A 72,089-nucleotide genomic window follows, 5' to 3' on the forward strand; every position below is an offset into this window, starting at 1 on the left:
GACGGATGATGGGGAGGGAGAGCTGGACATTGTCAGTGTACATGTGAAACCTAACAGTGCTTTTGGGCGAAGTTACCTCCTGGCAGTATGCAGGTGAGAAACAGGACGGACCAAGGATAGACCCTGGAGGGACACCAAATACAATGAATTCAGAAAGGAAAGGGAGAGTGGAGATGGAGCAGGATTTGCCAATGATGGTGAGATCAAATATTAGGTTTTAGCAGAATGGGAGAGAAGGACATATCCAGAAAAGACAGACAGATCATGGAACAATATCCGTGAATTGCAAGGGGGTGGGGAGGGGGGGTGAGGTGTGGAGGCATGTAACAAGCAGGAGAATGAGACAGAGATTTGGAATGTCCATCATTTAGCTACTCTAGGGTAAATGGTCAAGAAAATCTCTAATAAGGCTTGACAAGAGACTCTAGGAAATGTAAGTTTAGGACTAAAATTCGGAGCACCCTTGTGAGGCAGTTTGGCTCGGTGGGCTAGTGGAGAGGGAGGAAAGAAGCTTAGGCAGCTGATTGGACTGTCTCAATGTTATGGACAGAGAAACTCCATGTGCTCCTCACTCTTGTTGTTCGAAGGGAGGATGGAGGAGACAGGATAACACACATTGTATTCGACATAAAAAAAAACCTGTGATAGTGATTCTAAAAATAAGTGAACAAACCTGTTGTATTCATCATGAATATTAAAATATACAACTGAAGTTCAGGTTTGAATCCCAAATTGGTAGAGGGTTGCTCTGAAGTCAAGAAAAGTAAAAAAAACTGGAATGAAGAATCTACTGTTTGCCACGGAACCATTGGGGATGTTTTTTCTGCCATTGACAATGTCCTTGAGGGAAATAAACCCGACAGTGGCCCATCAAATCACTCATTGTATTAATCACTGCACAGTCTCAACAAAGGACGGCACAGTAGTTAGCACTGCTGCCTCATAGTGCTCGAGACCCGGATTCAATTCCTGCCTCAGGCGACTGACTGTGTAGAGTTTGCACAATCTCCCCGTGTCCGGGTGGGTTTCCTCAGAGTGCTCCAGTTTCCTCCCACAGTCCAAAAATGTGCAGGTTCGGTGAACTGGCCATACTAAATTGCCCGTACTGTTAGATGAAGGGGTAAATGTAGGGGAAAGGGTCTGGGTGGGTTGTGCTTCAGCGGGGCGGTGTGGACTTCTTGAGCCGAAATGCCTGTTTCCACACTAAGTAATCTAATCTAAAAGGAATGACACTGGATGGACCACATTACATCTACTAATGCACTAGCAAATACAACCACACAATCAGCCCTCTTGACCCTGCAACTTCTGCCTCACTATGGACCAACGACAGCAGCAGAGCTGTACTCCAGCCCAATCTGAAATCACATGGCCTGATATCCCCCAACCATTAATATCAAGCCGGGGAATCAATCCTGGTTCAATAGTGACTGCAGGAGGGCATGCCAGCAGTACCAGGCATACTTCAAAATGAGGTGCCAAACTGGTGCAGCTACAAGCAGCACAAACAACACCAAATAGAACTAAGTGATCCCATAAACAATGGATTAGATCGGAGTTCTGCCACACCTAGTCAGGCATGGTGATGGACAATTACAGCATCACAGATATCCCCACCTTTACTGATGGAGGGGTCTCACACATCCATTCCACAGATAAGAGGACAGCATTTGCAGCAATTTTCAGCCAGCAGTGCCAAGTAGATGAGTCTTCTCCATTGGTCCCTGACATCACAGATAGGAATCGAAATGGTTTAAAACTCATGTCAAATCAGATCAAGAAATGGATAAATAGTGTAAAGGTAATATTCTGGCAATAATACTGTTGGCTGTGCTCCAGAACCTGCTGCCCACCGAGGCAAGTACTGCTCCAGCACTGGCACCTACCGACTTTGTGGAATATTGCTCAGGGATGTTCCAACACAAAAACACAGGGCAGATCCAACTCAGCCAATTCCCCTCCATCAGTCCACACTCGCTTAGCAGTGAAGCGATGGAAGGTGTCATCAACAATGCTGTCAAGCAACTGCTCAGCAATGCCCAGATTGGGTTCTGCCACGGCCACTCAGTTCCTGAGCTTGTTATAGACTTGATTCACAAACTGACAAGCAGCTGAATCCCAGAGGGGAGGTGTGGCTGAGGCCAGACCCCCTCCAAGTCCACTATTTCGACTTCAGTGATATCACCTGACCTCACCACTGTCTCAGCTCATTTGCTGAAACTCTCATTCATTCCTTTTGTTCACACTAGATTTCATTATCTAAACCCACTCCTGGCCAGCATCCCACATTCACCCTCCCAATAATCTCAAGAATATTGAAAACTCTACTGCTGAAGTGCTCACTTGTACCAGAACTTGCTGATCAATCAAAAGACTCCCATTTATCAGCAATAACAATTTACTTTCGCACCTTTGAATTAATGCCTGGCTGTAATCATTCCTAACTCCCTGCACCACACACCCTTTCATATCTCAATAACGCATTTTAGTTCAGACTCTCAATCATGTGTTTATTTTTGAGTTCACCTGTGTGACTGTTTCTATAGACTCCAAGGGAACATGGTCTATAATCCGCACTCTAACCCACTAAGATCTACTTTCTTCCTTTAAGGCATTCTTGAAAAACTGCTTATTTGGCAATGGTTTTGGTCACTGGACACAATATTCTCCATCTGTCGCGTTATGTCAAAAGTTCTCAATAATATATTTGTGAAATTAAAACCATGATGATTTGTACAGAGATCTTCTACTCTTCAATATCGCTGAGTGAATACTCTGTAATGTCTCTTATCCAACCACATTGTGGGAGCACCTTCACCACACAAACTGCAGCAGTACAAGGAAGTCAAACATCACTCTCTCCACAGGCAACAAGGCTTTGGCATTGATCACTGGTTTCTGTGGAAGGAGAAATTCACAGTTGATGTTTCAGGGAGTGCAATATGAATCAAAGGGAATAAAAATGGTGCAGAATTTGACTGTCAGGAATTGAAGGAAAATGCTCTGTGTAAATCCTGCCCGATGACTGTTTTTACCAGGGAAGGCTGCACATACATCCCTCTGAACTTTGCCCCCTACAAAGCTGGCGGCCGCGCACATGCCCAGTGAATCATTGCCCCGAATAAAGATGGCGGCGCTCAATCGGGCCGATTACTCAACGAGGCTTATTCCCGTTTGCTGCAAAACCGGGAGTGCAAGTTTCAAATTCGTATTTTCCGATGTGCAGCAAATGATTGTAAAACCTCTCAGACCATACCAACACCATTTCCCTCCCGCTTCCTGCTGTTTATTTCTTTACTTAACGACAGCACTCCGCGCCCACCGCGAGGATGATCACGTGGTATAGTCTAGTTCCGCCCTCAATCACTGATTGGCCGGAGGACCAACTGCCCCGCCAGGTCCTCCAGCTCCTCCCCTGCCTTTCCATTGGTCCGCCGCTGACATCAATCACTTCTTCGGTCCAACCTGTCGATGACAACCAGATATACTAACCTGATCTATCTAAATTAAATCCTATCTGCCTGTCCTCAGCCCATTGGCCCATCTGATCAATATCCCATTGTATTCTGAGATAACCTTCTTCACTGTCCACAATACCAACTGTTGGCTGGAGATTGCGCACTGCTTCGTGGCTTTTGTTGCTGTTTCTCAGTTACAAGAGTGAGGGACAAAGTTAAAAATCACACACCCACCTGATGAAGGACCAGCAAAGTCGTGCTTCCAAATAAACCTGTTGGACTATAACCTGGTGTTCTGTGAATTTTAATTTTGTCCATCCTAATCCAACACCAGCACCTCCAAGTCACGAGTGAGTGACGGAGGAATGCATAACATAAGAACAAAAGATTTTGGAAAAAGAGAAGGCCGTCCTGTCCTTCGAGACTGCTCTACCGTTCAATAAGATCATGGCTGATCATTTTGTGGATGCAGAACGATTTACCCATATTCTCACCGTATTCTTCAATTAATTATTTCTTTAAAAAAACTAACTTGGCTTTAAAAACGTTCATTGAACTAGCATCAAATACTTCCCTGGGCAATGCTCTCCATCAAGGTCAAGACATTCCTTCTCAATTCACTCCTAAATTTGCTGCTTCCAACCTTGTGGTGATGCCCTCTTGTCCTAGCTTCACCTGCCAGTGGATACATCCTCTTTACTTCTATTTTATTTATTCCATTCATTATTTTATATCTATCCATGCTTCTGAATTCCAATGAATATAATCACAATCTACTCAGTCTCTGTTTAGCCAAACCCCTCAACTCCGGAATCAACATAGTTAACCTCTTCTGCAGCATCTCTAGGGCCAATACATCCCTGAGCACGTAAGGAGATAAAAACTGCATGCAGTACTCCAGGTGTGGCCTCACCAGCACCCACTATAGCGAGAACATAACCTCTGCTTTTAAGGACAATCCCTTCAGAAATGAAGGACAAATTCCATTTGCCTTCTGAATTGATTGTTATACCTGGTGACTAACCCTCCTGCAGAAGGATGTTCAGGTGCCTCTGCATAACAAATAATGTAACTTTTTTAAAATTCAAGTAATAGCCTTTTTATTAATGTTACTCCAACCAAAGAGTATGACTTTACATTTATGAACATAATATTCCACTCGCCAAACCATTGCCCACTCGCTCAATGTATCTATGTTCCCCTGCAAAGTTTCCCAGTCCTCCGCACACTTTGTTCTCCTATTCATCTTAGTCTAATATGCAATCTTTGACACCCTACATGTGGTCCCCAACTCTAAATCATCTGTATCAATTCTAAATAATTGCAGTCCCAACACTGATCCGAGAGGCACACTACTAGTTACTGATTGCCAGCCAGAATAAGGCTTATTTATCCCCACTCTTTGCTTCCTGTTCGTCAACCAATCTTCTATCCATGCTAATACTCTATCCCATGCACCCTTATATAATGCAACAGCCACTTGCGTGGCACCTTGTTGAAGGCCTTTTGGAAATCCAGGTACACTGCATCCACTGGGTCCCCATTGGCCACCTTGCTCGAAATGTCTTCATAGAATTCCAAACGATTTGTCAAGCATGACCTGTCCTTCATGAATCCATGCTCTGTCTGCCCAATGGTATATTTGTATCCAGATTCCCTGCTATTTCTTCCTTGATAATAGACCCAAACATCATTCCAACTACAGAGAATAAACTAACTGGTGTAGAATTCCCTATCTTTTGTCCACTGCCTTTTCTTACAGTCCTTCCTTTTCACTGGAATATGCCTTTGCTGAGCACTTCCTAAAATGTATTTGAAAATCTTTCACTGCTCATCAACTGTTCCACCATAAAATCTTTGTTTCCAGTCTACATTATCCAGATTCTCCCTCATTCTATTTTAGTTCCCCATGTTCAAGCACAGGACCAAGGTATTAGATTTTATCTTTGCACTGGAGGAGAAAGTGAGGACTGCAGATGCTGGAGATTAGAGCTGAAAATGTGTTGCTGGAAAAGCGCAGCAGGTCAGGCAGCATCCAAGGAACAGGAGAATCAACGTTTCAGGCATAAGCCCTTCTTCAGGAATGAGGAAAGTGTGTCCAGCAGGCTAAGATAAAAGGTAGGGAGGAGGGACTTGGGGGAGGGGTGTTGGAAATGCAATAGGTGGAAGGAGGTCAAAGTGAGGGTGATAGGCCGGAGTGGGGGTGGGGGCAGAGAGGTCAGGAAAAAGATTGCAGGTTAGGAAGGCGGAGCTGAGTTCGAGAGATTTGACTGAGACAAGGGAGGGGGAGGGGAGAGGTGGGGTTGGGGGGAGGGGGAGGGGAGAGGTGGGGTTGGGGGGAGGGGAAATGAGGAAACTGGAGAAATCTGAATTCATCCCTTGTGGTTGGAGGGTTCCTCGGCGGAAGATGAGGCGATCTTCCTCCAACTGTCGTGTTGCTATGGTCTGGCGATGGAGGAGTCCAAGGACCTGCATGTCCTTGGTGGAGTGGGAGGGGGAGTTGAAGTGTTGAGCCACGGGGTGGTTGGGTTGGTTGGTCCAGGTGTTCCAGAGGTGTTTTCTGAAACCTTCCGCAAGTAGGCGGCCTGTCTCCCCAATATAGAGGAGGGCACATCGGGTGCAGTGGATGCAATAAATGATGTGTGTGGAGGTGCAGGTGAATTTGTGGTGGATATGGAAGTATCCCTTGGGGCCTTGGAGGGAAGTAAGGGGGGAGGTGTGGGCGCAAGTTTTGCATTTTTGCGGTTGCAGGGGAAGGTGCCGGGAGTGGAGGTTGGGTTGGTGGGGGGTGTGGACCTGACAAGGGAGTCACGGAGGGAGTGGTCTTTTCGGAATGCTGATAGGGGAGGGGAGGGGAAATATATCCCTGGTGGTGGGGTCTATTTGGAGGTGGCTGAAATGAGGACGGATGATACGCTGTATATGGAGTTTGGTGGGGTGGTAGGTGAGGACCAGTGGGGTTCTGTCCTGGTGGTGATTGGAGGGGCGGGGCTCAAGGGTGGAGGAGCGGGAAGTGGAGGAGATGCGGTGGAGGGCATCGTCGACCACGTCTGGGGGGATATTGCGGTCTTTGAAGAAGGAGGCCATCTGGGTTGTACGGTATTGGAACTGGTCCTCCTGGGAGCAGATGCAGTGGAGACAAAGGAATTTGGAATATGGGATGGCGTTTTTTTACAGGGCCAGGGTGGGAGGAGATGTCGTCGAGGTAGCTGTGGGAGCCGGTCAATTTATAGTAAATGTCCGTGTTGATTCGGTCGCCCGAGATAGAAATGGAAAGGTCTAGGAGGGGGAGAGAGGAGTCTGAAATTGTCCAGGTGAATTAAAGGTCAGGGTGGAAGGTGTTGGTAAAGTGGATGAACTGTTCAACCTCCTCATGGGAGCATGAGGCAGTGCCGATACAGTCATTGATGTAGCGGAGTAAAAGGTGGGGGGGTGGTGCAAGTGTATCTGCGGAAGATGGACTGTTCCACATATCCTACAAAGAGGCAGGCATAGCTGGGGCCCATGGCTACTCCTTTGGTTTGGAGGAAGTGGGAGGATTGGAAAGAGAAGAAGTTGTTCAGGGTGAGGACCGGTTCAGTCAGTCGAAGGAGGGTGTCAGTGGAAGGATACTGGTTTGTACAGTGGGAAAGGAAGAAGCGGAGGGCTTTGAGTCTTACGTGATGGGGGATGGAGGTGAATAGGGACTGGTGAAGATAAGGCGTTGGGGGCCGGGGAAACGAAAATCATGGAGGAGGTGGAGGGCGTGGGTGGTGCCCCGAACGTAGGTGGGGAGTTCTTGGACTAAGGGGGACAGGACCGTGTCGAGGTATGCAGAGATGAGTTCGGTGGGGCAGGATCAGGCTGAGACAATGAGTTAGCCGGGGCAGTCACGTTTGTGGATTTTGGGCAGTAGGTAGAAACTGGCGGTGGGGTTGAGGGACTATGAGGTTGGAGGCGGTGGATGGGGTGATGAGGTTATGGATGGTCTGGGAGATGATGGTTTGGTGGTGGGAGGTGGGGTCATGGTCAAGGGGGCAGCAGGAGGAGATGTCCGCGAGCTGGCGTTTAGCCTCAGCGGTGTAACGGTCAGTGTGCCAAACTACTTCCGCGCCTCCCTTGTCTGCCAGTTTGATAGTGAGGTTGGGGTTGGAACGGATGGAGTGGAGGGATGCACGTCCCGAGGTTGAGAGGTTGGAGTGGGTGAGAGGGGTGGAGAAGTTGAGGCGGTTAATGTCGCAGCGGCAGTTGGCTATGAAGAGATCGAGGGCAGGTAATTTTTCTACACACCTCTCCATACGTATTCTAACTTCAACCAGACAGTGATCACTTCTTCCAAGAGGATCCCTAATTCTGAGGTGATTAATTATTCCTGTCTCATTGCACCGGGGCCAGATCTTGGATAGCTTGCTCCTTGTCGGTTACATTTCATACTGTTCAAAAAAACTATCATGGATACACTTAATGAACTCCTCAAGGCTACCCTGACTGAGCTGGTGCGACCAATCTACATGTTGATTAAAATCACCCATGGTAATAGACATGCCATTTTTATAGGCATCAGCTATTTCTTTGTTTATTGTGCATCCCAATGTGATGTTATTATTTGGCCTACACACTGCGCCTATCAGTGACTTTCTTGTTAGAATTTTGAAAGCATCATTTCTGTTTCCCCAAATGTACAGCAATAACAACTACTTGCTTTATATGTAATCTTTCAAAATGGCAAATCTCCCAAGGTGTTTCATGGATGATCAAAACATTGATTAAGGAGAATGATTTTAAAATACATCTTAAGAGGATAGAGAAGGTTAGGGAGGGTTTTGCACAGACTTCTGCCCTTGACAGCTCCAATTGTGGAGTGATGCAGGTGGGGTGGGGTGGGGTGGGTTGAGGTGGGTTGAAAAGGGAACGTACAAAGGGGAAATGGAGGAGCGTAGGCAGTGCATAAGGTCTTAAGGACAGAGGAGGTTCCAGACTGAGTCTGTCTGTCATAGACAGTATGGCTGCCTCATGGAATTTGAAGCACCACAATGGGCCCATGGATGTCATGTTAGTCAAGGATAGTATAACGGTGGCTGAGAGAACATTTGATGAGGACTTGTCTACTGAGGTAGTGTGGGCTGAGGTTAGAAACAGGAGAGGGGAGGTCACACTGCTTGGATTTTTTATAGGCCACCACAGAGTTCCAGGGAGGGGGAAGAGAGGATGAGAAAAATTACTCTGGGTAGGAGTGAAAGTAACATGGTGGTCACTATGGGGGACTTTAACTTCCCCAACATTGACTGGAAATTCTATAATTCTAGTACGTCGGATGGATGAGTTTTTGTCCAATGTGTACAGGAGGGTTTCCTGACACAGTATGTCGAAGGGCCGACAAGAGGGGAGGCCACATTGGATCTGATGCTTGGTCATGAACCGGACTAGGTGTTTGATTTAGGTGTAGGTGTGAACTTTGGAGAGAGTGATCATAATTCAGTTATGTTTAGTTTAGCGATGAAAAGGGATAGGTACATGCCACAGGTGAAGACATATCAATGGGGTAGTGGCAATTATAATGCGATTCTGCAAGAATTAGGATGCATAGGATGGAGTAGTGAAATGCAGTGGATACAGACAATGGAAATGTGGAGCTGGTTTAAGGAACAGATATTGTGTGTCCTTGATAGGTACGTCCCTGTCAGGCAGGGAGGAAGTGATAAGGTAAGGGAACCGTGACTTAGCACAGAAATTGCATCTCTCGTTAAGAACAAGTAGGAGGCTTATGTTTTGACGAGACAAATTGTACAGATGAGGCGATGGAGACTTACAGATCAGATAGGAAGGATTTCAAGAGAGTTAAGAAGAGCAAAGAGAGGACACGAGCAGTCTTTAGCGAATAGAATAAAGGAGAACCCTAAAGCTTTCTATAGGTATGTGAGGAATAAAGGATAGGGTAAGAATAAGGCCAATCAAAGACAGAAGTGGGAAGTTGAGTGTGGACACTGTGGAAATTGGTGCTAAATGAATATTTCTCATTGGTTTTCACTCAGGAAAATGAGAATATTGCAGACAATAATGAGTTGGAAGATGTTAGACTAGAAAGGATCGAGGTTAGTTATGAACAGGTGTTATCAATTCTAGAAGGACTGAAAGTAGACAATTCCCCTGGGCTGGATGGGATTTATCCATGGATTTTCTGGGAAGCTAGGGAGAAGATAGCAAAGACTTCGGCTTTGATATTGAGTCGTCATTGATTACAGGTTCAGTACCAGAGGACTGGGTGATTGCAAATGTTATGACCTTGATCAAGAAGGGCAGTAGAGATGACCCAAGTAATTATATACCAGTGAGCCTTACTTCTGTTGTAGGAATGGTTTTGGAAAGGATTTTTAGAGACACTATTTGTAATCATCTGGCAAACAACAATATGATTTCAGATCGTCAATATGCTTTCGTCAAGGGCAGGTCGTGTCTCACAAACCTCATTGAGTTTTTCGAGAAGCACATAGAGTCATAGACATGTAAACAGCTCCAGATTTTGTTGACTCACATTCCTGGGATGTCAGGACTGATGGCTGAACAGCGACTCAATCTTCATTTAATCCTCCTTTCCTTTGGCTTTCTGAGCCGCTAACTACATCACTAATATTCTACCTCCCATTCCCTGTCCTGAATCTGACCCATATAAGCCTACACTTTCGTTCCCATCCCCCTGCCAGACTAGTTACAAACTCACCAACAGAACTGGCAAAAGCCCCCACCAGATTTGTCTCAGCTCTGCCCGGGGTAACCGGTCAGGCTGGTATAGGTCCCACCTAAATCAGAAACAGTCCCAGTGCCTGAAGAATCAAAACCCTTCTCTGGTACACCATTTCCCCAGCCACACATCCAGCTGATCTACCTTCTCATTCCTGCTCTCATTAGCACATGGCACTGGGAGTAAGTCTGACATTATTACATTTCAGGAGCTACATTTTAATGCATCTCTGCTCTCCCTATGTCCAGCTTTCAGGCCCTCATCCCTCTGTTTAGCGATGTCCTTGGTATCTGTGTGTTGCACGACCACGGGCGGTTTACCCTCCAGCTCCAGAATGTCCTGCAGCCACTCCATGATATCATGGATCTTGGCACCAGGGAGATTACATACCATCCTCGATTCATGTCTGTGGGCACAGAAGTGCCTGGCTGTACCCCTGATTATTGAATCCCCTGCCACTATAGCCCTGCCACTCTCATTCCTCTTGTTCTGATCAGCAGAGCTCTCTGTGGTGTCATGAACCTGGCTGATGCTGATTTCCCGAGAAGCCACCCCACCCATTCCCGCCCTTACAGAATCCCAAGTGGTATACAGTATCTGTATGAGAAGGGGATAACAACGGGGGCCTCCTGTACTCACTTCCTGAGCCTTTTACTAGATCTGATGTTCACCCATTCCCGTTCTGCCTGTGTAACCCTTACCTGCAGTGTGACTAACTCACTAAACGTGCTGTCCATAACATTCTCAGTATTGCAGATGCTCCACAGTGAGTCCACTCTCAGCTCCAGCTCTGAAAAGCAGTTTCCCAGTAGCTGCAGATGGGAACCCTTGCTGCACAAATAGCCGTCAGGGACACTGGAAGCGGCCCTTATTTCCTACATTGTGCAAGAGGAGCACACCACGGGTCTGAGGGCCCCTGTCACAACGTCTCTCTACATTCATCGAGTTACTCCCATTAAGAGAATTTAAATGAGTGAGTAACCTTCCGTCACTTCAAACATGTCCATTATAATAACAAAAAAAAATCTTTACTTAAGCTGATATGTAATACTTTAAAAACTTAAATACTCCACAGGTATCACTGACAATTGGCTATTCCCATTGGGACTGTGAATTTCTGAAAGGCCTGAACTAAAACGGAGTTTCAGCTTCACCTTCTCCCTGTCTCACCTCACGATTTACACCCAACTCCAAAACACTCTCATTGAGCCAAGCAGCACTCACAGTGCAGCCCTGTCATTTTCATTGTCTGCTCACACCTACACTGTACTGTTCCAATGCACCTCAATGGGAGCTCAGGACCAGCATTGCATCTTTCAATTCAGCCCTTTGTAACCCCAGAGTCAAAATGGACTTCAGCAGTTTCTGAATGAACAGACAGTTGTCAGAATCTGGAACGTTCCACCTGAAATTTTGCTGGAATTTGAATCCACGAGAAATTTGCAGAGAATTGGAAGTAGGGAGTTTACAGATTAACATTATAAAGTGGATGATTGAGACTAAATCTGACAGTTCCTGCAAAAAGACGAGGTGTAATTTGGATAAATCTGTGCTCCCTCTCAAGCCAATACCTCCTTCCACAGCTACAGGGCCAAGAATTGAACACATACCCCAAGGGTGATCCAACCATGGACTTGAACATCTTTCTGCTTTTGGCTTGACAAAAATATTGAAGATATTTTCCCACAGACAGAACAGACAAACCTTTCTCGTTCCACAGTTAAATGCCAATGATATTCAGATCTCGATGACTCCACTGACTGTAGAAACTTGTTTATTGAGATCCCTGTCTCAATTATTCTCAATTAATACCCTATAAAATGAATTCACAGAACAAAGCTCACAGTCAGTGCAAGATGAATAGTGAAGACAAACACTTCTCTCGGTATGTGTTTGATGTGTAAATGCTCCTCTTCAAATCACCCCGCCCCCACCCAGGAAGAGGACACGTGCATGCTCCTTGCTGTACCTTGCCCCAAATAAAGATGGTGGCTATAACCCAGGACCTCTCACTGCCTGAGGCCCAAGTCATCTTCCCCTTTGCTGCAAACGTGGGACCAAGAGTTTCTAATTCAGACTAACGACCTGCCCAGAGTGTAACTAAACCCTCCCAGTCTACACTGATACATTCCATCTGGTTTCTGCTGCCACTCTCCCCTTTCGGCCTCCTGCACACACCATGGGTTATCGCGGGTCCAGTGACCCTTCCTCAGAACCGATGACAGCTGGGAAAATTAGAATCCCTTCAGGAAACAGGCCCTTTGGCCCAACAATTCCACACCCACACTCCGAAGTTTATCCATCCCAGATCTGTTCTCCTATTCTATTTCTCTCTATTTCCCCGAACTAATGCACATCCCTGATCACTACGGGAAACTTAGCTGGGCCAATTCACCTAACCTATAGATCTTTGGACTACAGGAGATAAGGGTTAAAGAGTAAATAATAGGTGGGGACAGAGCCCAAAGAGAGACAGGAACATTTGGAAAGATAAAGGAGTGGGAAGGTGGAAAGTTGTTAATGGAGGAGACAGAAACCTTCTAGAATCTCAGTGGCGGTGGTGGAAATGGCGGCTGATGATCTACATTGTGCCTGAAAAAAAGACCTTGAGCTTCCAGTTGCCTGCTCTTTAACACACAAGACTGTTCCCTGTCCAACATCTCTGTCTCATGCTGACTGCAGTGTTCCAGTGAAGCTTGATGCAAGCTGGAAGAACACTTCAGAACATACCCAAATGACTTCCTATTTCAAAGACTGCAATTTCCCCTCACATGTGGTCAACAATGCCCTCCAGTGTATCTCCTCCACTTCCCACACCACTGCCCTTGAACCCCACCCCTCCAAATGCAACAAAGATGGAATCCCACCATCCTCACCTTCCACCCAGATACAACGCATCATCCTCTGCTCTTTCAACCATCAGATCCAACCACCTGAGATATATTTCCCTCCCCACCCCTTTCAGCATTCCACAGAGAACATACCTTCTGTGACTTCCATGTTAGATCCACGGTCCCCACCAACCCACCCTCCACTCCAAGCTCCTTCGCTTGCCACTGCAAGAGGTGGAAAACCTGTGCCCACACCTTCCCCTCACCTCCATCCAAGGCACCACTGGATCCTCCCACATCCAGCAGAGATTTCCCTGCCCACCCAAACAACTCAACTATTGTGTCCCTTGCTCTCAGGACGCCAAATTGTGGAATATTTCAGGGAACATTTCTGGGACACATGCACCAACCAACCCCACCGCCCTGTGGCCGAACACTTTGGCTTAGAGGTTTATAAAACCATGAGGGGCCTGGGTAGGATAAATAGACAAGGTCATTTCCCTGGGGTCGGGGAGTCCAGAATGAGAGGGCATACGTTTAAGATGAGAGGGGAAGAATTTAAAATGGATCTGAGGGGCAATTTCTTTTTCCCACTGGGGTTGGTGCGTGTATGGAATCTTCTGTCAGGAATTGGAGGATGTTGGTACAATTAAACCATTTGGCACCTGGATGGGTATATGAATTGGAAGGGTGTAGAGTGATATGGGCCAAGTGTTGGCAAATGGGTCTAGATTAGGTTGGGATATCTGGTCAGCATGGACCAGTTTAACCAAAGGGTTTATTTTCATGCTGTACATCTCTACGCCTCTGCCCTGTGATGAGCTTCATCATTCACATTGAATGGGTCAGTATCACAGAACATAGGGGCTGAGGGCTATTCAGCCCAATGGGGCTGTACTCTCTCCCTCTGGAGATGGTGCCAGTCAGTCCCAAACCACCTCCCTTTGGACATAGCCCTCCAAAACCTTCCTTAAAAAAGTTAAATTTCAAATTTGTTTTGACAATAACTGCTGTATCTGCATCCATCTGTCTTTTAAATTGTTCCAGATGCTAAGAACTTACTGAGTAAAATAATCTTCACATTTTTCCTCTGCATTATTTGCCAGTTACCTGAAAATAGTTACTAAAAATTGTGACGTAAAAAATTTCTCACTCTGTCTCTCTGTAAATTAAATATCCTGGAAACAAATCAACTCCTGGTCGAAATCACTGCTTAACCATCTCAGCTCCAAGGAGAATTGTGTGAACTTCTGCTAACTCTCCATAAAAGAGTAAACTATCTTTATTTTAATTTATTAGTGTCATAGAGATGTACAGCACAGAAACAGACCCTTCGAGCCAACTTGTTCATGCCGACCAGATATCCTAAATTAATCTCGTCCCATATGCCAGCCCTTGGCCCATAGCCTTCTAAACCTTTCCCAATCACATATCCAGTGAGATGCCTTTTAAATGTTGTAACTGTACCGGCCTCCACACTTTCTCTGGCAGCTCATTCCATACACGTGCCACGTTCAGCTTGAAACTTTGCCCTTAATATCCCATTTCAATCTTTTCCCTCATGACTGTGCTTTCTAGTTTTGGACTCACCTAAACAGGAATAAGACCCTGGCTGTTAACCCGATCCATGCCCCTCACGATTTTATCAACCTCTATGGTCACCTCTCAGCATCCGATTCTCCAGTGAAAACAGCCTCAGTCTATTCAGCCTCTCCCTATAGCTCAATCCCTCAACCCTGGCAATATCTTTGCATTTTTCCGAATCCTTTCAAGTTTCACAATTTCATTCCAATAGCGGGGAGACCAGGACTGAAAGCAGAATTCCAGAAGTGGCTGAATGAATGTCCTGTACAGCTGCAAAATGCCGTCACAACTCCTGTACTCAATGCACTGACCAGTAAAGGCAAGTACACCAAACATTTACTTCACTACCGTGCCTATCTCTGATTCCACTTTCAAGGAACTATGAACCTGCACTCCAAGATCTCTTTGTTCTGCAACACTCCCCAGGACCTTCCCATTAAGTGTAGAAGTCCTGCCCTGATTTGCTTTTCCAAAATGCAGAACCTCACATATATCTAAATTAAACTTCATCTGCCACTCCTCAGCCCATTTGATCGGAGTCTCATTGTACTTTCAGGTAACTTTGCTATCCATTGCACCTCCAATTTTGGTGTCTATTGTAAACCTAATAACCATAGCTCCTGTATTCACACAGAAATCATTTATATAAATGGCAAAAAGCAGTGGACCCAGCACCCATCCTGACAGCATATTGCTCATTACAGGCTTCCAGTCCAAAAAGTACCCTCCACTATGACACTGACTGCTCAGCAAGGTTAGAGCTCATGGAATACAGGGCGATCTAACCATTTGGATACAGAACTGGCTCAAAGGCAGAAGACAGAGGGTGGTGATGGAGGGTTGCTTTTCAGACTGGAGGCCTGTGACTAGTGGAGTGTTATAAGGATCACTGCTGGATCCACTACCTTTCGTCATTTATATCAATGACTTAGATGTGAACATAGGAGGTACAGTTAGTGAGATGACACCAAAACTGGAGGTGTAGTGGACAGTGAAAAAGGTTACCTCAGAGTACAATGGGATCTTGATCAGATGGGTGAATGGGCTGAGGAGTGGCATTTTGGGAAAGCAAATCTTAGCAGGATGTATACACTTAATGGTAAGGACCTGAGGAGTGTTACTGAACAAAGAGACCTTGGAGTGCAGGTAGATAGGATAGTGGAGGCGGCATTTGGTATGCTTTCCTTTATTGAGTACAGGAGTTGTGAGGTCATGTTGTGACTGTACAGGACATTGGTTAGGCCACTTTTGGAACGTTGCCTACAAATATGGTCTCCCTCCTATTGGAAGGATGTTGTGAAACTTGAAAGGGTTCAGAAAAGATTTACAAGAACGTTGCCAGGGATGGAGGATTTGAGCGAGGCTGGGGGTTGTATAGAGGTTGAATAGATTGGGGCAGTTTTCCCTGCAGCGTCGGAGGCTGAGAGGTGATCTTATCGATGCATATCAAAACATGAGGTGCATGGATAGGATAAATAGACAAAGTCTTTTCCCTGGCGTGGGGGATCCCAGCACTGGAGGGCATAGGTTTATGGTATGAGGGGAAAGACTTTGAAGAGACTTGAGAGGCAACGTTTTCACACAGAGGGTGGGACGTGTATGGAATGAGCTGCCAGAGGAAGTGGTGGAGGCCATTACGATTGCAACATTTAAAAGGCATCTTCATGTGTATATGAATAGGAAGGATACGGGCCGGGTGCTGACAGGGGGGACTAGATTGCATTGGGATATCTGATCAGCATGTACTGGTTGGACCGACGGGTCTGTGTTTCTGTGCTGTCCATCTATGACTCTTTGACTTTCCAGCCAATTCCGTATTCAAACAGCTAGTTCCACCAGAATTCTATGGTATTGAACCTGCTAACCAGTGTGTTATGTGAAACCTTGTGTCTTTCTCAAGTCAAGTTAATGATTTCAATGCACAAAGCCATGCTGACTCTCCCTAATAATTTCTTGCCTTTCCAATGACATGTAAATCCTGTCCCGGAGAATCCCTTCCAACAACTTCTCTGCCACTGACTTCAGGCTCACCGGTCTATAGTTCCCTGGCTTTTCCTTACCACCTTTCTCAAATAATGGCACCCATCTTCCAGCACCTCACCTGTGGCGATCGATGATACAAATATCGCAGCGAGGGGCCCAGCAAAAGCTTCCCTAATTACCCACAAAGTTCTGGGATACACCTGATCAGATTCCAGGGATTTATCCACCTTTATGCATTTTAAGACATCCAGTACCTCCTCCTCTGTAATATGTACACTTGCCAAGTTATCACTATTTATTTCTCCAACTTCTCTAACTTCCATATCCCCTTTCAGTAAAAACTGACATGAAATACTTACAGAATCTCTCCCACCTCCTGCTGTTCCATAGACAGTCTTGTTGATCTTTGAGGGTCGCTATTCTCTGCCCAGTTATTCTTTTCTCTTTAGTGTATTTGTAGAATCTCTTTGGATTCTCCTTAAACCTATTTCCCAAAATTATCTCATGTCCCCTTTTCTGCCTCCTGGTTTCCCACGAGTATTCTCCTACTACCCTTATAGTCCTCTAGGGACTCAGTCAAACAGAGTGGTCTGTACCTGCCATATCCTTTCTTCATTTTCTTGACCAGAGCCTCAATTTCTCAGGTCATGCAGCATTCTCGACGCCTCCCAGCCTTGGCCTTAATGGGAACGTACTATCTGCGTACTCTCATTGTCACAGGCCTATGGAGGCAATGGCAGATGAGGACAGAGAAACAATAATTATCAGTAAAGAGGTAGTGTTGGGAAAACTAACAACTCATCCTTATCTCTATAATTCCTCTCTAGCCTCAGAACTATCACAATCTCTGGTATCAAAAACATCTCAATCAATGCAACATCCTCCAATCTCTAATCTCCTCCAGTCTCAACACCCTCCCTGTCTCTAATCTTGTCCACCCTCACAAATCTTTGTGATGTGCCTTTCTTTAATTCCAACCTTCAGGATAACCCACTTTTATTTCAGATTCCTGAATCCTGAGCTCCACAATGTCCCACTTAACATCTGTCACATTTTCCTGCAATAAACATTAATCAATTCCGTATCATCTATTCTAATATCACCTTCTCTGACCTGGTTTCTATTGTGGCTTGTCATATTTCTATATTATGCATCTGTGGTCTACATGACAGAAAAAGGTGTTGTGGTCCATCAGGTTTTTGCTGTAAAGAAATCTCCCAGCTAACTATTTTCATTCCATTTTCCAGCACTGTGCCCAGAGACCTGTCAGCCTTGGCAAGTGTGTTCCTAAATACATCTGAAATGCCATCGGGACTTCTGTCTCTCACTCACTTCCAGACTTCCAGTTTTAGTGCAAGTGTTGCTCTATGATGACATCACCCACAGGAACACAGAGCAACTGGGTCTGTGCAAACCAGAGATCGCCCACACATTGGGAAGGATGGCAGGGTCCCTGAGAGGGGGCACAGGAGATTTACCAGGATGGTTCAAGGAATGGGGGATTTTAGTTGCAGAATTTGTGGGGCTTTTTTAACATTAATTACTCATGTGACATGTGTGTTACTAATACACATCAAGAATAACCATTCACAATTAATAAGACTGTCCTTTTCAACCTCTCCCCTTGCCTGTGCTGTGGTAATATTCAGGTTAACCACTACCAGACATCTCTCTCTAATGAGAGAGCAGTCCTATGGTCTGTGAGGACAATGCTGACTTGATCTTTCACACAGTGATGCCACTGTCCCTCGGGGGTGGGGAGAGGGAATACTGAAGGTGGTGGATGGGAAACCACTCAGGTACAGTGCTTTACCCTGGAGGATGTTCACTTTCTTTAAAATTGTTGGGTGGGGGGGGGGGGGCGGGTGCAATGATGCAGGCAAGTGGAGAATGTTCCAACACAACCCTGATGTGTACCTTATAGAGAGCAAACAGACATTGGGGAATTAGGGGTTTGGACAAACTGAGAGTATTCTCCTTGTAGCAAAGGAAATTGTGGGGAGCTGTGACAAAGCGGTTTACAAAAGTTACACATTATAATAATAACCCTTACACCCGTCAGCTCATTATACAAGGATTCCAGGACAAATGTTCAAGATTTGGGAAGATCTATTGAGAGGATGGTTTGATTCAAAGAAGACCTTTTATGCAGCAAATGGTATTGATCTGGAACACAATACTCTCACACAATATGAATATCCATGTCCTGATGAATGGAGTAATTCTGTCAGAGTTTGGCGTTACAATGACTGAGATTACCATCTGAATATCTGCCTTTAATACAAGTTGATAAAATCCGTCACTGTCAGTTCAAGTTTGAAACTCATACAATCCCCTCCTCCCGGCCCAGGAGGACTGTACACATTACCCCTGGTGGAGGTCAGCAGGCACTTCAAGGGCAAATCTGTGTTGGTTTCTATGAGTTTCCACCTTGGGACTTCATGTGACTGAACATGGGACAGAATGATCCAAGATTCAGTGAGATATGGAGAACAGGATTTCCTTCCTTTTTGTTCTTTTGTGCTGCCGCTGAGCCTCATCAATAAGACCATGGGGTGTGAAAGGCTCATGCAGCTCGATGGACAAGTTGTCTCCATTCTCACAAGGGGCAGCAAGCTCCTCCCAGTTATTAAACAGAGTATCCCTGAAAAGATAGCAACTGAGCATGCTTCCCACTGCCCAGTGCTCACAGTAAATGTTTTGAATAATGAGGGGGGAAAATCAAGACAAGGCATAACAGGAATGTTCCAAGAGAATTGTAAACAGTTTACAGAGAGATATTCACAGGAAATGTGGGCAACAAGTTGGCAAATGGTGTATAACTTGGGATAAACTGTAGAAAGCTGCACCACAAAGGGACCGGGGGAAAAATGAGCAGGAAACACAAAGCTAGCGCACAGTTACAACATGGAATCAGGAAGCAGAATGGAATGTTGTCCCTTATTTCAAGGAGTTTGCAATATAAGAGTTTGGAATGTATACCTTAGGGCAATTAAACAAATGGCGAGTGAGACCACAACTGGAGGAACTTGAACAGATTTGGCCGCTTTAGTTAGCTAAATAGAGCAGTTGATTGGAGGCATTTCAGAGAAGATCCTTTGGGATGAAGGGACTATCCTGTAAGCAAAGGCTGAACAAGTTGGGAATCTACTCACTGGACTTTGGAAGAATGAGAGGAGATCTCTTTGAAACATACAGGATTCTGTCGAGGTTTGACAGGGTAAATATGGAGAGGATGTGTCCCATTACGGGTGAGTCGTGAACCAGATTCTGTGTCTGTCACGGAATCAAGGGTTCTGTTTCAGATTTGTCAAGTTAAAGGCAACACCGACATAGGTTAGGGTTTCAGTAGCAATGGAGCTGGGGTGAGAAGGAGATAAGCAACGTTTTAGAGATTGGAATTCCTGGTGTTTGTGATTGTGTAGATGTCTGATCAGAAGGTCACCTTGTGGTCAGATATGAGAGCAATATTGTGAAGAATGTAGTTCTGCCTCAGACACTTCCCAGTGAGAGCGAAGGACACAGCAGTAAGGGAAATGAATTTGGAATAACAACTGGGGGGGCAATGGGTTTAACAATTAGAGTGTTTCATTGGAATGAATTGCAGCTAATCGAAGCGTGGTAAGCAGTTTGATAACTGAGTAACAGTGGAGTAATGGAGACGGATGACGGGGAGGGAGAGCTGGGCATTGTCAGTGTACATGTGAAACCTAACACAGTGCTTTTGGGCGATGTTACCTCCTGGCAGTATGCAGGTGAGAAACAAGACGGACCAAGGATAGATCCTTGAGGGACACCAAATACAATGAATTCAGAAAGGAAAGGGAGTGTGGAGATGGAGCAGGATTTTTCAATGACGGTGAGGTCAAATATCAGTTTTTGGCAGAATGGGAGAGAAGGACATAACCAGAAAAGACAGACAGATCATGGAACAATATCTGTGAATTGCAAGGGGAGGGGGGGGGGTTGCAGTGACAAGCAGGAGGATGAGAGAGAGATTTGGAATGTCCATGATTTAGCTACTCCAGGGTAAATGGTCAAGATGACCTCTAATAAGGCTTGACAAGGGACTCGAGGAAATGAAAGTTTAGGACTAAAATGAGGAGCACCCTTGTGAGGCAGTGTGGCTCGGTGGGCTAGTGGAGAGGGAGGGAAGAAACCGAGGCAGCTGATCGGATTATCTCAATGTTATGGACAGAGAAACTCCATGTGCTCCTCACTCTTGTTGTTGGAGGGGAGGATGGAGGAGACAGGATAATGGACATTGTTTTCGAAATAATAAAAAACAAAACTTGTGATAGTGATTCTAAAAATAAGTGAACAAACCTGTCGTATTTATCATTTATCAAGAATATTAAAATAGACAACTGAAGTTCAGGTTTGAATCCCAATTTGGTACAGGGTTGCTCTGAAGTCAAGAAAAATAAAGAAACTGGAATGAAGAATCTACTGTTTGCCATGGACCCATTAGGGATGTTTTTTCTGCCATTGACAATGTCCTTGAGGGAAAGAAACCCGACAGTGGCCCATCAAATCACTCATTGTATTAATCACTGCACAGTCTCAACAAAGGACGGCATGGTGGCACAGTGGCACAGTAGTTAGCACTGCTGCCTCACAGTGCCAGAGACCCGGGTTCAATTCTTGCCTCAGGCGACTGACTGTGTGGAGTTTGCACATTCTCCCCGTGTCTGCGTGGGTTTCTTCCGGGTGGTCCAGTTTCCTCCCACAGTCCAAAATGTGCAGGTTAGGTGAATTGGCCATGCTAAATTGTCCGCAGTGTTAGGTGAAGGGGTAAATGTAGGGGAATGGGTCTGGATGGGTTGCGCTTCGGCGGGTCGGTGTGGACTTGTTGGGCCGAAGGGCCTATTTCCACACTAAGTAATCTAATCTAAAAGGAATGAAACTGGATGGAGCACATTACATGTACAACCACACAATCAGCCCTCTTGTCCCTGCAACGTCTGCCTCACTCTGGGCCAACAAGAGCAGCAGAACTGTACTCCAGCCCAATCTGAAATCTCATGGCCTGATATCCCCCACTCAACCATTAACATCAAGCCAGGGGAACCAACCTTGGTTCAATAGTGAATACAGGAGGGCATGCCAACAGTACCAAAAATGAGGTGCCAACCTGGTGCAGCTACAAGCAGCACAAACAACACCAAATAGAACTAAGTGATCCCATAAACAATGGATTATTTCTGTCACACCTAGTCAGGAATGGTGATGGACAATTACAGCATCACAGATATCCCCATCCTTACAGATGGAGGGGTCTCACACATCCATTCCACAGATAAGAGGACAGCATTAGCAGCGATTTTCAGCCAGCAGTGCCAAGTGGATGAGTCTTCTCCATTGGTCCCTGACATCACAGATATGGATCAACTTGGTTTAAAACTCATGTCAAATCAGATCAAGAAATGGAGAAGTAGTGTAAAGGCTAGGGGCCCTGCCAATATACTGGCAACAGTGCTGATGGCTGTGCTCCAGAACTTGCTGCCCACCAAGGCAAGTACTGCTCCAGCACTGGCACCTACCGACTTTGTGGAATATTGCTCAGGGATGTTCCAACACAAAAACACAGGGCAGACCCAACTCAGCCAATTCCCCTCCATCAGTCCACACTCGCTCAGCAGTGAAGTGATAGAAGGCCGATGCACCTGGTCAGGAATAACCTGCTCAGCGATGCCCAGTTCGGGTTCTGCCAGGGCCACTCAGTTCCTGAGCTTGTTACAGACTTGATTCACAAACTGACAAACAGCTGAATGAGGTGAGGATGACAGGCCAGACCCCCTCCAAGACCACTATTTCGACTTTAGTGATATCACCTGACCTCACCACCGTCTCAGCTCATTTACTGAAACTCTCATTCATTCCTTTTGTTAACTCTAGATTTCATTATCTAAACACACTCCTGGCCAGTATCCCACGTTCACCCTCCCGATAATCTCAAGAATATTGAAAACACGACTGCCGAAGTGCTCACTTGTACCAAAACTTGCTGATCAATCAGAAGACTTCCATTTATAAGCGATAACAATTTACTTTTGCACCTTTGAATTAATTCCTGGCTGTAATCATTCCTATCTCCCTGCACCACACACCCTTTCATATCTCAATAACGCATTTTAGTTCAGACTCTGAATGATGTGTTTATTTTTGAGTTCACCTGTGTGACTGTTTCTATAGACTCCAAGGGAACATGGTCTGGAATCCCCACTCTAACCCTCTAAGATCTACTTTCTTCCTTTAAGGCATTCTTGAAAAGCTGCTTATTTGGCAATGGTTGTGGTCAATGGACACAATATTCTCCATCTGTAGCCTTATGTCAAAAGTTCTCAATAATATTTTTGTGAAATTAAAACCATGATGATTTGTACAGATATCTTCTACTCTTCAATATCGCTGAGTGAATAATCTGTAATGTCTCTTACCCAACCACCTTCACCATACAAACTGCAGCAGTACAAGGCAGTCAAACATCACCCTCTCCACAGGCAACAAGGCTTTGGCATTGATCACTGGTTTCTGTGGAAGGAGAAATACACAGTTGTTGTTTCAGGGAGTGCAATATGAATCAAAGGGAATGAAAATGGTGCAGAATTTGACTGTCAGAAATTGAAGGAAAATGCACTCGCTTATTGGACAAAAGAATTCTTGACTGTCAAAGAAATTGTGGAAAAAATAATCTGATAATGGAACAGCACATGGTCAGGAGCCGGACAGCAGTGGACAATTCATTTACATTCCTGAAGAAGGGCTTATGCCCAAAACATCGATTCTCCTGCTCCTCGAATGCTGCCTGGCCTGCTGTGTTTTTCCAGCTCTACATTTTTCAATTTCAATTCAGTTCACTTTTATGATCCCACAGTCAAAGATGCCTAGCACAGAAACAGACTTCTTCGGTCCAACCTATGGCAACCAGATATCCTAACCTAATCAATTTAAATTAAATCCTATCTGCCACTCCTCAGCCCATTGGCCCATCTGATCAATATCCCATTGTATTCTGAGATAACCTTCTTCATTGTCCACAATACCAACTGTTGGCTGGAGCTTGTGCGCTGCTTCGTGGCTTTTGTTGCTGTTTCTCAGTTACAAGAGAGCGAGGGACAAAGTTAAAAATCACACAACCACCTGATGAAGGACCAGCAAAGTAGTGCTTCCAAATAAACCTGTTGAACTATAACCTGGTGTTCTCTGAATTTTAATTTTGTCCATCCTAATCCAACACCAGCACCTCCAAGTCACGAGTGAGGGAGGAATGCATAACATAAGAACAAAAGATCTTGGAAAAAGTTAAGGCTGTCCTGCCCTTCGAGCCTGCTCTACCGTTCAATAAGATCATGGTTGATCATTATGTGGATGCAGAATCATTTACCCACATTCTCACCGTACTCCTTAATTAATTATTTATTTTTTTAAAAAACTAACTTGGCTTTAAAAACGTTCATTGAACTAGCATCAAATACTTCCCTGGGCAATGCTCTCCATCAAGGTCAAGACATTCCTTCTCAATTCACTCCTAAATTTGCTGCTTCCAACCTTGTGGAGATGCCCTCTTGTCCTAGCTTCACCTGCCAGTGGATACATCCTCTTTACTTCTATTTTATTTATTCCATTCATTATTTTATATCTATCTATTCTTCTGAATTACAATGAATATAATCCCAATCTACTCAGTCTCTGTTAAGCCAAACCCCTCACCTCCGGAATCAACATAGTTAACCTCCTCTGCACCCCCTCTAGGGCCAGTATATCCCTGAGCACGTAAGTAGATAAAAACTACATGCAATACTCCAGGTATGGGATCACCAGCACCCACTATTGACCACCTCTGCTTTTAAACACAATCCCTTCAGAAATGAAGGACAAAATTCCCTTTGCCTTCTGAATTGATTGTTATACCTGGTGACTAACCCTCCTGCAGAAGGATGTTCAGGTGCCTCTGCATAGCAAATAATGTAACTTTTTAAAAACTCAAGTAATAATCTTTTCATTAATGTTACTCCAACCAAAGAGTATGACTTTACATTTATGAACATAATATTCCACTTGCCAAACCATTGCCCACTCACTCAATGTATCTATGTTCCCCTGCAAAGTTTCCCAGTCCTCCGCACACTTTGTTCTGCTCCTCATCTTAGTCTAATATGCAAACTTTGACATCCTACATGTGGTCCCCAACTCTAAATCATCTGTATCAATTCTAAATAATTGCAGTCCCAACACTGATCCTAGAAGCACACTACTCGTTACTGATTGCCAGCCAGAATAAGGCTTATTTATCCCCACTCTTTGCTTCCTTTTAGTCAACCAATCTTCTATCCATGCTTATACTCTATCCCATGCACCCTTATATAATGCAACAGCCACTTGTGTGGCACCTTGTTGAAGGCCTTTTGGAAATCCAGGTACACCGCATCCACTGGGCCCCCATTGTCCACCTTGCTCGAAATGTCTTCATAGAATTCCAAACGATTTGTCAAGCATGACCTGTCCTTCATGAATCCATGCTCTGTCTGCCCAATGGGACAATTCGCATCAAGATTCCCTGCTATTTCTTCCTTGATAATAGACCCAAACATCATTCCAACTCCAGAGAATAAACCAACTGGTGTAGAATTCCCTATCTTTTGTCCACCGCCTTTTCTTACAGTCCTTCCTTTTCACTGGAATATGCCTTTGCTGAGCACTTCCTAAAATGTCTTTGAAAATCTTTCACTGCTCATCAACTGTCCCACCATAAAATCTTTGTTTCCAGTCTACATTATCCAGGTTCTCCCTCATTCTATTTTAGTTCCTCGTGTTCAAGCACAGGACCAAGGTATTAGATTTTATCTTTGCACTGGAGGAGAAAGTGAGGACTGCTGATGCTGGAGATCAGAGCTGAAAATGTGTTGCTGGAAAAGCGCAGCAGGTCAGGCAGCATCCAAGGAACAGGAGAATCAACGTTTCAGGCATAAGCCCTTCTTCAGGAATGAGGAAAGTGTGTCCAGCAGGCTAAGATAAAAGGTAGGGAGGAGGGACTTGGGGGAGGGGTCTTGGAAATGCGATAGGTGGAAGGAGGTCTAAGTGAGGGTGATAGGCCGGAGTGGGGGTGGGGGCAGAGAGGTCAGGAAGAAGATTGCAGGTTAGGAAGGCGGAGCTGAGTTCGAGAGATTTGACTGAGACAAGGTGGGGGGATGGGAAATGAGGAAACTGGAGAAATCTGAATTCATCCCTTGTGGTTGGAGGGTTCCTCGGCGGAAGATGAGGCGATCTTCCTCCAACTGTCGTGTTGCTATGGTCTGGCGATGGAGGAGTCCAAGGACCTGCATGTCCTTGGTGGAGTGGGAGGGGGAGTTGAAGTGTTGAGCCACGGGGTGGTTGGGTTGGTTGGTCCAGGTGTTCCAGAGGTGTTTTCTGAAACCTTCCGCAAGTAGGCGGCCTGTCTCCCCAATATAGAGGAGGGCACATCGGGTGCAGTGGATGCAATAAATGATGTGTGTGGAGGTGCAGGTGAATTTGTGGTGGATATGGAAGTATCCCTTGGGGCCTTGGAGGGAAGTAAGGGGGGAGGTGTGGGCGCAAGTTTTGCATTTTTGCGGTTGCAGGGGAAGGTGCCGGGAGTGGATGTTGGGTTGGTGCGGGGTGTGGACCTGACAAGGGAGTCACGGAGGGAGTGGTCTTTTCGGAATGCTGATAGGGGAGGGGAGGGAAATATATCCCTGGTGGTGGGGTCTATTTGGAGGTGGCTGAAGTGAGGACGGATGATATGCTGTATATGGAGTTTGGTGGGGTGGTAGGTGAGGACCAGTGGGGTTCTGTCCTGGTGGTGGTTGGAGGGGCGGGGCTCAAGGGTGGAGGAGCGGGAAGTGGAGGAGATGCGGTGAAGGGCATCGTCGGCCACGTCTGGGGGGAAATTGCGGTCTTTGAAGAAGGAGGCCATCTGGGTTGTACGGTATTGGAACTGGTCCTCCTGGGAGCAGATGCAGCAGAGACGAAGGAATTTGGAATATGGGATGGCGTTTTTTTTACAGGGGGCAGGGTGGGAGGAGGTGTAGTCTAGGTAGCTGTGGGAGCCGGTCGGTTTATAGTAAATGTCCGTGTTGATTCGGTCGCCCGAGATAGAAATGGAAAGGTCTATGAGGGGGAGGGAGGAGTCTGAAATTGTCCAGGTGAATTAAAGGTCAGGGTGGAAGGTGTTGGTAAAGTGGATGAACTGTTCAACCTCCTCATGGGAGCCTGAGGCAGCGCCGATACAGTCATTGATGTAGCGGAGTAAAAGGTGGGGGGTGGTGCCAGTGTATCTGCGGAAGATGGACTGTTCCACATATCCTACAAAGAGGCAGGCATAGCTGGGGCCCATGCGGGTGCCTTTGGCTACTCCTTTGGTTTGGAGGAAGTGGGAGGATTGGAAAGAGAAGTTGTTCAGGGTGAGGACCGGTTCAGTCAGTCGAAGGAGGGTGTCAGTGGAAGGATACTGGTTGGTACAGTGGGAAAGGAAAAAGCGGAGGGCTTTGAGTTCTTTGTGATGGGGGATGGAGGTGTATAGGGACTGGTGAAGATAAGACGTTGCGGGCCGGGGAAACGAAAATCATGGAGGAGGTGGAGGGCGTGGGTGGTGCCCCGAACGTAGGTGGGGAGTTCTTGGACTAAGGGGGGCAGGACCGTGTCGATGTATGCAGAGATGAGTTCGGTGGGGCCGGATCAGGCTGAGACAATGAGTCGGCCGGGGCAGTCACGTTTGTGGATTTTGGGCAGGAGGTAGAAACTGGCGGTGGGGTTGAGGGACTATGAGGTTGGAGGCGGTGGATGGGGTGATGAGGTTATGGATGGTCTGGGAGATGATGGTTTGGTGGTGGGAGGTGGGGTCATGGTCAAGGGGGCAGCAGGAGTGGTGTCCACAAGCTGGCGTTTAGCCTCAGCGGTGTAAAGGTCGGTGCGCCAAACTACTTCCGCACCTCCCTTGTCTGCCAGTTTGATAGTGAGGTTGGGGTTGGAATGGATGGAGTGGAGGGATGCACGTCCCGAGGGTGAGAGGTTGGAGTGGGTGAGAGGGGTGGAGAAGTTGAGGCGGTTAATGTTGCAGCGGCAGTTGGCTATGAAGAGATCGAGGGCAGGTAATTTATCTTCACACCTCTCCATATGTATTCTAACTTCAACCATACAATGATCACTTCTTCCAAGAGAATCCCTAATTCTGTGGTCATTAATTATTCCTGTCTCATTGCACAGGGGCCAGATCTTGGACAGCTTGCTCCTTGTCATTTACATTTCATACTGTTCAAAAAAAACCATCATGTATACACTTAATGAACTCCTCAAGGCTACCCTGACTGAGCTGGGTCGACCAATCTACATGTAGATTAAAATCACCCATAGTAATAGACATGCCATTTTTACAGGCATCAGTTATTTCTTTGTTTATTGTCCATCCCAATGTGATGTTATTATTTGGCCTACACACTGCGCCTATCAGAGACTTTCTTGTTAGAATTTTGAAAGCATCATTCCTGTTTCCCCTAATGTACAGCAATAACAACAACTACTTGCTTTATATGGAATCTTTCATAATGGCAAATCTCCTTAGGTGTTTCATGGATGATCAAAACATTGATTAAGGAGGATGATTTTAAAATACATCTTAAAAGAGGATAGAGAAGGTTAGGGAGGGTTTTCCACAGACTTCTGCCCTTGACAGCTCCAATTGTGGAGTGATGCAGGTGGGGTGGGGTGTGTTGAAAAGGGAGCGTGCAAAGGGGAAATGGAGGAGTGCAGGCAGTGCATAAGGTCTTAAGGATAGAGGAGGTTCCAGACTGAGTCTGTCTGTCATAGACAGTATGGCTGCCTCATGGAATTTGAAGCACCGCAATGGGCCCATGGATGTCATATTAGTCAAGGATAGTATAACGGTGGCTGAGAGAACATTTGATGAGGACTTGTCTACTGTAGTAGTGTGGGCTGAGGTTAGAAACAGGAGAGGGGAGGTCACACCTCTTGGATTTTTTATAGGCCGCCACAGAGTTCCAGGGAGGGGGAAGAGAGGATTAGAAAAATTACTCTGGGTAGGAGTGAAAGTAACATGGTGGTCATTATGGGGGACTTTAACTTCCCCAACATTGACGGGAAATTCTATAATTCTAGTACGTCGGATGGATGAGTTTTTGTCCAATGTGTACAGGAGGGTTTCCTGACACAGTATTTCAAAGGGCCGACAAGAGGGGAGGCCACATTGGATCTGGTGCTTGGTCATGAACCGGACTAGGTGTTTGATTTAGGTGTAGGTGTGCACTTTGGAGAGAGTGATCATAATTCAGTTATGTTTAGTTTAGCGATGAAAAGGGATAGTTATATGCTACAGGTGAAGACTTATCAATGGGGCAGTGGCAATTATAATGCGATTCTGCAAGAATTAGGATGCATAGGATGGAGTAGCGAAATGCAGTGGATGCTGACAATAGAAATGTGGAGCTGGTTTAAGGAACAGATATTGCGTGTCCTTGATAGGTATGTCCCTGTCAGGCAGGGAGGAAGTGATAAGGTAAGGGAACCGTGACTTAGCACAGAAATTGAATCTCTCGTTAAGAAGAAGTAGGAGACTTATGTGTTGATGACACAAATGGTACAGTTGATGCGATGGAGACTTCCAGACCAGCTGGGAAGGATTTCAAGAGAGTTCATAAGAGCAAAGAGAGGACACGAGCAGTCTTTAGCGAATAGAATAAAGGAGTACCCTAAAGCTTTCTATAGGTATGTGAGGAATAAAGGTTAGGGTAGGAATAGGGCCAGTCAAAGACAGAAATGGGAAGTTGAGTGTGGACACTGTGGAAATTGGAGAGGTGCTAAACAAACATTTCTCATTGGTTTTCACTCAGGAAAATTAGAATATTGTAGATAATAATGAGATAGAAGATGTTAGACTAGAAAGGATCGAGGTTAGTTACGAACAGGTGTTATCAATTCTACAAGGATTAAAGTAGACAAGTCCCCTGGGCTAGATGGGATTTATCCGTAGATTGTATGGGAAGCTAAGGAGAAGATAGCAAAGAAATCGGCTTTGATATTGAGTTGTCATTGCCTACAAGTTCAGTACCAGAGGACTGGGTGATTGCAAATGTTATGCCCTTGATCAAGAAGGGCAGTAGAGATGACCCAAGTAATTATATACCAGTGAGCCTTACTTCTGTTGTAGGAATGGTTTTGGAAAGGATTTTCAGAGACACTATTTGTAATCATCTGGCAAACAACAATATGATTTCAGATCGTCAATATGCTTTCATCAAGGGCAGGTCGTGTCTCACAAACCTCATTGAGTTTTTCGAGAAGCACAGAGTCATAGACATGGAAACAGCTCCAGGTTTTGTTGACTCACATTCCTGGGATGTCAGGACTGATGGCTGAACAGGGACTCAATCTTCGTTTAATCCTCCTTTCCTTTGGCTTTCTGAGCCACTAACTACATCACTAATATTCTACCTCCCATTCCCTGTCCTGAATCTGACCCTCTAAGCCTACACTTTAGTTCCCATCCCCCTGCCAGACTAGTTACAAACTCACCAGCAGAACTGGCAAAAGCCCCCACCAGATTTGTCTCAGCTCTGCCCAGGGTAACCGGTCAGGCTGGTATAGGTCCCACCCAGAAACAGTCCCAGTGCCTGAAGAATCAAAACCCTTCTCAGGTACACCATTTCCCCAGCCACACATCCACCTGATCTACCTTCTCATTCCTGCTCTCATGAGCACATGGCACTGGGAATATGTCTGACATTATTACATTTCAGGAAGTACATTTTAATGCATCTCTGCTCTCCCTATGTCCAGCTTTCAGGCCCTCATCCCTCTGTTTAGCGATGTCCTTGGTATCTGTGTGTTGCACGACCACGGCCTGTTTACCCTCCAGCTCCAGAATGTCCTGCAGCCACTCCACGATATCATGGATCTTGGCACCAGGGAGATTACATACCATCCTCGATTCATGTCTGTGGGCACAGAAGTGCCTGGCTGTACCCCTGATTATTGAATCCCCTATCACTATCGCCCTGCCACTCTCATTCCTCTTGTACTGATCAGCAGAGCTCTCTGTGGTGTCATTAACCTGGCTGATGCTGATTTCCCGAGAAGCCACCCCACCCATTCCCGCCCTTACAGAATCCCAAGTGGTATTCAGTATCTGTATGAGAAGGGGATAACAACGGGGGCCTCCTGTACTCACTTCCTGAGCCTTTTACTAGATCTGATGGTCACCCATTCCCTTTCTGCCTGTGTAAATCTCACCTGCAGTGTGACTAACTCACTAAACGTGCTGTCCATAACATTCTCAGTATTGCAGATGCTCCACAGTGAGTCCACTCTCAGCTCCAGCTCTGAAAAGCAGTTTCCCAGTAGCTGCAGATGGGAATCCTTCCTGCACAAATAGCCGTCAGGGACACTGGAAGCGGCCCTTATTTCCCACATTGTGCAAGAGGAGCACACCACGGGTCTGAGGGCTCCTGTCACAACGTCTCTCTACATTCATCTAGTTACTCCCATTAAGAGAATTTAAGTGAGTGAGTAACCTTCCTTCACTTCAAACATGTCCATTATAATAACAAAAAAAATCTTTACTTAAGCTCATATGTCATACTTTAAAAACTTAAATACTCCACAGGTATCACTGACAAATTGGCTATTCCCATTGGGACTGTGAATTTCTGAAAGACCTGAACGAAAACGGAGTTTCAGCTTCACCTTCTCCCTGTCTCACCTCACTATTTACACCCAACTCCAAAACACTCTCATTGAGCCAAGCAGCACTCACAGTGCAGCCCTGTTATTTTCATTGTCTGCTCACACCTACACTGTACTGTTCCAATGCACCTCAATGGGAGCTCAGGACCAGCATTGCATCTTTCAATTCAGCCCTTTGTAACCCCAGAGTCAAAATGGACTTCAGCAGTTTCTGAATGAACAGACAGTTGTCAGAATCTGGAACGTTCCACCTGAAATGGTGCTGGAATTTGAGTCCACGAAAAATTTGCAGAGAATTGGAAGTAGGGAGTTTACAGATTAACATTACAAAGTGGATGATTGAGACTAAATCTGACAGTTCCTGCAGAAAGACAAGGTGTAATTTGGATAAATCTGTGCTCCCCCTCAGGCCAATACCTGCTTCCACAGCTACAGGGCCAAGAATTGAACACATACCCCAAGGGTGATCCAACCATGGACTTGAACATCATTCTGCTTTTGGCTTGACAAAAATATTGAAGATATTTTCCCACAGACAGAACAGACAAACCTTTCTCGTTCCACAGTTAAATGCCAATGATATTCAGATCCCGATGACTCAGTTGACCGGAGAAACTTGTTTATTAAGATCCCAGTCTCAATTATTCTCAATTAATACCCTATAAAATGAATTCACAAAACAAAGCTCACAGTCAGTGCAAGATGAATAGTGAAGACAAACACGTCTCTCGGTATGTGTTTGATATGTAAATGCTCCTCTTCAAATCACCCCGCCCCCACCCAGGAAGAGGACACGTGCATGTTCCTTGCTGTACCTTGCCCCAAATAAAGATGGTGGCTATAACCCAGGACCTCTCACTGCCTGAGGCCCAAGCCATCTTCCCCTTTGCTGCAAACGTGGGACCAAGAGTTTCTAATTCAGACTAACTACCTGCACAGAATCTAACTAAACCCTCCCAGTCTACACGGATACATTTCATCTGGTTTCTGCTGCCACTCTCCCCTTTCCGCCTCCTGCGCACACCATGGGTTATCGCGCGTCCAGTGATCCTTCCTCAGAACCGATGACAGCTGGGAAAATTAGAATCCCTTCAGGAAACAGGCCCTTTGGCCCAACAATTCCACACCCACCCTCCGAAGTTTATCCCACCCAGACCCATTCTCCTATTCTATTACTCTCCATTTCCCCGAACTAATGCACATCCCTGAACACTACGGGAAACTTAGCTGGGCCAATTCACCTAACCTATAGATCTTTGGACTACAGGAGATAAGGGTTAAAGAGTAAATAATAGGTGGGGACAGAGCCCAAAGAGACACAGGAACATTTGGAAAGATAAAGGAGTGGGAAGGTGGAAAGCTGTTAATGGAGGAGACAGGAACCTTCTAGCATTTCAGTGGCGATGGTGGAAATGGTGGCTGATGATCTACATTGTGCCTGCAAAAAAGACCCTGAGCTTCCAGTTGCCTGCTCTTTAACACACAAGACTGTTCCCTGTCCAACATCTCTGTCTCATGCTGACTGCAGTGTTCCAGTGAAGCTTGAAGCAAGCTGGAAGAACACTTCAGAACATACCCAAAGGGCTTCCTATTTCAAGGACTGCAATTTCCCCTCACATGTGGTCAACAATGCCCTCCAGTGTATCTCCTCCACTTCCCACACCACTGCCCTTGAACCCCACCCCTCCAAATGAAACAAAGATGGAATCCCACCATCCTCACCTTCCACCCAGATACAACGCATCATCCTCTGCTCTTTCCACCATCAGATCCAACCACCTGAGATATATTTCCCTCCCCACCCCTTTCAGCATTCCACAGAGAACATACCTTCTGTGACTTCCACGTTAGATCCACGGTCCCCACCAACCCACCCTCCACTCCAAGCACCATCGCTTGCCACTGCAAGAGGTGTAAAACCTGTGCCCACACCTTCCCCTCACCTCCATCCAAGGCACCACTGGATCCTCCCACATCCAGCAGAGAATTCCCTGAACCACCCAAACACCTTACCTATTGTGTCCCTTGCTCTCTGGATGCCAAATTGTGGAATATTTCAGGGAATATTTCTGGGACACATGCACCAACCAACCCCACCGCCCTGTGACCGACCACTTCGGCTACCGCCCACCCCCTCCGCCACCACGCTGCCAAGGACATGCAAGTCCTCCATCCCAAATCCGAGCCACCCGACACCTGGAGGAAGAACACCTCATCTTCCACCTTGGGAACTTTCAACCACACGGCATCAAGGTTTCCTCATCTCCCCTCCCCAAAGTTATCTCAGATTCAACCCTCCAACCCGGCACTGGCCTCTTGAACAGTCCCACCTCCCCATCTTCCTTTCTAATTGTCCATTCCACCCTCTCACCACGACACTCCATCGACAACCACCTATTGCCTCCCTAGCTCCCTTCCCTCCAACCCCAAACACCACTCCCTATTTATCTCTCAGCCATATTCCACCACTCACATTTCTGATGAAGTGCTGACATGCCCAATACGTCAATTCCCCTGCTCCTTGGATGCTGCCTGACCTGCTGTGCTTTTCCAGTGCCACACTTTAACACAAGCTGGAAGAACACCACCTCATCTCCCACTCGGGAACCCTGCAACCCTCTGGCTTCAACATCAAATTAAATAATTTTAGGTCCTGAACTCTCCCACATCTGAGTGTCTTTGCCCCCTACCCCACATACCAGGCCTTATTACAACATGGCCTGCCATTACACACTACCTATGGTTAGCCACTAACAGTCCCCATAAACAGCTATTCACCCTCCCCCCGTCCGATCGTTATTCACTCCTTTGTCCAACTGCTCTTATCTCTCTCTTTGGACTCTATCCCCACCTATCATTTACTCCTTAACCCCTACCTTCTGCATAAAAACAGACTTTTTTTCTCAGTAACATCAGTTCCTGAGGAAGTGTCACTGGATCGAAAATGCGAACTGATTTCTTTTCACTGATGCTGCCTGATCTGCTGAGCTTTTCCAGTACCTTCTGGTTGTTGTGTGTGATTTACAGCATCCGAAGTTCTTTTGGTTCTAATTTACCCGGAATATCTAATTCAGGTCCAGCAGACTGAAACAGTGTTTATCAACCTTCCCAGTCCACACTAACTCCATCTCTCTCCCAGTACCTGCTGTCTCTCCCACTCCTTCACATTCAGTCCCCCCTCACAGTGACACTGCGCCTGCAAAGCTGATGGTCATGTGTTGGCCTGCTGGACCCACCCCTCATTCACTCCCATTGGCTGGAGGATCATGCCAACTCTCCTATTGGTTTGAAGCTGTGTCAATCAGCCAGGCCCCATTGTGACCTGAGTGGTGGGATCCTCCCAGGTGCATCAGAGGCTGAGGGGTGACCTCATAGAGGTTTATAAAACCATGAGGGGCCTGGGTAGGAGAAATAGACAAGGTCATTTCCCTGGGGTCGGGGAGTCCAGAATGAGAGGGCATAGGTTTAAGATGAGAGGGGAAGAATTTAAAATGGATCTGAGGGGCAATTTTTGTCCCCACTGATGTTGGTACGTGTATGGAATCTTCTGTCAGGAAGTGGAGTATGTTGGTACAATTAAACCATTTGGCATCTGGATGGGTATATGAATAGGAAGGGTGTAGAGTGATATGTGCCAAGTGTTGGCAAATGGGTCTAGATTAGGTTGGGATATCTGGTCAGCATGGACCAGTTTAACCAAAGGGTTTATTTTCATGCTGTACATCTCTACGGCTCTGCCCTGTGATGAGCTTCATCATTCACAGTGAATGGGTCAGTATCACAGAGCTCAGGGACTGGAGGCTATTCAGCCCATTGGGGCTGTACTCTCTCCCTCTGGAGATGGTGCCAGTCAGTCCCAACTCACCTCCCATTTGGACAGAGCCCTTCAAATCCTTCCTTAAAAATGTTAAATTTCAAATTTGTTTTGACAATAACTACTGAATCTGCATCCAGCTGTCAGTCAAACTGTTCCAGATGCTCAGAACTTAGTGAGTAAAATAATCTTCACAGTTTTCTTTGCATTATTTGCCAGTTACCTGAAAATAGTTACTAAAAATTGTTACGTTAAAAATTTCTCACTCTGTCTCTCTGTAAATGAAATACCCTGGAAACAAATCAACTCCTGTTCGAAATCACTGCTTAACCTTCTCACCTAAAAGGAGAATTGTCTGACCTTCTGCTAACTCTCCATAAAAGAGAAAACTATCTTAATTTAAATTTATTAGTGCCATAGAGATGTACAGCACAGAAACAGACCCTTCAGTCCAACTTATCCATGCTGACCAGATATCCTAAACTAATCTCGTCCCATATGCCAGCCCTTTTCCCATAGCCTTCGAAACCTTTCCCAATCACATATCCAGTGAGATGCCTTTTAAATGTTGTAACTGTACCGGCCTCCACACTTTCTCTGGCAGCTCATTCCATACACATACTACGTTCAGCTTGAAACTTTAGCCCCTAATATCCCTTTTCAATCTTTTCCCTCATGCCGTGCTTTCTCGTTTTGGACTCACCTAAACAGGAATAAGACCCTGGCTGTTTACCCTATCCATGCCCTTAAAAATTTTATCAACCTCTATGGTCACCTCTCAGCATCCTAATCTCCAGTGAAAACAGCCTCAGTCTATTTAGCCTCTCCTTATAGCTCAATCCCTCAACCCTAGCAACATCTTTGCATCTTTTCTGAATCCTTTCAAGTTTCACAATATCATTCCAATAGCGGGGAATCCAGGACTGAAAGCAGAATTCCAGAAGTGGCTGAATGAATGTCCTGTACAGCCGCAAAATGACGTCACAACTCCTGTACGCAATGAACTGACCAATAAATGCAAGTACACCAAACACTTTCTTCACTACCCTGCCTATCTATGATTCCACTTTCAAGGAATTATGAACCTGCACTCCAAGATCTCTTTGTTCAGCAACACGCCCCAGGACCTTCCCATTAAGTGTATAAGTCCCACCCTGATTTGCTTTTCCAAAATGCTGATCCTCACATATATCTGAATTAAACTTCATTTGCCACTTCTCAGCCCATTTGATCGGAGTCTCATTGTACTTTCAGGTAACTTTGCTATCCATTGCACCTCCAATTTTGGTGTCTATTGTAAACCTACTAACCATAGCTCCTATATTCACATAGAAATCATTTATATAAATGGCAAAAAGCAGTGGACCCCGTACCCAGCCTGACAGCATATTGCTCATCACAGGCTTCCAGTCCAAAAAGCATCCTGCACTATGACACTGACTGCTCAGCAAGGTTAGAGCTCATGGCATACAGGGAGATCGAACCACTTGGATACAGAACTGGCTCAAAGGCAGAAGATAGAGGGTGGTGATAGAGGGTCACTTTTCAGACTGGAGGCCTGTGACTAGTGGAGTGTTACAAGGATCACTGCTGGATACACTACCTTTCGTCATTTTTATTAATGACTTAGATGTGAACATAGGAGGTATAGTTAGTGAGATGACACCAAAACTGGAGGTGGAGTGGACAGTGAAAAAGATTACCTCAGAGGACAATGGGATCTTGATCAGATGTGTGAATGGCTGAGGAGTGGCATTTTGGGAAAACAAGTCTTAGTAGGACTTATACACTTAGTGGTAAGGTCCTGAGGAGTGTTACTGAACAAAGAGACCTTGGAGTGCAGGTAGATAGGATAGTGAAGGCAGCATTTGGAATGCTTGCCTTTATCAGACTAAGTATTGAGTACAGGAGTTATGAGATCATGTTGCAGCTCTACAGGACATTGGTTAGGCCACTTTTGGAACTTTGCGTACAAATCTGGTCTCCCTCCTATTGGAAGGATGTTGTGAAACTTGAAAGAGTTCAGAAAAGATTTACAAGAACGTTGCCAGGGTTGGAGGATTTGAGCTAGGCTGGGGGTTGAATAGAGGTTGAATAGACTGGGGCTGTATTCCCGGCAGTGTCGGAAGCCGAGAGGTGATCTTATCTATGCATATAAAAACATGAGGTGCATGGATAGGATAAATAGACAAAGTCTTTTCCCTGGCGTGGGGGATCCCAGCACTCGAGGGCATAGGTTTATGGTATGAGGGGAAAGACTTCAAAGAGACTTGAGAGGCAACGTTTTCACACAGAGGGTGGTACATGTATGGAATGAGATGCCAGAGGAAGTGGTGGAGGCCATTACGATTGCAACATTTAAAAGGCATCTTCATGTGTCTATGAATAGGAAGGATATGGGCCGGGTGCTGACAGGTAGGACTAGATTGCATTGGGACCAGCATGTAATGGTCGGACCGACGGGTCTCTGTTTCTATGCTGTCCATCTATGACTCTTTGACCTTCCAGCCAATTCCGTATCCAAACAGCTAGTTCCACCAGAATTCTATGGTGTTGAACCTGCTAACCAGTGTGTTATGTGAAACCTTGTGTCTTTCTCCAGTCCAAGTTAATGATTTCAATGCAAAAGCCATGCTGACTCTCCCTAATAATTTCTTCCTTTTCCAATGACATGTAAATACTGTCCCAGAGAATCCCTTCCAACAACTTCTCTGCCACTGACTTCAGGCTCACCCGTCTATAGTTCCCTGGCTTTTCCTTACCACCTTTCTCAAATAATGGCACCCATCTTCCAGCACCTCACCTGTGGCGATCGATGATACAAATATCGCAGCGAGGGGCTCAGCAAAAGCTTCCCTAATTACCCACAAAGTTCTGGGATACACCTGATCAGATTCCAGGGATTTATCCACCTTTATGCATTTTAAGACATCCAGTACCTCCTCCTCTGTAATTTGTACACTTGCCAAGTTATCACTATTTATTTCTCCAACATCTCTAACTTCCATATCCCCTTTCAGTAAAAACTGACATGAAATACTTACAGAATCTCTCCCACCTCCTGCTGTTCCATAGACAGTCTTGTTGATCTTTGAGGCTCGCTATTCTGTGCCTCGTTATTCTTTTGTCTTTAGTGTATTTGTAGAATCTCTTTGGATTCTCCTTAAACCTATTTCCCAAAGCTATCTCATGTCCCCTTTTTTGCCTCCTGGTTTTCCGCGAGTATACTCCTACTGCCCTTATAGTCTTCTAGGGATTCACACAAACACAGTGGTCTGTACCTGCCATATCCTTCCTTCATTTTCTTGACCAGAGCCTCAATTTCGCAGGTCATGCAGCAGTCTCGACACCTCCCAGCCTTGGCCTTAACAGGAACATACTGTCTGTGTAGTCTCATTGTCGCAGGCCTATGGAGGCAATGGCAGATGAGGACAGAGAAACAATCATTATCAGTAAAGAGGTAGCGTTGGGAAGGCTAACAACTTATTCTTGTTTCTATAATTCCTCTCGAGTCTCAGAACAGTCACTATCTCTGCATCAAAAACATCTCAATCTCTGCAACATCCTCCAATCTCTAATCTCCTCCAGTCTCAACACCCTCTCTATCTTTAATCTTGTCCACCCTCACAAATCTCTGTGATGTGCCTTTCTTTAATTCCAGCCTTCAAGATAACCCATTTTTATTTCAGACTCCTGCAGCCAGAGCTCCACAATGTCCCGCTTAACCTCGGTCACATTTTCCTCCAAAAAAAATTATTCAATCACGTATCATCTATTCTAATATCACCTTCTCTGACCTGGTTTCTATTGTGGCTTGTCATATTCCTATATCACACGTCTGTGGTCTACATGACGGAAAACGGTTTTGAGGTCCATTGGGTTTACGCTGTAAAGAAATCTCCCAGCTAATTATTTTAATCACATTTTACAGCACAGAGCCCATAGACCTGTCAGCCTTGGCCTTGCAAGTGTGTTCCTAAATAGATTTTAAATGCCATCGGGATTTCTGTCTCTCGCTCTCTTCCAGACAGTGAGGTTTAGTGCAACTGTTGCTCTATGCTATCACCCACAGGGTTCAGAGCAGCTGGGTCTGTGCGAACCACAGATCGCCGACACATTGTGAAGGGTCGCAGGGTCCCTGAGAGGGGGCACAGGAGATTTACCAGGATGGTTCAAGGAATGGGGGATTTTAGTTGCAGAATTTGTGGGGCTTTTTTAACATTAATTGTTCACGTGACATGTGTGTTGCTAATACACATCAAGAATAACCATCCACAATTAATGGACTCTCCTTTTCAACCTCTCCCCTTGCCTGCGCTGTGGTAATATTCACGTTAACCACTACCAGACATCTCTCTCTAATGACAGCACAGTCCTATGGTCGGGTAGGACAATGCTGACTTGATCTTTTACACAGTGATGCCACTGTGCCTCGAGGGAATGCTGAAGGTGGTGGATGGGAAACCACTCGGGTACAGTACTTTATCCTGGAGGATGTTCACTTTCTTTAATATTGTTGGGGGGGGGGGGGGGGGGGGTGCATTGATGCAGGCAAGTGGAGAATGTTCCAACACAACCCTGATGTGTACCTTATAGAGAGCAAACAGACATTGGGGAATCAGTGGTTTGGAAAAACTGAGATTGTTCTCCTTGTATCAAAGAAAATTTGGGGAGCTGTGACAAAGCGGTTTACAAAAGTTACACGTTGTAATAATAAACCTTAGACCCATCAGCTCATTATACAAGGATTACAGGACACATGTTGAAGATTTGGGAAGATCTATTGTGAGGATGGTTTGATTCAAAGGAGAACCTTTATTCAGCAAATGGTATTGATTTGGAACACAATACTCTCACACAATATGAATATCCAGGTCCTGATGAATGGAGTAATTCTGTCAGAGTTTGGCGTTACAATGACTGAGATTACCATCTGAATATCTGCCTGTAATACAAGTTTATAAAATCCGTCACTGTCAGTTCAAGTTTGAAACTCATACAATCCCCTCCTCCAGGCCCAGGATGACTGTACACATTACCCCTGGTGAAGGTTAGCAGGCACTTCAAGGGCAAATCTATGTGGGTTTCTATGAGTTTCCACATTGGGACTTCATGTGACTGAACATGGGACAGAATATCCCAAGATTCAGTCGGATATGGAGAGCAGGATTTGCTTCCTTTTCTTTCCTTCCGTGCTGCCGTTGTGCCTCCACAATAAGACATGGGGTGTGAAAGGCTCATGCAGCTTAATGGGCAAGGTGTCTCTATTCTGACCAATGGGCAGCAAGCTCCTCCCAGTCATGAAACAGAGTATCCCTGAAAGATAGCAACTGCGCATTCTTCCCATTGCCCAGTGCTCACAGTACATGTTTCGAATAATGAGGGGGGAAATCTCCGAGAAAAGGCATAACAGGAAAGTTCCAAAAGGATTATGAACAGTTTCCAGAGAGATATTCACAGGAAACTTGGGCAACAAGTTGGCAAATAGAGTATAACTTGGGATAAACTGTAGAAAGCTGCACCACAAAGGGACTGGGGGAAAATGAGCAGGAAACACAGAAAGCTAGCACACAGTTACAACAGGGAATCAGGAAGGGGAATGGAATGCTGTCCCCTATTTCAAAGAGTTTGCAATTTTAGAGTTTGGAGTATATACCTTAGGGCAACTGAACAAATGGCAATGGGTTTAACAATTACAGTGTTTCATTGGAGTGAATTGCAGCTAATCGAAGCGTGGTAAGCAGTTTGATAACTGAGTAATAGTGGAATAATGGAGACGGATGAAGGGGAGGGAGAGCTGGACATTGTCAGTGTACATGTGAAACCTAACAGTGCTTTTGGGCGAAGTTACCTCCTGGCAGTATGTAGGTGAGAAACAGGACGGACCAAGGATAGATCCTGGAGCGACACTAATTACAATGAATTCAGAAAGGAAAGGGAGAGTGGAGATGGAGCAGGATTTGCCAATGATGGTGAGGTCAAATATTAGGTTTTAGCAGAATGGGAGAGAAGGACATAACCAGAAAAGACAGACAGACAGATCATGGAACAATATCTGTGTTTTGGGGGGGGGGGGGGGGTGGAGGGCGGTAACAAGCAGGAGAATGAGACAGAGATTTGGAATGTCCATCATTTAGCTACTCGAGGGTAAATGGTCGAGAAAATCTCTAATAAGGCTTGACAAGAGACTCTAGGAAATGCAAGTTTAGGACTAAAATGAGGAGCACCCTTGTGAGGCAGTGTGGCTCGGTGGGCTAGTGGAGAGGGAGGAAAGAAGCAGAGGCAGCTGATTGGATTGTCTCAATGTTATTGACAGAGAAACTCCATGTGCTCCTCACTCTTGTAGTTGGAAGGGAGGATGGAGGAGACAGGATAATGGACATTGTTTTCGAAATCAAAACAAAACAAAACCTGTGATAGTGATTCTAAAAATAAGTGAACAAACCTGTCGTATTTATCATTTATCAAGAATATTAAAATATACAACTGAAGTTCAGGTTTGAATCCCAAATCGGTAGAGGATGGCTCTGAAGTCAAGAAAAAAAAAGAAACTGGAATGAAGAATCTACTGTTTGCCACGAAACCATTGGGGATGTTTTTTCTGCCATTGACAATGTCCTTGAGGGAAAGAAACCCGACAGTGGCCCATCAAATCACTCATTGTATTAATCACTGCACAGTCTCAACAAAGGACGGCACAGTGGCTAGCATTGCTGCCTGATAGTGCCAGAGACCCGGGTTCAATTCCTGCATCAGGCGACTGATTGTGTGGAGTTTGCACATTCTCCCCATGTCCGTGTGGGTTTCCTCCGGGTGCTCCAGTTTCCTCCCACAGTCCAAAAATGTGCAGGTTAGGTGAACTGGCCATACTAAATTGCCTGTACCGTTAGGTGAAGCGGTAAATGTAGGGGAATGGGTCTGGGTGGGTTGTGCTTCAGCGGGTCGGTGTGGACTCCTTGGGCCGAAATGCCTGTTTGCACACTAAGTAATCTAATCTAAAAGGAATGAAACTGGATGGACCACATTACATATACCAATGCACTAGCAAATACAACCACAAATCAGCCCTCTTGACCCTGCAACTTCTGCCTCACCGTGGACCAACGACAGCAGCAGAACTGTACTCCAGCCCAATCTGAAATCACATGGCCCGATATCCCCCAACCATTAACATCAAGCCAGGGGAATCAACCCTGGTTCAATAGTGAATGCAGGAGGGCATGCCAGCAGTACCAGGCATTCTTAAAAATGAGGTGCCAACCTGGTGCAGCTACAAGCAGCACAAACAACACCAAATGGAATTAAGTGATCCCATAAACAATGGATTAGATCGGAGTTCTGCAGTTCTGCCACACCTAGTCAGGAATGGTGATGGACAATTACAGCATCACAGATATCCCACCCTTACTGATGGAGGGGTCTCACACATCCATTCAACAGATAAGAGGACAGCATTTGCAGCAATTTCAGCCAGCAGTGCTAAGTGGATGAGCCTTCTCCATTGGTCCCTGACATCACAGATATGAATCGATATTGTTTAAAACTGATGTCAAATCAGATCAAGAAATGGATAAGTAGTGTAAAGGTTATGGACCCTGCCAATATTCTGGCAATAATCCTGTTGGCTGTGCTCCAGAACCTGCTGCCGACCAAGGCAAGTACTGCTCCAGCAGTGGCAACTACCAACTTTGTGGAATATTGCTCAGGAATGTTCCAACAGAAAAACACAGGGCAGATCCAACCCAGCCAATTCCCCTCCATCAGTCCACACTCGCTCAGCAGTGAGGTGATGGAAGGTGTCATCAACAGTGCTGTCAAGCAACTGCTCAGCAATAACCCGCTCAGCGATGCCCAGTTTGGGTTCTGCCACGGCTACTCAGTTCCTGAGCTTGTTACAGACTTGATTCACAAACTGACAAGCAGCTGAATCCCAGAGGGAAGGTGAGGCTGAGGCCAGACCCCCTCCAAGTCCACTATTTCGACTTCAGTGATATCACCTGACCTCACCACAGTCTCAGCTCATTTGCTGAAACTCTCATTCATTCCCTTTGTTGACTCTATATTTCATTATCTAAACCCACTCCTGGCCAGCATCCCACATTCACCCTCCCGATAATCTCAAGAATATTGAAAACTCTACTGCTGAAGTGCTCACTTGTACCAGAACTTGCCGATCAATCAAAAGACTCCCATTTATAAGCAACAACAATTTACTTTGGCACCTTTGAATTAATTCCTGGCTGTAATCATTCCTATCTCCCTGAACCACACACCCTTTCATATCTCAATAACTCATTTTAGTTCAGACTCTCAATCATGTGTTTATTTTTGAGTTCACCTGTGTGACTGTTTCTATACACTCCAAGGGAACATGGTCTGGAATCCGCACTCTTACCCACTAAGATCTACTTTCTTCCTTTAAGGCATTCTTGAAAAACTGCTTATTTGGTCACTGGACACATTAGTCTCCATCTGTAGCATTATGTCAAAAGTTCTCAATAATATATTTGTGAAATTAAAACCATGATGATTTGTACAGATATCTTCTACTCTTCAATATCGCTGAGTGAATACTCTGTAATGTCTCTTACCCAACCACATTGTGGGAGGACCTTCACCACACAAACTGCAGCAGTACAAGGAAGTCAAACTTCACCCTCTCCACAGGCAACAAGGCTTTGGCATTGATCACTGGTTTCTGTGGAAGGAGAAATACACAGTTGATGTTTCAGGGAGTGCAATATGAATTACAGGGAATGAAAATGGTGCAGAATTTGACTGTCAGAAATTGAAGGAAAATGCACTCGCTTATTGGAAAAAAGAATTCTTGACTGTCAAAGATATTGTGGAAAAAATAACCTGATAATGGAACAGCATATGGTCAGGAGCCAGGCAGCAGTGGACAATTCATTTACATTCTTCAAGAAGAGCTTATGCCCAAAACGTCGATTCCCCTGCTCCTCGGATGCTGCCTGACCTGCTGTATTTTTCCAGCTCTGCATTTTTCAATTCATTTACAAAACAGCTGTGAAAATAATAGTAAAATACTATACAGAGCAAAAATACACCCATGAGAGACTGAGGAAGCCAGATAATGAACAAGTGGACATCAGAGAACCCAGAGATGAACCAGAGCAGAGTTCACTTTTATGATCCCACTGTCAAAGATGTCTAGCACAGAAACAGACTTCTTCCGTCCAACCTCTGCCAACCAGATATCCTAACCTAAGCTATCTGCCACTCCTCAGCCCATTGGCCCATCTGATCAATATCCCACTGTACTCTGAGATAACCTTCTTCATTGTCCACAATACCTCCAATTTTGGTGTCACCTGCAAACTTATTAACTATACGGCCTCTATTCACATCTAAATCATTTAAATGAATGACGAAACAAGTCCAGAAAAAAAAAAATTTCTCTGGGTTAGAATGTGCTCTGTGTAAATCCTGCCCTATGACTCTTTTTACCAGGGAAGGCTGTACATACATCCCTCTGATCTTTGCCCCCTACAAAGCTGGCGGCCGCGCACGTGTCCAGTGAATCGTTGCTCCGAATAAAGATGGCGGCGCTCACTCGGGCCGATTACTCAACGAGGCTTATTTCCGTTTGCTGCAAAACCGGGACTGTAAGTTTCAAATTTGTATTTTCCGATGTGCAGCAAATGATAGTAAAACCTCTCAGACCATACCAACACCATTTCCCTCCCTTTCCTGCTGTTTATTTCTTAACTTACCGACAGCACTCCGCGCCCACCGCGACAATGATCACGTGGTATAGTCTAGTCCCGCCCTCATTCACTGATTGGCCGGAGGACCAACTGCCCCGCCAGGTCCTCCAGCTCCTCCCCTGCCTTTCCATTGGTCCGCCGCTGACATCAATCACTTCTTCGGTCCAACCTGTCGATGTTAACCAGATATCCTAACCTAATCTATCTAAATTAAATCCTATCTGCCTGTCCTCAGCCCATTGGCCCATCTGATCAATATCCCATTGTATTCTGAGATAACCTTCTTCATTGTCCACAATACCAACTGTTGGCTGGAGCTTGCGCACTGCTTCGTGACTTTTGTTGCTGTTTCTCAGTTACAAGAGTGAGGGACAAAGTTAAAAATCACACAACCACCTGATGAAGGACCAGCAAAGTAGTGCTTCCAAATAAACCTGTTGTACTATAACCTGGTGTTCTCTGAATTTTAATTTTGTCCATCCTAATCCAACCGATGTCCTGTTTCTGCAGGAGTGTGGGATACCGCACCTCAGCAGTTACAGGAGATGGTCAAGCTTGTGGGCCCACGGGCCGTCAGTGTGGTCGGGGTGCAACGATAGCCGCGCCTCCGGCCTGGGTATCCTGTTGCGAGGAGGCAACTTCACCATCTCCGAGGTTAAGGAGGTGGTGGGCGGGCGCCTCCTCGTCGCGGACGTTAAATACAGAAACGCTCCCATAAGACTAATCAACGTGTACGCCCCAGTGGGTAAGAGTGAACGGTTGGCCGACCTGCAACAGCTTCCACTGCTGCTGGCTACGTCCAGGCCGGTCATTCTGGCCGGAGACTTCAACTGCATCATTGATGCAGATGGACGATCCGGCGGGGGGGACAGTAAACCGGACGCTACGTCCAGGGCCCTGATGGAAACGGTCAAAGACGCCAAGCTGCACGACGTCTTCAGCACCCCTGCAGATGGAGCGCAGCGTAGATACACCTGGTCACGGGCAGACGGGTCTATCCGCTCAAGGATAGATTACCTGTTTGTGTCCCGAACGCTCTCGGTCAGATCCACCGACGTCAAGCCGGTGTTCTTCTCTGACCACTGCCTCCTGCTGGCCGACTGTCACCTACAGGACGAACAGCGGGCGGGCAAGGGAACGTGGAAACTGAACACTAAGCTGTTGACCCCGGGAAACATCGAAGAGCTCAAGAGGGATTACGCAGGTTGGAGAACCGTGAAGCCCCTCTTTGAGTCTCCAGCGGACTGGTGGGAAACGGTAAAAGGGAACATCAAGAGGTTCTTTATCCTCAAAGGTGTCCAGGAGGCGAGAGAGAGGCGGGGAAAACTGTCCCAGCTCCAGGAAAGTATGCAGAACCTGCTCCTGCTGCAGACGATGGGGGTCGATGTCAAGGAGGACCTCAAGGAGGTGAAGGGCCAGCAAGCCTAGCTCTTTGCCTCGGAGGCCTCCAGGATAATCTTCCGGTCCAGGGTCCGCTCGGTGGAGCAGGACGAGACGTGCTCACGTTTCTTCTTCCAGAAGGTGCACAAAGAGAGCTCCGTGCTCAGCAGCCTGAAGAAAGAAGATGGCTCGGTAACGTCATCTCAGGCTGACGTCATGAGGATCAGCAAATCCTTCTACGCCAGCCTGTATGACTCGAAGCCAACCGACAGCGCGGCCTCCCAGTCGTTCCTGTCCTCTATCACGGAGGTCCTAGATGACGGAACACGAGAGAGGCTGGACCAGCCGCTATCTCTGGATGAACTGACCAAGGCCCTCGAGTCCTTCGAAAAGAATAAAACTCCCGGAAGCGACGGCTTACCGGTCGAGGTTTATTCCGCTCTTTGGGACTTGATCGGCCAGGACCTGCTGGAGGTGTATGTCAGTATGCTTCGGGCAGGTACCATGAGTGAATCCATGAGGAAAGGCATCATCACCCTCATCTACAAGCGGAAGGGGGAGAGGGAGGAAATTAGAAATTGGAGACCGATCTCACTGTTAAATGCAGACTACAAAATCCTGTCAAAGGTCATCGCCAACCGGGTCAGGTCTGCTCTGGGATCGGTGATCCACCCGGACCAAACCTGTGCTGTACCGGGCAGGAAGATCTCTGAGAGTCTCGCACTCCTCAGGGATACGATCGCCTACGTGCAGGACAGAGGGGTGGACACCTGCCTCATCAGCCTGGACCAGGAGAAAGCCTTTGACAGGATATCGCATACATATATGAGGGATGTCCTCTCCAAAATGGGCTTTGGGGAGGGAATCGGAAATTGGATCAGACTGCTCTACACCAACATTGTCAGTGCAGTCTCAATCAATGGGTGGGAATCAGATAGCTTCCCTGTAAAATCTGGAGTCAGGCAGGGATGCCCTCTCTCACCCGCCTTGTTTGTGTGTTGCATAGAGCCATTTGCCGAATCCATCAGGAAGGATGCGAGCCTGAGAGGGGTGACTATTCCTGGCAGCGGGGGCCTGCAGGTTAAGGCCTCCCTGTACATGGATGACGTCGCTGTTTTCTGCTCGGATCCGCTGTGCGTGCACAGACTCGTGTGCATCTGCGACCAGTTCGAACGGGCCTCGGGGGCCAAGGTAAACCGAGGCAAGAGCGAGGCCATGCTCTTCGGGAACTGGGCCGACCAATCCTCTATCCCCTTCACCGTCAGGACTGACCACCTGAAGGTGCTGGGTATTTGGTTCGGGGGGGCCGGGGCGTGCGCCAAGACCTGGGAGGAGCAGATCAGGAAGATGAGACAGAAACTAGGCAGATGGGGGCAACGGTCGCTCTCCATCGCGGGAAAAAACCTGGTCATCAGGTGTGAGGTACTCTCAGTATTGCTATATGTGGCACAGGTTTGGCCTATCCCCAGGAACTGTGCCGCCGCAGTCACCCAGGCCATCTTCCAATTCATTTGGAGATCAAAGATGGACCGGGTCCGAAGAGACTCTATGTACAAAGACCGGTGCAATGGGGGAAAAAACACGCCCAATGCCACCCTCACCCTGATGGCCACCTTTGTGTGTGGCTGCATCAAGCTGTGCGTGGATCCCCGGTACGCAAACACCAAGTGTCACTACGTACTGAGGTTCTACCTGTCCCCGGTGTTGCGAAGGATGGGCCTGGCCTCACTGCCGCGGAACGCTCCGAGTAGTTGGACCGTTCCGTATCACCTGTCCTTCGTGGAGATATTTATGAGGAAAAACACCTTTGACCACAGGTCCATCAGGAAGTGGTCAGCACGTAGCGTCCTTGAGACCCTTCGGGAAAAGGAGAGGGCGGATCCTGTCGAGCGGTTCCCTGAGCAGACTGTCAAAGCCATTTGGCAGAATGCCTCATCGCCAGAACTTTCCAACAAGCACCAAGACGTGGCTTGGCTGGTGGTGAGAAGGGCTCTGCCTGTGAGATCCTTTATGCACGCCCGGACTCTCTGCCGCACCGCACGCTGCCCTCGAAGTGGCTGCGGGGGGGACGAGACTGTCACACACCTCCTTCTGGAATGTGCCTATGCAGAGGAAGTCTGGAGAGGAATGCAGTGGTGCTTGTCGAGGTTCGTCCCGAGCAGCGCCGTGACGCGGGACTCCGTGCTCTACGGCCTGTTCCCCGGGACTCACACCGAGACGAACATTAACGGCGCCTGGAGGATCATCAACTCGGTGAAGGACGCGCTCTGGGCGGTCCGAAACCTGTTGATCTTCCAGCTGAAGGAGTTGAACCCGACCGAGTGTTGCAGACTGGCACATTCCAAGGTCCAAGACTACGTGTTGAGGGACGCGCTGAAGCTTGGGGCAGCTGCCGCCAAGGCGCGGTGGGGAAAGACCACCGTGTAAGATCGGCCTGCCGAAAGAAGAACAGGGGGCCCATGCGGACGTTTTTTTGGGCTCTGCTGATGCCTCAGCCAAATATATGTATATGTACAAGATTGAAAAATGCACAGGATTGTAAATGACAAGGATAAATTCGAATCTGTGTTTGTAAATATGGACATATGTATGGCATGATCAAATGTACAGACCATCAAATCATTTTATGAAGAAAGTATATTTTTGAAATAAAAAAAAATCCAACACCAGCACCTCCAAGTCACGAGTGAGGGAGGAATGCATAACATAAGAACAAAAGATCGATAAAAAGGAGAAGGCCGTCCTGCCCTTCGAGCCTGCTCTACCATTCAATAAGATCATGGCTGATCATTTTGTGGATGCAGAACCATTTACCCACGTTCTCACCGTACTCCTTAATTATTTATTTCTTTTTTAAAAAACTAACTTAGCTTTAAAAACGTTCATTGAACTAGCATCAAATACTTCCCTGGGCAATGCTCTCCATCAAGGTCAAGACATTCCTTCTCAATTCACTCCTAAATTTGCTGCTTCCAACCTTGTGGAGATGCCCTCTTGTCCTAGCTTCACCTGCCAGTGGATACATCCTCTCTACTTCTATTTTATTTATTCCACTCATTATTTTACATCTATTCATTCTTCTGAATTCCAATGAATATAATCCCAATCTACTCAGTCTCTGTTTAGCCAAACCCCTCACCTCCGGAATCAACATAGTTAACCTCCTCTGCAGCCCCTCTAGGGCCAGTACATCCCTGAGCACGTAAGGAGATAAAAACTGCATGCAGTACTCCAGGTGTGCCCTCACCAGCACCCACTATAGCTAGAACATAACCTCTGCTTTTAAACACAATCCCTTCAGAAATGAAGTTCCAAATTCCATTTGCCTTCTGAATTGATTGTTCTACCTGGTGACTAACCCTCCTGCAGAAGGATGTTCAGGTTCCTCTGCATAGTAAATAATGTAACTTTTTAAAAATTCAGGTAATAATCTTTTTATTAATGTTACTCCAACCAAAGAGAATGACTTTACATTTATGAACATAATATTCCACTTGCCAAACCATTGCCCACTCACTCAATGTATCTACGTTCCCCTGCAAAGTTTCCCAGTCCTCCGCACACTTTGTTCTGCTACTCCTCTTAGTCTAATATGCAAACTTTGACACCCTACATGTGGTCCCCAACTCTAAATCATCTGTATCAATTCTAAATAATTGCAGTCCCAACACTGATCCTAGAGGCACACGACTAGTTACTGATTGCCAGCCAGAAAAAGGCTTATTTATCCCCACTCTTTGCTTCCTGTTAGTCAACCAATCTTCTATCCATGCTAATACTCTATCCCATGCACCCTTATATAATGCAACAGCCACTTGCGTGGCACCTTGTTGAAGGCCTTTTGGAAATCCAGGTACACCGCATCCACTGGTTCCCCATTGTCCACCTTGCTCGAAATGTCTTCTTAGAATTCCAAACGATTTGTCAAGCATGACCTGTCCTTCATGAATCCATGCTCTGTCTGCCCAATGGGACAATTTGTATCGAGATTCCCTGCTATTTCTTCCTTGATAATAGACCCAAACATCATTCCAACTACAGAGAATAAACTAACTGGTGTAGAATTCCCTATCGTTTGTCCACCGCCTTTTCTTACAGTCCTTCCTTTTCACTGGAATATGCCTTTGCTGAGCACTTCCTAAAATGTCTTTGAAAATCTTTCACTGCTCATCAACTGTCCCACCATAAAATCTTTGTTTCCAGTCTACATTATCCAGGTTCTTCCTCATTCTATTTTAGTTCCCCGTGTTCAAGCACAGGACCAAAGTATTAGATTTTATCTTTGCACTGGAGGAGAAAGTGAGGACTGCAGATGCTGGAGATCAGAGCTGAAAATGTGTTGCTGGAAAAGCGCGGCAGGTCAGGCAGCATCCAAGGAACAGGAGAATCGACGTTTAAGGCATAAGCCCTTCTTCAGGAATGAGGAAAGTGTGTCCAGCAGGCTAAGATCAAAGGGTAGGGAGGAGGGACTTGGGGGAGGGGTGTTGGAAATGCGATAGGTGGAAGGAGGTCAAAGTGAGGGTGATAGGCCGGAGTGGGGGTGGGGCAGAGAGGTCAGGAAGAAATTTGCAGGTTAGGAAGATGGAGCTGAGTTCGAGAGATTTGATTGAGACAAGGTGGGGGGGGGGGGGAAATGAGGAAACTGGAGAAATCTGAATTCATCCCTTGTGGTTGGAGGGTTCCTCGGCAGAAGATGAGGCGATCTTCCTCCAACATTCGTGTTGCTATGGCCTGATGATGGAGGAGTCCAAGGACCTGCATGTCCTTGGTGGAGTGGGAGGGGGAGTTGAAGTGTTGAGCCACGGAGTGGTTGGGTTGGTTGGTCCGGGGTGTTTTCTAAAACGTTCCGCAAGTAGGCGGCCTGTCTCCCCAATATAGAGGAGGCCACATCGGGTGCAGCGGATGCAATAAATGATGTGTGTGGAGGTGCAGGTGAATTTGTGCTGGATATGGAAGTATCCCTTGGGGCCTTGGAGGGAAGTAAGGGGGGAGGTGTGAGCCAAGGTTTTGCATTTCTTGCGGTTGCAGGGGAAGGTGCCGGGAGTGGAGGTTGGGTTGGTGGGGGGTGTGGACCTGACAAGGGAGTCACGGAGGGAGAGGTCTTTTCGGAATGCTGATAGGGGAGGGGAGGGAAATATATCCCTGGTGGTGGAGTCTATTTGGAGGTGGCTGAAATGACGATGGATGATACGCTGCATATGGAATTTGGTGGGGTGGTAGGTGAGGACCAGTGGGGTTCTGTCCTGGTGGTGGTTGGAGGGGCGGGGCTCAAGGGCGGAGGAGCGGGGAGTGGAGGAGATGCGGTGGAGGGCATCGTCGACCACGTCTGGGGGGAAATTGCGGTCTTTGAAGAAGGAGGCCATCTGGGTTGTACGTATTGGAACTGGTCCGCCTGGGAGCAGATGCAGCAAAGACGAAGGAATTTGGAATATGGGATGGCGTTTTTTTACAGGGGGCAGGGTGGGAGGAGGTGTAGTCTAGGTAGCTGTGGGAGCCGGTCGGTTTATAGTAAATGTCCGCGTTGATTCGGTCGCCCGAGATAGAAATGGAAAGGTCTAGGAGGGGGAGGGAGGAGTCTGAAATGGTCCAGGTGAATTTCAGGTTGGGGTGGAAGGTGTTGGTAAAGTGGATGAACTGTTCAACCACCTTGTGGGAGCACGAGGCAGCGCCGATACAGTCATTGATGTAGCGGAGGAAAAGGTGGGGGGTGGTGCCAGTGCAGGTGCGGAAGATGGACTGTTCCACATATCCTACGAAGAGGCAGGCATAGCTGGGGCCCATGTGGGTGCCCTTGGCTACTCCTTTGGTTTGGAGGAAGTGGGAGGATTGGAAAGAGAAGAAGTTGATCAGGGTGAGGACCGGTTCAGTCAATCGAAGGAGGGTGTCAGTGGAAGGATACTGGTTGGTACAGTGGGAAAGGAAGAAGCGGAGGGCTTTGAGTTCTTCGTGATGGGGGATGGAGGTGTAGACGGACTGGTGAAGATAAGGCGTTGGGGGCCGGGGAAACGAAAATCATGGAGGAGGTTGAGGGCGTGGGTGGTGTCCCAAACGTAGATGGGGAGGTCTTGGACTAAGGGGGACAGGACCGTGTCGAGGTATGCAGAGATGAGTATGGTCGGGCAGGATCAGGCTGAGACAATGAGTCGGCCGGGGCAGTCACGTTTGTGGATTTTGGGCAGGAGGTAGAAACTGGCGGTGGGGTTGAGGGACTATGAGTTTGGAGGCGGTGGATGGGGTGATGAGGTTATGGATGGTCTGGGAGATGATGGTTTGGTGGTGGGAGGTGGGGTCATGGTCAAGGGGGCAGCAGGAGGAGATGTCCGCGAGCTGGCGTTTAGCCTCATGGGTGTAAAGGTCGGTGTGCCAATCTACTTCCGCGCCTCCCTTGCCTGCCAGTTTGATAGTGAGGTTGGGGTTGGAACGGATGGAGTGGAGGGATGCACGTCCCGAGGTTGAGAGGTTGGAGTGGGTGAGAGGGGTGGAGAAGTTGAGGCGGTTAATGTCGCAGCGGCAGTTGGCTATGAAGAGATCGAGGGCAGGTAATTTATCTTCACACCTCTCCATATGTATTCTAACTTCAACCATACAGTGATCACTTCTTCCAAGAGGATCACTAATTCTGAGGTCATTAATTATTCCTGTCTCATTTCACAGGGGCCAGATCTTGGATAGCTTGCTCCTTGTCATTTACATTTCATACTGTTCAATAAAACGATGTATACACTTAATGAACTCCTCAAGGCTACCCTGACTGAGCTGGGTCGACCAATCTACATGTAGATTAAAATCACCCATGGTAATAGACTTGCCATTTTTACAGGCATCATTTATTTCTTTGTTTATTGTCCATCCCAATGTGATGTTACTATTTGGACTACACACTGCGCCTATCAGTGACTTTCTTGTTAGAATTTTGAAAGCATCATTTCTGTGTCCCCAAATGTACAGCAATAACAACAACTACTTGCTTTATATGGAATCTTTCATAATAGCAAATCTCCTAAGCTGTTTCATGGATGATCAAAACATTGATTAAGGAGGATGATTTTAAAATACATATTAAAAGAGGATAGAGAAGGTTAGGGAGGGTTTTCCACAGACTTCTGCCCTTGACAGCTCCAATTGTGGAGTGATGCAGGTGGGGTGGGGTGGGTTGAAAAGGGAACGTGCAAAGGGGAAATGGAGGAGTGCAGGCAGTGCATAAGGTCTTAAGGATAGAGGAGGTTCCAGACTGAGTCTGTCTGTCATAGACAGTGTGGCTGCCTCATGGAATTTGAAGCACCGCAATGGGCCCATGCATGTCATGTTAGTCAAGGGTAGTATAACGGTGGCTGAGAGAACATTTGATGAGGACTTGTCTACTGAAGTAGTGTGGGCTGAGGTTAGGAACAGGAGAGGGGAGGTCACACTGCTTGGATTTTTTATAGGCCGCCACAGAGTTCCAGGGAGGGGGAAGAGAGGATTAGAAAAATTACTCTGGGTAGGAGTGAAAGTAACATGGTGGTCATTATGGGGGACTTTAACTTCCCTAACATCGACTGGAAATTCTATAATTCTAGTACGTCGGATGGATGAGTTTTTGTCCAATGTGTACAGGAGGGTTTCCTGACACAGTATGTCGAAGGGCCGACAAGAGGGGAGGCCACATTGGATCTGGTGCTTGGTCATGAACCGGACTAGGTGTTTGATTTAGGTGTAGGTGTGAACTTTGGAGAGAGTGATCATAATTCAGTTATGTTTAGTTTAGGAATGTAAAGGGATAGGTACATGCCACAGGTGAAGACTTATCGATGGGGCAGTGGCAATTATGATGCGATTCTGTAAGAATTAGGATGCATAGGATGGAGTAGCGAAATGCAGTGGATGCAGACAATGGAAATGTGGAGCTGGTTTAAGGAACAGATATTGCGTGTCCTTGATAGGTATGTCCCTGTCAGGCAGGGAGGCAGTGATAAGGTAAGGGAACTGTGGTTTACCACAGAAATTGCATCTCTTCTTAAGAAGAAGTAGGAGACTTATGTGTTGATGAGACAAATGGTACAGATGAGGCTATGGAGACTTACAGATCAGCTAGGAAGGATTTCAAGAGAGTTAAGAAGAGCAAAGAGAGGATACGAGCAGTCTTTAGCAAATAGAATAAAGGAGAACCCTAAAGCTTTCTATAGGTATGTGAGGAATATAGGATAGGGTAGGAATAGGGCCAATCAAAGACAGAAGTGGGAAGTTGAGTGTGGACACTGGAAATCGGAGAGGTGCTAAACAAACATTTCTCATTGGTTTTCACTCAGGAAAATTAGAATATTGTAGATAATAATGAGGTAGAAGATGTTAGACTAGAAAGGATCGAGGTTAGTTACGAACAGGTGTTATCAATTCTAGAAGGATTAAAGTAGACAAGTCCCCTGGGCTAGATGGGATTTATCCGTAGATTGTCTGGGAAGCTAGGGAGAAGTTAGCAAAGACTTTGGCTTTGATATTGAGTTGTCATTGTCTACAAGTTCAGTACCAGAGGACTGGGTGATTGCAAATGTTATGCCCTTGATCAAGAAGGGCAGTTGAGATGACCCAGGTAATTATATACCAGTGAGCCTTACTTCTGTTGTAGGAAAGGTTTGGAAAGGATTTTTAGAGACATTATTTGTAATCATCTGGCAAACAACAATATGAGTTCAGATCGTCAATATGGTTTCGTCAAGGGCAGGTCGTGTCTCACAAACCTCATTGAGTTTTTTGAGATGGTGACCAAGCATATAGATGAGGGTAGGGCAGTTGACGTGGTATACATGGACTTCAGTAAAGCCTTTGATAAGGTTCCACATGGTAGGCTGTTCGAGAAAATGCAGCGACATGGAATTGAGTGTGATTTAGCAGTTTGGATTAGAAACTGGCTTTCTGAAAGAAGGCAGCGAGTGGTGGATGATGGAAAATAATCAGTCTCCAGTGCGGTTATTAGTGGTGTGCCACAAGGATCTGTTCTGGGATCACTGCTGTTTGTCATTTTTATAAAAGTCTTAGACGCAGGCATAGATGGATGGATCAGTAAATTTGCAGATGACACGAAAGTCAGTGGAGTAGTGGACAGTGTGGAAGAATGTTACAGGTTGCAGAGGGACTTGGATAAACTGTAGAATTGGGCTGAATGTGGCAAATGGAGTTCAATGCAGCTAAATGTAAGGTGATGCACTTTGTGAAGAATAACAGGAAGGCAGAGTACTGGGTCAATGGAAAGATTCTTGGTAGTGTAGATGTGCAGAAGCATGTTGGAGGCCATGTACATAGATGCCTGAAAGTTGCCACCCAGGTGTACAGTACTGTTAAGGCGGCATACAGTGTGTTAGGTTTCATTCGTAGATGGATTGAGTTCTGGAGCCGCAATGTAGTGTTAGGTAAGGGGTAAATGTAGGGGTATGGGTGGGTTGTGCTTCGGCGGGGCGGTGTGGACTTGTTGGGCTGAAGGGCCTGTTTCCACACTGTCAGTAATCTAATCTAATATCATGCTGCAACTATACAAAACACTGGTGCGGCCATATTTGGAATATTGTGTGCAGTTCTGGTGCCTATGTTTCTGGAAGGAGGTGGAAGCATGGGAAAATGCACAGAGGATACTTACCAGGATGTTGTGTGGTCTGGAGGGAAGGTATTATGAGGAAAGGTTGAAAGACTTGAACGTGTTCTCATTGGCAAGAAAAAGGCTAAGAGAGGATTTGATAGAGACATACAAGATGATCAGTGGCTTAGATAGGGTAGACAGTGAAAGTCTTTTTCCTAGGATGATGACATTAGTGTGTATGAGGGCGTATATCTACAAATTGAGGGGCGATAGATTTAAGACAGATGTCAGAGGCAGGTTCTTTACTCAGAGTGGTTAGGACATGGAATCCACTACCTACTGATGTAGTTGATGCAGCCACATTAGTGAGATTTAAACAATCTTTTAGATAAGCACATGGGTGATTTCAGGATAGTGTAGGGGGACAAGCTGAGAATAGTTCACAGGTTGGCACAACATCAAGGATCGAAGGGCCTGTTCTGCTGTATTGTTCTCGGACTATTGTGCTACAAGAGATTTTTACTGTCTTAAACAGAGTGATGGATCTTGTATTGTGGGCTTACGAAGTGTCACTGATCTCAACCAAACATGTACGAGGTAGCGAATGCTGCCTGACCTGCTGCACTTTTCCAGCAACACATTTTCAGCTCTGATCTCCAGCATCTGCAGTCCTCACTTTCTCCATGTACGAGGTAGAATCAGGGCTATAATAAGATGCTGCAACAGGAGTGGGACAGGTAGCTCCATCCAAAACCCGACTCCTTCTCAACTGTTTTCACCACAAAAACCGAGCGCCTTCCAGAAAAGCACCTCTATATCCCAGCACTTTGCCCCACTGTCGTGGTATCTGGCTGTGCACTAAGAGGAGTGCAACAGTCTGGACTGGGACCCTGAAACGCTTGGTAAAGAGTCAAATCATCTGAGCATTGAGAGCCCCACTACATTGCATGCACTTTCTCTTGTTTTCACTCTATTCCTGACTTCCCTTGGTTTTCCTGATGAACCTGCTAAAAGTTGTTATTACATACATCTGCACAAGCTGTGAATTGAACACAGGCCTCTCGGTCCAAGATTCAGGATATTTTCACCGCGTCACAAAACATCGACTTGAACTTCCTTTGTCCCTTGCCTGCTAAGTCACGCCTGAATCAACTCTGCAATTGGGAGGAAGGGGCGGAACAGGAGGACCGAGGAGTGGCCGGTCCTCTAACCAGAGTGAATGAGGAGAGGGGCCAAAGCATTCTCGGGAGTGAACGCTTCAAGATTGGTCAGAGAGCAAACTATTTTGCAGGATTGATCATTCTCACGAGATAGTGGAGCATTAAACGTCTCTCATAAATCAATGTGAGATTTAAAAAAAATACTCTAGTTTAAATGTAAATCTGATAACGTACATATTTCCAATCGATTTACACGACTCGAGTAAGAAACTTATTTTCAAACTCCCAGTACGATTGGTAATTTACATACCTGGCTGGAATGGTTGATTTGAACCAGAGAATTTGCATGTTAGACATCTCTATGACTATAACTCGAAAAAGCAATTGTTAATGACAAATATTTTACCCATCAGTCTTTGCAGATATGAATATTCTCTACAAACTCATTGATAACCTCAGACGCACGCGCAGTTTGGTTTCTATGCAGAGCATGCGCAGTGTCACATTGGTCAGGGCATAGTGAGAGAGAGACATGGAGCTGCTTTCTACAGCAGCGGCTGCGATCAGCTTCAGAGAGCGGCGCTCAGAGCGGTGTGTGGGAGCCTCGCTGGGAGAAAAGAGCGGAGAGAATTCACAAGTCCCGGATACAAGTTAAAAATAACTCGAAAATGATCCTCCAGGCCCGGGTAAGAAGGTGGCGGTCTCTGATCAGCGAAGCGGCCCAGGGTCACGGCCGCCATTTGTTTGAGGGAAGAGGGAGCGCAGGCGGGACAGCCGCCATCTTGAGAAGGTCAAGGTGCAGGAGGGCGGGGCTCTCGGGGTCTGTAGAACAATCCGAGGAAAGGGAAGCCCCATTGTTATTGATTAATTCCACGAACACAGCTTCACTGGGCGATCCTGCAGGAATATCCTCTCTCAGTCCTGCTGGGATGTTTCACCCCATCAGAACCAGCAGCTCTCCTCCTCTCTCAGCTCCCCTTCTGTCCTTCCTGCAGCATCTGTCCCCTGGAACATTAAGCTGCCTGCCCTGTCCCTCCCTCAGCTGTGTTTCTGTTATACCTGTGATATCCCAGTCCCATCTTAGATTACTTCACTAAAGACAGGAATGCACCCGATGACTTTTTCTTAACATCAGCAATTGTTTAATAATCACTTACAGGTTTTTAATTACATCGTTTTTGAAGCATTTACTTCACATTCAATCATTTGCAATGGTGGGATTTGAACCTGTGTCCAGAGAACACTTGCTGAGTTTCTGGATAAATTGTCACACAATAGTGCCACTAGGTCATCACTTCGCCTGCTCACAGTTTGTATATCCCAGTGCAACATGAATCAAAACCCTTTCTTCCTGCACAATTGTTTGATCCGGCACTCTGGTGATGTGACTCTCCATGTGGTATCCCTCACTGTGTGGGTCTAATTGCTGCCTTTGTCAGCGTCTCTCACTCTTGAAGCTACTCCAGATCATGAGCCAACAGAATTCTCCACTCCAGAGAGATGAGGCAGCACAGGTCAGGAATGGAGACTGGGATTTTCCAGATCTCTGTGGGCTCAGTGCCATTCTATATGTGTAACCCTCAAAGCATTAGTCTAATTTCCCATTCTGCCTCTTTGTGTCTTCTACAGGTACTCATGGAGTTCCTGACTCAATAGACTTGCCAACTGCTGGTTGGGACGATGGTTCGTCAGCCAGAAAGACAAAGTCAAGGAGGTCGGGAGTCTTCAATAAATCCTGCTGCCAGGTAAGATCATTCCAGTGCACAGAGCAGAAAGTAATAAGGGGGATCCAAACATCAGCTAACAAGACATGACATAGAGAAAGTGCTGGAGGGGGAGCACAGTACAGACACAACCCAGGCTCAATCACCACGCCTGCTGCAAGTTATGTTGTAATGAGACAGCATCGGGAGTTCCCAGTTTTCAGTCCAGGCCTGTGCTTTCTTAGGGAGCATCAGAACCAATGAGGGGAAAGCAGGCCTCCCACAAGAGGGTGGTAATGTTGCCTGGGATCTTTCTGTTCCCTATTCCCTCTCCAACACTGTATCTATGGCTTGGATTGAGGACCAGTGTCTTCAATCATTCTAACTCCTATAACAGTTCCTATCTCTGTCATCTCCTCCACTCTCACCAATTATTTCACACATTTGAAACCTCCAGTCCCGATGACCATCCGTATCGCTGTAACTTGCTTCAGTCTCTACAACATGCCTTGTCTCGATAGTCTCCTCCTCCGATAACTGGAGACATTGGGTCTGTTTCTGTGTGGCATGAGGTTTCCTAAATGGAATGAGTCGGGTTTGCCTGTGTTTAGGTCATATCCCTTCAAATCTCCCCCTTGTTGGGTGTGCGCATGTCCCTTTCTTGCTTTGTGTGTGTGTTTGTGTTTGTGTGTGTCCCTACCCTCACTGTGTGTGCATGTCCCTTCCTGGCTGTGTGCTCGTGTCCCTCTCTCACTGTGTGTGTCTGTAATTTTGTGCTTGCGCATGTGCGTGTCCCTCCCTCGATGTGTTTGTGCGTGTCCCTCCCCCTCGATGTGTGTGTGCGTGTCCCTCCCTCGATGTGTGTGTGCGTGTCCCTCCCTCGATGTGTGTGTCTGTAATTTTGTGCTTGCGCATGTGCGTGTCCCTCTCTCCCTCCCTCACTGTGTGCGCGTGTCCCTCTCTCCCTCGCTGTGCGCGTGTCCCTCCCTCGATGCGTGCGCGCGTGTCCCTCCCTCGATGTGTGTGCGCGCGTGTCCCTCCCTCGATGTGTGCGCGCGTGTCCCTCCCTCGCTGTGTGCACGTGTGTCCCTCTCTCCCTCCCTTGCTGTGTGTGCGTGTCCCTCTCTCCCTCCCTCGATGTGTGTGTCTGTAATTTTGTGCTTGCGCATGTGCGTGTCCCTCCCTCGATGTGTGTGCACGTGTCCCTCCCTCGATGTGTGTGCGCGTGTGTCCCTCTCTCCCTCCCTCGATGTGTGTGCGCGTGTGTCCCTCTCTCCCTCTCTCGATGTGTGTGCGCGTGCCCCTCCCTCGCTGTGTGTGTGTGCGTGCCCCTCCCTCGCTGTGTGTGTGTGCGTGTCCCCCCCTCGCTGTGTGTGTGTGCGTGTCCCTCCCTCCCTCGATGTGTGTGCGCGTGTGTCCCTCTCTCCCTCCCTCGATGTGTGTGCGTGTCCCTCTCTCCCTCGCTGTGCGCGTGTCCCTCCCTCGATGTGTGTGCGCGCGTGTCCCTCCCTCGATGTGTGTGCGTGCGTGTCCCTCCCTCGATGTGTGTGCGCGCGTGTCCCTCCCTCGATGTGTGTGCGCGCGTGTCCCTCCCTCGATGTGTGTGCGCACGTGTCCCTCCCTCGATGTGTGTGCGCGCGTCCCTCCCTCCCTCCCTCGCCGTGTGCGCGTGTCCCTCCCTCCCTCGCTGTGTGTGTGTGTGCGCGTGTCCCTCCCTCGCTGTGTGTGTCTGTGTCCTTCCCTCGCTCTGTGTGTGTGTGTGCGTGTCTCTCACTCGCTGTGTGTCTGCGTGTCCCTCGCTCGCTGTGTGTGGGTGTGTGTGTGTGTGTGTGTGTGTCCCTCCCTCCCTCGCTGTGTGTGTATCCCTTCCTCCCGCGCTGTGTGTGTGTGTGTGTACATCCCTCCCTCGCTGTGTGTGTGTGTGTGTGTCCCTCCCTCCCTCGCTGTGTGTGTGCGTGTCCCTCTCTCACTGTGTGTGCGTCTCTCACTCTTGCAGTGTGTGTGCATGTCCCTCCCTCGCTGTGTGTGCTCATCTCGCTGAAGATGTCTTGCTGGAAAAGCGCAGCAGGTCAGGCAGCATCCAAGGAGCAGGAGAATTGACGTTTCGGGCATGAGCCCTTCTTCAGGAAGCCTCATGCCCGAAACGTCAATTCTCCTGCTCCTTGGATGCTGCCTGACCTGCTGTGCTTTTCCAGCAACACATTTTCAGCTCTGATCTCCAGCATCTGCAGTCCTCACTTTCTCATCCTGTGTGCTCATCTCCCCTTGCTGTGTGAGTGCATGACCCCTTTGCTGTGTGTGCATGTGTCCATCCCTCACCGTGTCTGTGCGTGTCCCCTCTCGCGTGTGTGTTTGTGTATGTCCCTCCCTCGCTGTGTATATGCGTGTCTCTACCTCGCTGCGTGTCTCAGCAAGCCTCTCGCTCGCTGTGTGTGTGTACGTATCACACCGTCACAGTACGTGTTTGTGTGTCCCCCTTCACTGCGTGTCCCTCACTCGCTGTTTTTGTGTGTGTGTTTGTGTCCCTACCTCGCTGTGTGTGTGTGTGCGTGTCCCTCCCCCGTGTGCATGATTGCATGTCCCCCCTTGCTGTGTGTGCGTGTCCCTCCCACGCTGTGTGTGCATGTCCTTCTCTCCCTCGCTTTGTGTATGTGTGTGTCCCTGTTGCTGTGTGTGTGCATGTCAGTCCCTCGCTCTGTGTGTGTGTCCCTCCCTCACTGTGTGAGTGCATATCCCCCCTTGCTGTGTGTGCATGTGTCCCTCCCACGCTGTGTGTGCATGTCCTTCTCTCCCTCGCTTTGTGTATGTGTGTGTCCCTGTTGCTGTGTGTGTGCATGTCAGTCCCTCGCTCTGTGTGTGTGTCCCTCCCTCACTGTGTGAGTGCATATCCCCCCTTGCTGTGTGTGCATGTGTCCCTCCCTCGCTGTGTCTGTGCGTGTCCCCTGTCAATTTCTGTGCAATTGCCCTGCCCCTCGCCGTGTCAGTGCTTGTCCCTCCTTCCCTGTGTTTGTGTGTGTCCCTCCCATGCTATGTGTGTGCATGTCCTTCCCTCCCTCGCTCTGTGTTTGTGTGTAAGTGCGTGTTCCTCCCTCGCTGTGTGTGTGTGTCTCTGCCTCGCTCTGTGTGTGTCCCTCACTTGCTGTGTGTGCGTGTGTCTCTCCCTCGCTGTGTGTGTGCATCCCTCTGTCGCTGTGTGTGCGTATCCCTCCCTCGCTGCGTGTCTGAGCAAGTCCCTCACTCGCTGTGTGTGTCCCTCCCTCACTGTGTGTGTCTCTCGCTTGCTGTGTGTGTGTTTCCCTTCCTCCAGTGTGTATGTGTCACACTCTCACATTATGTGTTTGTGTGTTCCTCACTCGCTGTGTATGTGTGTGTCCCTCCCTCACTGTGTGTGAGAGTGTGTCTCCCTACCTTGCTGTGAATGTGTGTCCCCTCCTTGGGGTGTGTGTGTGTGTGTGTGTGTCACTCCATCACTGTGAGTGTGCATGTACCCCCTCGCTATGTGTGTGTGTGTCCCTCCCTCGCTCTGTGTGTGTGTGCCCCCTCTCAATTTCTGTGCACATGCCCTCCCCTTGACATGTGTGCGCTTGTCCCTCCTTCGCAGTGTGTGCATGTCGCTCCCTTGCAGTGAATGTGCATATCCCTCCCTCACTGTGTGTCTGCGTGTATTCCCCTTATTGTAGGTGTGTGTGTTTGTCCCTTCCTCACTGTGTGTGCGTGTTACTCCCTTGCTCTTTGTTTGTGTGTGTGTGTGTATGTGTGCATGTCCCTCCTTCACTTTGCGTGTGTGTGTCCCCGTCCCTCGCTGTGTGTCTGCGTGTATCCCCCTCACTGTGTGTGTGTTTGCGTGTCCCTCCTTTGCTTTGCATGTGTGTGTGTCCATCCCTCAGTGTGTCTGCGTATATCCCCCTCACTGTGTGTATGTGCGTGTCCCTCCATCGCTGTGTGTATTTGTGCGTGTCCCTCCCTCACTTTGCGTGTGTGTGCCCCCTCTCAATTTGTGTGCACATACCCTCCCCCTCGCGGTGTGTGTGCTTGTCCCTCCTCCGCTGTGTGTCCCTCCCTCGCTGTGTGTGCATGTCGCTTCCTTGCTGTTTGTGTGTGCGTGTCCCTTCCACGCTGCGTATGTCCATGCTCCCTCCCTCGCTGCGTGTCTCAACGTGTCCCTCCCTCACTGTGTGTGTGTGTGTTCCTCCCTCACTGTTTGTGAGTCCCTCGCTCTGTGTATGTGCGTGTGCATGTCCTTCCCTCACTGGGTGTGCATGTTCTTCCCTCGCTGTATCTGTGTGTGTTTCCCTTCGTTGCGTGTCCTTCCCTCGCTGTGTGTGTGTGTGTGTGTGTGTCCCTCTCTCACTTTGTGTGTGCGTGCACATGCATGTCCCCCCTTGCTCTGTGTGTGCGCGTGTCCCTCCCTTGCTCTGTGTGTGGGTGTGTCCCTCCTCACTATGTGTGTGTGGGTGTGTCCCTCCCTCCGTGTGTGTGTCTCCCTCTCTCGGTGTGTGTGTGTGTGTCCCTCCCTTGCTGTGATTGTGTGTGTGAGTTCCCCACCCCCCTTGCTCCGTGTGTGTGTGTGTGTCTTTGTGTGCGTGTGTGTGCTTGGTACTCCCTCGTTGTGTGTGCATGTGTCGCTCCCTCGTTGTGTGTGTGCGTGTCCCTCTCTCACTGTGTGTGTCTGTGTTTGTGTGCTTCCTCATGCACGTGTCCCTCCCTCGCTCTGTGTGTGTGCGTGTCCCTCCTTTGCTTTGCGTGTGTGTCCCCGTCCCTCGCAGTGTGTGTAATGTCCCTCCCTCGCCGTGTGTCTGTGTGTCTGCTTGTCCCTCCTTCCCTGTGTGTGTGCATGTCCCTCCCTTGCTGTTTATGTGTGTGTCCCTCTCTCGCTCTTTATGTTTGTGTATATCCCTCCCTCGCTGTGTGTGTGCATGTGTGTGTGTGTGTGTCCCATGCTCACTGTGTGTGTCTGTGTTTGTATGCTTGCGCATGCATGTGTCCCTCCCTCGCTGTGTGTGCATGTCCTTCCCTCCCTCTGTGTGTGTGTGCATGTGTGCTGTGTGTGTGCGTGTCCCACGCTCACTGTGTGTGTCTGTGTTTGTGTGCTTGCGCATGCACATGTCCCTCCCTCACTGTGTGTGTCCCCCTCTTGCTGTGAGTATGTGTGTCCCTCTTGCAGTGTATGTGAGTGTCCCTCCCTCATTGTGTGTGTGTGTGTGTGTGTGTGTGTGTGTGTGTGTGTGTCTCACTTCCTCACTGTGCCTGTGTGTCCCTCCCACGCTGTGTGTCCCTCCCTTGCTGTGTGCGTGTGTCCCTCCCTTGCTGTGTGCGTGTGTCCCTCCCTTGCTGTGTGCGTGTGTCCCTCTCTCACTGTGTGTGCATGTCCATCACTCGCTGTGTGTGTACGTGTGTGTGTATATGTCCCTCCCTCGCTCTGTGTGTGTGCATGTCCTTCCCTCCCTCGCTGTGTGTGTACGTTTCACTCCCTCGCTGTTTGTGTGTCCCACCCTCGCTGTGTATTGTGTGCGTGTCCCTCACTCGCTGTGTGTGCATGTCCCACCCTTGCCGTGTCTGTGCGTGTCCCCTCTCGCTGTGTGTGTGTGCCCCCTCTCAATTTCTGTGCACATGCCCTCCCCCTCGATGTGTGTCCCTTCCTTCGCTGTATGTGTGTGTGCGTGTCACTCCCTCGTTGTGTGTCTGTGGGTAACCCCCTCACTGTGTGTGTTCGTATGTCGCTCCCTCGCTGTGTGCATGTATCCCTCCCTTGCTGTGTGTGAGTGTGTGTGTGTGTGGTGTGTATCTGTGCGTGTCCCTCCCTCACTTTGCATGTGTGTGTGTGTCCCTTGTGTGCGTGTGTGCATGTCCCTCCGTTGCTCTGTGTTTGTGTGTGTGTGTGTGTATGTGTGTGTGTGTGTGCATGCCCCTCCCTCACTTTGTGTGTGTGTGTGTGTGTGTCCGTTTCTTGTGTGTGTGAGTGCGTGACCACCTTGCTGTGTGCATGTCCCACCCTTGCCATGTCTGTGTGTGCCCCCTCTCAATTTCTGTCCACATTCCCTCCCCCTCGCCATGTGTGTGCTTGTCCCTACTTCGCGGTGTGTGCGTGTCCCTCCCTCACTGTGTGTCTGCGTGTATTCCCCTCACCATAAGTGTGTGTGTTTGTCCCTTCCTCACTGTGTGTGTGCGTCTCTCCCCTGATCTGTGTTGTGTGTGTGTGTGTGTGTCCCTCCTTCGCTTTGAGAGTGTGTGTGTCCCCGTCCCTCGCTGTATGTCTGCATGTATCCCCCCACTATGTGTATGTGCGCGTCCCTCCCTCGCTGTGTGTACGTGTGTGTCCCTCCCTCGCTGTGTGTGTGTGTCCCTCCCTCGCTGTGTGTCTTCCTCTATTCCCCTCACTGTGTGTGTGTTTGCGTGTCCCTCCTTGGCTTTGCTTTTGTGTGTCCCTCCCTCGCTGTGTGTCTGCGTGTATCCCCCTCACTGTGTGTATGTGCGTGTCCCTCCCTCGCTGTGTGTGTGTGTGCCCCCTCTCAATTTGTATGCACATGCCCAGCCCCTCGCTGTGTGTGTGCGTGTCCCACCCTCGCTGTGTATGTGCATCTCCCCTCACTCACTGTGTCCCTCCCTCGCTGTGTGTGCGTATCCCATCCTTACTCTGTGTGTGTTGCTCCTCCTGTGTGCGCGCGTGTCCCTCCTTCGCTGTGTGTGTGCATGTCATCCCCTCACTGTGTGTACGTGTCCTTCCCTCGCTGTGTCTGTGTGTGTGTATATGCATGTCCCCCCCTTCGCTGCGTGAGTGCGTGTCCCTCCCTCGCTGCGTGAGTGCGTGTCCCTCCCTCGCTGCGTGAGTGCGTGTCCGTGTGTGTGTGTGTGTGTGTGTCTCCCTCGCTGTATGTCTGCGAGTATCCCCCTCACTGTGTGTGTGTGTGCATGTCCTTCCCTCGCTGTGTGTCTGCGTGTATCCCCCTCACTGTGTGTGTGTGTGTGTGTGTGTGCGTGTGTGTGCATGTCCTTCCCTTGCTGTGTGTCTGCAGGTATCTCCCTCACTGTGTGTGTTTGCGTGTCGCTGCCTTGCTCTGTGTGTGTGTGTGTGTGTGTGTGTGTGTCTCCAAAATTTGTGCCATCAGTGGATTGGCCATCATAAATTGACTGTGGTATTCAGGAATGTGTGGTTTAAGTAAGTTCATCACGAGAAATGCAGGATTTAATGAATAGGTAGAGGGGTGGGTCTGGGTAGGATGTTGTTCAGAGTTTTGGAATGGACTGGTTGGGCTGAATGTCCTGGTTGCACACGATGGCGATTCTATTCAGGTTATTGTCCAGCCCTGTCAACCATCCCCGTCTCTTACACCTGGCCTTCTCCCCAATATTCTCCTTAACACAGTAATCTCCTCCAGACTCTAAAACACTCCTTGTCTATGTAACCTTCTCCAGTCCTTACAAAGATCGATATGTCTGTCACCTCTTCCTGCTTTTCGAACCCTCCCTATTTGGTATTTGGTACAGCACTCCCAATCATTGTTCCCTCTTGAAACTCCCATAAACATTTGAATCTCTCAAAACTCATCTGGACTTTCTCAACTTCCCTTTGACAGTTATGTGCTGAGACCTGCTCTATATCAGTGAAGTAATTAAGTCTTGGCAACACTCACTGTTATAATCTCCCTCCAGCCTTACAGCATTGAGGATCTGTAGAAGCTCTTTTCAACCCGACAGCCATCTCTGTGTCTGTAATCTCCTCCACTCCCCTTAATACATTCTCTCTGAGCTCCTCTGTAGTCCACGAAACACTCCCTAACACTGTCTGTATCAGTGTAACCTTTTCCAAAAACACAACCTTCCCTATCTGTGTAAATCTCTACACCAGTCCCGATCCCTCTCAGCTCCGTCTAACAATACAACCCTCCATGTTTGTGTATTCACCTTCAGTCGCTACTCCCCTCCCTATCTGTGTAACCTTCTCCATGCATTTTTGCTTCAGTCTCTTCAACTGTCCCTGTCAGTGTAACCTCTTCCAGATGCGAAAACGCTCCTCTTTTTGACTTACTCAGACCACACAACCCTCACTATCTATAACCTACTCCTGTCGGAGAAACCTACCTCTGCAAATTGCTCCAACTCTTCAACTCTCCATAAGCCCCTGCAGCTCTTACATCCCTCCCTATCGACCAAATCTCTTCCAGTCCCTAAACACCAACAGTCTGTGGAGACCCGACCACCATCCCTATCAGTGTAATCCTCTCAGGTCTCTGCAGTAATCCTGATCTGTCGAGCTCACTCCATGCCTGTTCCTCTCCCAATCCAGTCCCTACAAACCCCACTATCTATTTAACACCCTCCTGTCACTATCACCCCCATGTCAATGTAAGCTCCTCCTGTGTCTCCACCATCTACCCATCTCCATAACCTTGTCCAGCTCTTACACCACTATCTGTTTAAACGTCACCTTCCTCTACAACTTCCTCCTGTTTGTGCGATGCTCCCTTATCTGTGAGACTGTTTCTGACCAAAATTGTTATCCCAGTCTCTGAAAAGAAATCCAGGTTCCACAGCCTCCATAACTCCCAGAACCTATGTCTATAAACATCTTCAGTCACGATAACCCTGCATATCTCTGTTTGTTCTTCCAGTCGATACAAACATCTTTATCTCTGTAATCTGCTCAGCTCCCTAAAACAGTCCCAGTCTGTGATCCTGCCCTGGCCTACAAACATCCTTATCCCTGTGAACTTCTCCATCCCTCCCAACACTCCCATCTCCATGAACCCCCCTCAGCCCTACAGCTCTCCACATTTCTGTAACCTCCTGTGGGTCTATGGTCCTCCCTCCCTGTGAAACCACCTCCAGTCCCCACGTCCCTCCCAATCTGGGTCCTCTGCTCCAGATCAGGCCATTGCTGTCTCTGTAAACACTTGCACTCCTGACAACTCTTCCCATTTGTGTAACCTCGTTCAGACCCCATACTCTCCAGCTTCCTGAATCCTCTTCCTGCATTGCAACCAAAACCACATGTTTATGTAACTTCCACCAGTGCTTACACCCTCTCCAAATCAGTAACCACCTGCAGTCCTAACAAAACACCTAAACTGTGAAACCTCTTATTTCCCTAGAATCCTCCCTCCCTCCCTCCTCAAATTCCTTCATCACCATGAAACTTCACAATTACTGAAACCTCCTTTTGGCACTGCAACCCTCCTAATGTCTGCAAAATCCTCGTGCCCTGATATCCCTCCCTATCTCTGTAACCCCCACCATCCTCCAGTGACCTTCCGGGGAACGTGGCAGAGGAGGGAAGATTTGTAGCGTCTGGACCATATTACGGAGGTAGAATTCTGGGAATTACAGATTTAGTCTTATGTCTGTGAAGTGCAGATTATTGGCGAGGACTCTAAAGACAGGATTTATGACTACTTGGAAAACCATAGTTAAATTAGAGAAAGTCAGCATGACTATGAGGGGTAGGTCATGCCTTACAAACCTTATTGAATTCTTTGAGGATATGACAGAATATTTTGATGGTTCATTCAGAAAAGAAGGAAAATTGGGATACAGGGAAATCTGTCTGTCTGGATACAGGATTGGATGGCCTAGAGAAGACAGAGGGTGGCAGCAGTCGGAGAGCATTGAGCCTGGAGCTCAGTGACCAGTGGGGTTCTGTATCAATCAGCTCCGGGACCCTGCTCTTTGTGATTTTTGTAAATGACTTGGATGTGGATGTTGGAGAGTGGGTTAGTAAGTTTGCCAATCATGCGAAGGTTGGTTGAGTGATGGGGAATGTGGAGGGCTGTTGGAGGTTGTAATGGGACATTGACAGGATGCAGAGCTGGGCTGGAAGTGGCAGATGGGGTTCAATCTGGAAAAGTGTGAAGTGATTCATTCTGGAAGTCCGAACTTGAATATAGAATACAGGGTGAAAGGCAGAATACTTGGCAGTGTGGAGGAACAGAGAGATCGTGGGGTCCATGTCCATAGATCCCTCAAGTTGCCACGCACGTTGGTAGGGTTGTTAAAAATGCATATGTTGTGTTGGCTTTCCTTAGCAAGGGGATTGATTTTAAGAGCCGTGAGATTTTACTGCATCTTTATAGCGACCTGGTGAGACCACACTTGGAATATTGTGTTCAGTTCTGGTCCCAGTCTTACAGCAAGGATGTGCAAGTTTTAGAGAGCGTACACAGGAGATGTACTAGGATGCTGCCTGGAATGGAGGGCATTTCTTATGGAGAATGTTTGAGGGAGCGAAGGCTTTTCTCATTGGAGTGAAGAAGGGGGTGGGTGACTTGGTAGAGGTGAACAAGATGCGCATCACACAGAGAGTGAATTGTCAGAGACATTTCCTCCTATGGAATAAATGGCTATTACAAGGCGGCATAATTTTAAGGTGATTGGAGGATGGATAAGAGGATAGAGAATGGTAGGTGGTTGGATGGACTGCCAATGGTGGTAGTAAAATTAGACACATTCGGGACATTTCATAGACTCTTGGACAGACACATGGATAGTAGTAAAATGAAGGGCATATAGGTTAGTTTGATCTTACAGTCGGATAAAAAGTTGTCATAGCATCATGGCCGAAGGGTCTTGTGCTGCACTGTTCTGTGTACTACGTTCTGTGTGGTAAACTGGGTAATAAGCTCAGATCAGTGTAAAAGGATATGGCATTCAGGAGGAGATAGTCAACTGGATACAAAAATTACTTGATGGTAGGAGACAGAGGGTGATGGGAGACATGTTGTTTTTCTGACCGGAGGCATGTGACCAGCGGTGGAGTGGGTCCCCTGTTGTTTGTCATTTGGATAAATGGTTTGGTTGGGAATATTGGTTTCCTGGTAACCAAGCTTCTTGGGTGTCACTGACATTGGTGGTAAAGTGGTTAGTGGAGAAGATTATATGATACAACAAGATTAACAGTACTGCTGGGATAGTGAGCTGAAGAATAGCAGATGAAGTTTAATTAGATAAATGTGAAGTGTTCCATTTTGGTGAAACAAACCAGGGTGGGACTTGTACAGTTAATCTTTGGGCCCTGGGTAGTGTTATCAGTCAGCGACCCCAGGGAGACAGGCTGGTGAAGCAGGAGTTTGGGATGGTTATCTTCATTAGGAGAGCATTGAGAGTAGGAAAGACATTGGTGAGGCTATCATAAAAACATTGTTGTTCAGTAGGAAGAACTGTCCTGGTTCTTTTACCTCATTTAGTGAAGAACATCTGACATTCTAACCTGGTCTGGTTGACATGTGACTCCAGACCCACAGCAATATGGCTGACTCTGAACTACCCTCTGGGTAATTAGCAGAGGGGTCAAAGAATGTTGTTCCAGGCAGTGACACCTACATCCCATGAATGAATAAATAAAAATACATATGTCCCTCCCTACCTCTGCAAACCCCTCCAGCTGCAGCAATCCGTACTGGCTTTGTAACACCGTTCAGGTCCTGACCACACTCTGTAACACGCTCACCACCTCCAGCACCTTCACCTCTCCCTGTTCCCATTGTGTCACTAAACCCTGACAATGATTCCCCTTCCCACAGCCCTCCTCCTGCGAGCAGACCCTTTGCAATCCATTTAACATTTACTCCTAAAGCACTCTCTCACTTCAGGATTTAAGTATTTTGTGGTGATCTTCTCAGCCTCATAATCAAGTATGATCTCTTTTGTCCTGAGTGAGGGACCAGTGGGGATTTCTTGCTGAGGTTTTTACTGTTTCAATGGAATGTCCTTTTGTTGAGTGTTTTATACTGTTCCTTTAAATGTTTTCCACTGTCCATTTACAGACACATATTTCAATCTGTTTAGCGTGTTCACCTTGGTCAGTTCTCCTCTCAAACTCATGTAATTGACTATTTTTGTTTCTAGTTGTAGCTTGTCCTTTATGTGATTCACGTTAAAACTTTATATTTCTTTAAACTGCACTTTCTCACAATTTCCCAGAGGATCTCTCCAGGTGACATTACTCATTCACTAAGCTACATCACACAACAGTCGCTCTGAAATAGTTACGCTCCTAGCCAGTTGTACAATTTGTTATTCAAAGAAACACTGAAAAAAAATTCTCTGAACTCCTCTTCCAATATCACTCTTGTCAGTGTGAATGTCCTAGAGTTTTGGAATATTGATGTTTCCCAAAGTTATCACAATGCTTTTATTAAAAATTCTAATTGATTCCTGTTTATTGCAGTGATGAACAATGAAATGCTGTTTGGTGGCTAAAACTGTTCTGCTGCTTGTGTCCTTTGCAAGTAGTAGCCAGAATTTACATTCAGACTTCACTCTACTTCATGATCTGTGGCCAAATGCTTTCTCTGTAATGCCTTTGGTATCCATTATTGTTAGTGTTACCCATTTTGCCTGAGTTTCCGCAAGGTTGTGAACCATCGAATATTTATGCTCCACCTTTTGTTCGCCCTGTAACCAGGTCTCATTGCTGTCTAAATCTCTTTTATCTCTGTGTCACAAATCCATCTACTTTATTGCACAGACTTTGTCCATTCCAAAAATTTCATAATTTACTCTTTCTCACAATTTCCTGTCACAACCCGATTCACTGATGTACAGTTTTAACTAAACTTTCCTGTTCCTTTCTGCTTGTCTTCAGTCACATTCCCATGCTGTTCTGATGCTTCACCTTTGCTCTTTGCATTTGGAAAGCTCCTTTCACCTGAACCCTGTCCCTGAATCCTCTCTGTCAGTTTACAGCCCTGTCCATAAACCTACCGACATGATTGGCCAGGACACTGGTCCCATCATGGTTCCAGTGGGGCCCAGTGTAACGCGATTGCTTTTATTAACTTGATGGGATGTTAGTGTCTCTGGCTGACCAGCCTCTCTTGCCCAGTCCTAGCTGTCCTTGAGCTGAGTAACTTGCTTGGCCATTTTAGAGGGTAATTAAGAGGCAAACGCTTTGCTGTGGGTATGTCGTGCAGACCACGTGAGAATAGCAGATGTCCTTCTCGAAATGACAAGTGTTTGGATTTTTTGTTCATTGGCAATTGTCTCATAGTTATTTATGGATTATTAATTATTATCTTTAAAATTATTGATTTCAAATTCCCCCATTTCTGATGGTGTGAGTCAAACTTGTCTCCCGTGAACATTAGCTGAGGTTTTGGATACATGCTCTAGAAATAATGCCACTAGGCCATCACTTCACCTGCTCACTGGTTGCTCATTCCTGACCTGTTATACCATCATGAAGCAGAACCCCTTCTTCCGACACAATTGTTTGATTCTAAAACCTTCTGACATGATTGTTTGAGCCTGATACCTTCCAGCACTCTGGTGATATCACTGAGTATCTCCCCATATGGTATCCCTCACTGTATGGGGTAATTGCTGCCTCTGTCAATGCCCCTCGCTCTTATAGCCACTCCAGATCCTGAATCAATAGAATTCTCCACCCCAGAGAGATGCAGCAGCACAGGCCAGGGACGGAATCTGGGATTTTACAGATCTCTGTTTTACTCAGGACCATTCTCCATGT

At 47.1% G+C, this 72,089-nt stretch overlaps 1 long non-coding RNA gene across 1 annotated transcript; it reads right to left on the reverse strand.

Moving 5' to 3' along the window:
• Positions 1 to 2,857: 2,857 nt before the first annotated feature.
• On the reverse strand, positions 2,858 to 38,508 carry LOC140485772 (uncharacterized). The gene is made up of 3 exons (XR_011962436.1): positions 38,388 to 38,508; positions 23,015 to 23,108; positions 2,858 to 2,898 (listed from the first exon to the last, which is right to left on the reverse strand). It is a non-coding gene; the product is annotated as an uncharacterized lncRNA (long non-coding RNA).
• Between the last annotated feature and the right edge of the window lie 33,581 nt (positions 38,509 to 72,089).

Source organism: Chiloscyllium punctatum, chromosome 14 (genome assembly GCF_047496795.1).
Source record: "Chiloscyllium punctatum isolate Juve2018m chromosome 14, sChiPun1.3, whole genome shotgun sequence".
Taxonomy (NCBI): domain Eukaryota; kingdom Metazoa; phylum Chordata; class Chondrichthyes; order Orectolobiformes; family Hemiscylliidae; genus Chiloscyllium; species Chiloscyllium punctatum.